The sequence below is a fragment of the Pongo abelii genome, chromosome 9 (assembly GCF_028885655.2).
Source record: "Pongo abelii isolate AG06213 chromosome 9, NHGRI_mPonAbe1-v2.0_pri, whole genome shotgun sequence".
NCBI classification, from domain to species: Eukaryota; Metazoa; Chordata; class Mammalia; order Primates; family Hominidae; genus Pongo; species Pongo abelii.
The window spans coordinates 28,510,209-28,582,297 of NC_071994.2; the positions used below are offsets into that span (position 1 = coordinate 28,510,209).

A 72,089-nucleotide genomic window follows, 5' to 3' on the forward strand; every position below is an offset into this window, starting at 1 on the left:
ACTCAGTAGCCCAGGCTAAAAAACACTTCGTCTCAACCTGACTGTCAATAATCATACAACAGTAGAAAGGGATGGAGTGAGTGAAGTGGAGTCTATTTTTTTTAAAGCTTTAGAATTAGAAATGGCGTTTATCACTTAATCTCATATGGCCAAAAGCAACCTAACCCCCAAAGACTTTGAATTCATTATATGATTGGAATGTGAAGAGCCAGATATATTTGGTAAGCAGCTCCAGTGGCAATCACAATGGCAATACTCTTCCTATGTATAAAGAATAGCAAAGGAAAGAGTCACATATTTAGATCTACATGCTTTAGATCTTTACATTAAAATAATCAGAAATTTATTTAGGGATATAAATTATCCCAGCACCTGATGATCTATTGGTGAAAAAATAAATAAATGTCTTTAGATGTTATTCCTTTTTGACATAATATTGATACAGGAGGGGGCAGGGAAGTTCTGGGTAGAGGAGAGTGGGGTCCCTGGCCAGGGCTCCAACCTCAGGCCCTGTGCCCATGGACCTAAGTGAGAACAAGCACTCCTGTTTTCATGCCCGAATGTTGCATTTTCCCAGACATCTCTGGCCCACCACGCCCTCCACCTTGTGCCCATATAAACCCCAGACCTTAGCAGACACACACACAAGCAGCTGAACATCGAGACCAGCAGACCAACAGACCAGCACAGCTGAACATCAAGACCAGCAGACCAACAGACCAGCAATGGTGGAAAAAAGCGGCAGAGAAAGAGAGAAGAGGAGGGGCATTGGGACACTGAGGGGAGTTCAGCCCGGGGCAGTTGGAGAAAAGTCCGGCTGCTGGGAGACCCAACTCCAGGGGGAGACGATCTTATCCCCCCATCACTCCTTCCAACTCCCCATCCACCTTGCTGACAGCCATCTCCACCACTCAATACAAATTTGCACTCATCCTTTAAGCCAGTGTGTGATCTGATTCTTTCAGGATACTGGGCAAAAGCTCGGGATACAGAAGGCTGTCATACTGACCCTCTGCCCTTGAGATAAGGCAGAGGGTCCATTGAGCTGATTAACACACAAGCCATCTGCAGATGGCATATCTGAAAGAGCTTTGTAACACGTACCCACTCGTGCTTCAGGAGTCGCAGACACACAGCCCTAGATGCTGCCATGAGGCTGGAGCCCAAAAGCGCTCGTGCAGGCCCGGCCTCTGCATCTGCCCATCTGTATGCTCCCCATAAGGGTTTGAGCTAAACGGTGACCAAGCAAGCAAGCCACACCTCTGTCGCATGCCCTGGGTTGGGAATCAGGGAACTCTCCTGTTTCGCTATCAAATAATTATCAATGATAAGTTTATTGTAAGTTAAATGTATTGCATATGTATGGATTATTTTAAGGTGAAAACATAGTAAAAGAAGTAAAAAAAAAAAAATGAATGGATTATAGAGTCCCCAAAATCTATGTTCAAATCCCAAGTTACCTGTTAACCACACTGGGCCAAGATTTAATTCCTCTACGCCTGTTTATCCACCAGTAATACATACCATGATTTTGGGTATCTCTTACAATTATGTGAGATAATGTATATAATGCACCAAGTACATTGGCAAGTTCATAGTAAGGACTCAAGAAATAGTGTATTACTCTGAACCCCCATCTTTCTTCCATGCCTCATGACCCTAATAAATTTTATATCCATAAATGAAAATGTAATTTTCATGTCAGAATTAAGAGAAATATAATACTTAGCTACAGATTTCAAAAAGAAAGAGAAAATAAATGATATCACAAGCAAAGTCAATTACCTTGGCAAGAAAAGGTCAGACTACCCAGCAATAAACATCCCTGCCAGTTGAAGATCTTTCTTCACCTTTTTAATTACATCAGTTTATTTGCAGACATAAAGAATCAAAAAGAAAATGCAGGTCGATGTGTGTGAGAGCGAAAGATAAGATCAAATGATAGTTCTGTGGGAGCCATTTTGACGTCCTGGGTCTTGTTAAAGCGGCAGGGCATCTGAAAAGTTTTAATTCTGTTATGCCACAAGGCATTGAGCAGCATATTTAGTGGAAATGAAAGAGGACACCTATTGCTCCTCGAGTGCTTTCTCCTAAAACAGGCAAGGACACAGAATTCAGAGAAGCTTTTTTTCTTTTTTTCCCCCACCCAATGAAAATTGCACTCTTTTACCTTTGCCTTTGTTTGTGACAAGGCCATTTTCTCATTACCTCAAGAATAATTTCAAAAAAAAATTTATAAAACCCAGCAGAAACTTTAAAAACTAAAAGCGCTGAACTTGAATTTTACATACTTTCTCTTTGACCCCACATTTATGAGGAATATGTTCCTTACAAATACAACACGTTTACAATTACTTCTGAAAATTATTTTTAAAAAACAAGCTTATGCATACTTTTAAGGACAAAACAGCATAAGAGTTTCATCTAAACACTGAATCAGTAAAAATGTCAAAACAAAACAAAAATAATTATTTGTCTGGGTGTGGTGGCTCACGCCTATAATCCCAGCACTTTGAGAGGCCATGGTGGGTGGATCACCTGAGGTCAGGAGTTTGAGACCAGCCTGACCAATATGGTGAAATCCCATCTCTACTAAAAATACAAAAATTAGACGGGTGTGGTGGCGTGCACCTGTAGTCCCAGCTACTCGGGAAGCTGAGACAGGAGAATTGCTTGAACCCCAGAGGCAGAGGCTTCAGTGAGCTGAGATCACACCGTTGCACTCCAGTCTGGGCAACAGAGCGAGAGTCAGTCTCAAATAATAATAATAAGAATAATAATAATTTTTATAACCTATAACACAGAGCAGATATTCCCAAGTTATTAAATGGCAGATAGTGATAGTTAATAATTAGTCAAGGTAATTTGACTGCTTTAGGTTTCTGCTTTTGGTGTCATCAATAATGTTCACTAATTTTTGGTTTTTCTTAATATATAGATGGCTCATTTATTAAATTTCATATAGCATAGGACTTAAAAGACAATCAGTGTAATAGGTTGCATGAATAAATTCATGTTCTGTACCTCCACCTGCTGGGATTGAGGGCCAGAATAAATACAAAGATAGCCAATCAAGGAATTTCAGAGTATATATATACATACATATATATATATATATATCTCCATGTAGAAAGACTTCCTTATTTAAGAGTTGAAGTAATAAAAGAGGGAAAGTAAACTGCAATTCTAGACATAATGCAAAAAAAAAAACAGTGTTGTGAGGTTAAGCGGGGAAAATTATGTGGCAAGACAGCAAAGATAAGTGAAAGTGCTGCTCAGTGTAAAAAAAAAAGTCCTAAGCAGCTATCTAAAGGGTGTTTGGTGAATTTTGAAATAGAAGAATGATGTTCAAAAAAATAATACACAATTTAACTGTTACCATTTTGTGCAATAGAGTCTCCATATTCAAAAAGATTTGTGTCACAATTTTGTGAAAACACTGATAACCTGGACTGTATTTCAGAGGACAATAACCAGGATGAAGTGATTTGGCACAATTGTACATTATATGTGGAAAAGCTAATGAAATTTACACTAAGGAAGTATATTTTTTCTAAAAAAAAAAGATTCTTGCATTCAAAAAGTGTTAGGGCTGCCATTTTGAATAGGAACTATGTTTTCTGTGTAACATCTTACTACTAAAAATAGTAGAAATTGTAAAAAGTAAGTCTTGTCAAAAATATAAGAGAAATAAATGTCTTAAATGAAGCATTAGCTAATCACTATTGAGAATTTGCATTGTTTCCGGCACCATTGTATAAGCTTCCAATATATTTATGCATTTAAATGACACATCAGCTTTGTGATTTAGAAACTATTATTTATGCCATGACACATGTGACAAAACTGAAATTAAACAGAAGTATTTTCTTTTAAAAGACAGAAACTTGTTTTATATCACAATATACATTAGAGCCAGAATTTGAACTAAAGCCATCTGGTCAAAGAGCTGGTGATCTTAACTACTTCCTCATTATAAAACTTGATGTAAGGTGGTTGACCGTTTAAGCCCCTTAATGATTACAGAATTGAATCCAGTGAGTGAAGTGCCATATTCAAGGCATACAGATTGGAAAAAGACAGCAACAAGAACTCCAGAGTCTTGACTCTTAGAACAACAGTTTGTTTTTCTCCTGTCATTAGTATGACTCATATTATTGGCCTTCCATTGCTTTCCTCAAATTATCTACATGGCAGTGTTTAAAATATTAAGGTTCCCATGATTATTGAAGAGCAAATGGGTGCTTAGGAAGAAACCCAAGGGACTGTTCAGTGACATCGTTCATTATAAGACTGAGAAATCAGAAGAAGCTCAGCAAAATACAGTCGTATTACTGACTCTTTGAGCTAATAATTGCTAGACTGTGAGAGTCTTTAGAATGGAGGAAAAAAACTGCAGTTTTTTTATGATTCTGATATTTTAAATGGTATTCAAGGCAAGACTATACCTTGACAGTGAAATCAAAGAAGAGAAGGCAAGAAATGAGTATCTAAGGCAAAAGAGAGCATAAGAATCGTAAGGTTAAATTGCAGGCTAAAAAATACAGAACATCTAGATTTCACCTCCTTCAGTTCTTACCCAGGAAACTTCTTCTTCCTCACTTCCTTTATTCACTTCCTTCCTTCCTTCGACAAATACTTGATAAATACAGAGGTAAATGTGCAGAGACTAAATGACTTATTTACCTTACTGTAGAGTGGTTGTGGAAAAAGACAAAATGCAAATTAGTAATACAAGCATGTATGTTATGTACAAAGTGTTTCCCTTTCTGCATGTTGAAACTGATAGTACATAACATGATGATTTCAACAAACACGTTAGAGCATCAGATTGTGAGTACCGACACAGCCCCTGCTCAGGTTTTAATAAAGTATTCCTTTTCATTCATAACGACCCACAAAAACGAATTTCTGAATTTTGTGACTTGTAATTGTCTGACTGCCAAATCCTTAAGAAAGGCATTTGATTTTTTAACAGTAATGATAAACTTGTACCATAACACTATACCTTCTTAGTACAAACTTCCCTCTTCTCAACTTGTCAACATAAAGGTCTCTATGTGTTGGACTAAAACTGTTCAATGTCAGCTTGATATTTATATTATATATCTAGAAATTAATATTTATCCTGAATAATGGTACCATCAAAGATAACTGTTAACCATACTTTTTGGTGATATATGATACATGAATATTCCACTTATATAGTGGTAAAACATAAGAGAACTTGATTCACATGGAATTCAGCTAGAAATTGAAAGAGAGCATTAGAATTTTATAAATAAATTCCTGATTCTATTTTGCAATTTGGCCGACATGATTTTCTGCAATAAGTAAAGATTATCTAGGGAGTAGGAAGAACATGCAAATAGCATTTATAGTTTCCAATGGATTATGGGTTTCAAAGAGGCCTGTTAGATGACAACACAGCACCAAGTCAAAATGTATTGTGTGGGAAAGGAGTTTACAAAACTAGGAAACTGAGTTTTAGAAGACAGGAGACATTATCATAACACAGTTACAGGCATAGAAATATTAAGATGAAGTTACTAGGCTAAGATATAAATCAAACATGTATTGTAATATATGACCATATATATTACATAAATTTAGGGCAGAAGGAGAGTTAATCTGATGCTGAATTTCTGAATAGTTAAAAAGAGCTTCTAACATGCTTTCTTTTTAAGGCCAGAAATGGCCCTAGAGATTAATGTCTACTGATATCTGCAATAGTGGGTGGTGTGGAAGTTATGTCTTATTTATCTGTGTATCTAAGAAGCCAGAAAAGAACTTAATGCATAGTAAATGCTCAATATGAATACTAAGCAAACTTTGATAAATATAATAATCAGCTTTATTTAATTCTGAGGACTCTGAGCCTTCAGAAAATCTAAATGAATAAAACAATAAGTCCAAGGTACATCTCTGAATAGTAATTACTACAATAATATTATGAAACAAAATAAAACACATCAGTCAGAAATAAAAGGAGAGAAATCTTGCATATGGCACAATCAAGTTAAAAAGATGACGATAACTAAATTACTGAATAATGTGCTAGGCACATTATATAAATTATACCATTTAATCAAACAAAAATTAAAAGTTTTATTAGAAAGCAGGTAATATTTGTATTTGCATGTTAGAAAATTGAGGTTTTGAGATTAGGTTACAGGGTCATGGTCACAAAGCTAGAAAGTTGTTGACTCAGAGATTTAATTCAGATCTGTCTCATTCCATAACAGGTCAGAGTTTAGTAATCTGGAAAAGGAGATCTGCAGTTTCAATCAAAGTTGGGGAGTGCCATTTGGCATATGTGAACTATGTAACTCACTAGGAAACTGCGTCTCCTGCTGCTAAATGCTAGTTGTGTTTAATATACGAATTCTGTATTATCGAAGTGCTTTGTTCCAGAAGGAGTCAGCTTCTCATTAGCAACCTAGGCAGCAAGCTGAATGTATTATAACTCAAAACCAAAATAGAATCTTACTTTCACATAGGTAAACTTTCATTTGAGCTATGCAGGAGAATAGTAGAAGGTCTGAATTACATATGGCTGAGGGTATCAATAAGATAAAGACTGATCAAACACAGAATTAAAATAAAATTTGTTAAATTACTATTTCTGAGGCCCTCATGCATAAATAGAAATAAAGTGTAGAAATATATAAAATGTAACAATTTTAGAAAAATATATTCCCTTCTCTGGTATATATTTATACACACACATGTAAATATATACACATGTATACATATGTATTTTATATATATGATATATTTTGTGAGGTGGGGTCTTGCTATGTTGCCCAGGAGACTGGAGTGAAGTGGCTGTTCACAGGCACAATCATCGTGGACTGCAGCCTTGAACTTTTGGTGTCAAGCAATCCACCTACCTCAGCCTCCTAAGCAGCTGGGACTACAGGTGAATGCCATTGGATGTGGCTCTCATCTTCAGTTTATGATGGGATGGGGGCTGGAGTAGGTGAGCTAATGGTATGGGATTGGTAATATTTTAATAATGAGAGGCACAACAATAATAATGTAATAATGTGAAGGAAGCTGTTGTATGCAGACTTCCAGGATGGCTGCCAAAGATATTTTCCATTTGGTATTAATGCCCTTATAGAATCTGTTCATTTGAGTGTGGTCTGTGCATAGTGACTTGATGCTACCAATAAAAGACAACAATAGTGCTGAGATTTAATTTGTATGACTAAATTACAAAAGACTGCAACTTCTTTCTGAATGGCACATTCTCTCTTTATTGCCATTTTTGCTGCATGCTTTGATAAAGCAAGCTACCAAAAGAGAATTCCACACGTCAAAAAACTAGGAGTGATTTCCAGCCAAAACCCATCAAGAACTTAGGCCCTTTGTCCAACAGCCCTTTAGGAATTCAATTCTGTCAATTAAGTTTGGAACTCTATGTTTCTACAGCTGAGCCTTCAGCTGGGACTGTAAACCCTGAGCTGACACATTGATTCATTACAGACTTCTGAAAGAATATGAATCAGAGAATCCAAATAAGCCATGCCCAGGTTCCTAACTCATACAAACATGGAGATAATAAATTAGTGTTGTGTTAAGCCACTGAATTTGGGGTAATTTGTTATGCAGCAATAGATAACGAATACAGAAGAATTGGCTGATGACCCATTGTATTTTTTGCATTGATTTTGTATCCCTTCCAATCTCAGCCATCCCCACAACCTGATGTGGACACAATAGCTGTTGTAAACCACTGTCAACTGGTTTTACATGCATCTTAGAAACATAATATTTCTTTTTGTTCATTTCCATTTTGCAGTCTAACTTGGAGAAAGCCCAGAGAAACTTTGCAAAGGAGGCAGATTGAAAACTCAAATAAAATGTGAAAGCATGAATTCAAAGAAAGAATATCCAGTGTTATGGCCTGTAGTGGTAGAAACACTAACCCCAGTACTTGGAGTTTTTTCAAATATAATTTTATCATAAATTATAACTAGAGTTTATTATAAAATAAAATTTTGAGTCAAATTACATTACTAATTTTGGAACACATTCTTTTTGTAGAGTTAATTGAAAAATTACTTTTAAACAATAGACAATTATGTTAAATCTTATTGTGTTAGTGCATAATTGAGGAAGTGCATGACAAAAGACATTTGCTTTGTCATAGAAAAATTGAGGTAAGTTAAATATTTGATTATATGAATATTTTTTCTCTCTTTTGCACTAGATTGGTTTTTTATTTTAAAAACTTATTATAGAAAACTATATAAACAGTCAATGAGATTTTATATTTTATGGGATTATCTAATCCAATTTCTCATCCCCAACACTATTTCTTTGCCATTTCCCTTACCAATCTAACTTGCCACAATAGGCATTTTAACAAAAGCTTCAATAGATTGTTTGTTTCACTTTGGAATTCCACATAGCCTTAAATATCTTAATTTTTATTGTGACTACTTAACATTAATGTATTTTTATGCAGATTCTCCACATTAACCCTCTCAGCAACCGTCTAAAGTAAGCATCATCATTCATATCCATTTATGTGTAAATTTGGCATATATAAGAATATAGAGGGTAGATAACTTTCCAAGGCTAAATAGCCAAGGCTAAATTCTTACACAGACAATCTGGTCTCATAGCCCACACATCTCAGCTTCAAGTCATACTCTATAGTATTTACACATTGAACACTGATTTTTTTTTAATATTTGTATTGTGAATTCTCCCTCTCTGCCTTCCTCTGTTGTCTATAAACTTTGTAAACAAGTCATATTTTACCTCCTTTCCCTGATTATTTCACATTCTATGTTAAGGCCAGTAATGAACAAATGTGACTTTACAAAGGGTTCTACCTTCTGCACAATTTATGCTATTTATTTTGAATTATATCATTAATTGGAATTTTAAAATATTTTAACTACGAACAGATCCTAGGCTGTGTTAATGTGGACAATATCGGTTTGGTGTTTTCCCCAAACTGGCAAAGACTATTAGAAGTTACAGACTCTGTCATCCCCTTTTTATGTATTTGTGTCTCACCTCCATTCCAAAGTTAAAGTTAAGTAATCTTTTGTTAGTATTCTTTCCTTTCAAGTATTTGAGCTGGAAGTACCAGAGTGTAAAGTCTATTTGGGAGGACTGTCCAGGTTTAAAGTGGATTTGGCCTGGTGTTCCTGTTGGCTAATGCAATGGTACTGGGCAGCAGGAAGACTAAGAACATAAAGCCAGACAGCTTGGCTTGAATCACAGCATGTCTTATGCTAGCTAGACCAACTTGGGCAAGCTACGTAACCTTTCTGTGCTGTATTTACATTTATAAAGTGAAGATAATGGTCTCTGCTTCACAGTTTTATTATGAGGATTGAATAGGGACTAATAGCAAGTGTTACATAAGTGTTTGCAAAATGAAAATATAAAAATGTACACAATGAAAAAGTAGAGGATAACAAAGAGAAATGGCATGAAATCGAATATGCAGTAATGAAAGATAGGTAAGTATACATAGATTCCAATGCTTTGGCTCCTGAAACCAGATGTAGTTCCTGAGAAATGTCCTTTGTACCTTTAAAATAAATTATCCTTTTTTATTTAAAATATTATAAATGAACTTGTGTTTCTTAAAACTAAATAAGACTTACTTGACTAGAAAACTAATATAGAGAGGATTAAAACTGGTTACATAGATAAAATGCTTAGCACAATATATAGCATATAGAAAATGTTCAATATATCGTAGCTAAAATTGTTCCTCTAACTCCATCTTTATTTAGTTTTTCTAATATTTAGCTATAATTTTGTCATTTTTATATTCAGATATATCAATGGTCCAATATTGCCTAGTGAAAACCACTTAGTCTTATTTAAACTTTAAATATCCATGTTCCTATCACTAATCTATCTAAATAAATTTAGATATTTTATTTCCTTAAAAAGACTCAGTCATGATGCACCCATCCTGATCTGTCAAACATTCTGTTTCTTTGCCTACTCTTAATTTTTCTGGCTTCTGAATAAGAAACATATTTTCTGCCTAATCAAACCCATACCCTAGGTTGTTATTTTCTTATCGTAAGACCTCAAAAAAAAAAGATCTATCTCTGTATCATACAATCAAAAGGTTTTACAAAGAGCCAATCATTTATTTGAACAGTTGCTCCTGGAATCTTCTTAGATGGTGTTGACTTCTTTTCTTGTGTCTTCCTATCATGGGTGTTAGGTTATCAGAAGGTTTTAGAACCCTTATGTATAGTAAACTCTAGTTCTCTCTCGTGACTATACTCCTGGGCATAATAAAGTTGGTATTCTGAGTGCTTGTAATCAAGATGTTGGCTCCTGAGGGCATTTCGAATTCTTGAGCAGCTGCTTTATTTAACTGTTCACAGAATTTCATGCTAGCAGTAACACTTTTACCCATTTATAAACAAGATATTTTGTATTGAAATAACTATTGCATTTGATCCAGTTACTTTTTTATTTATCTTATATAGTGATTTACTATTTGAAAAGATTTAATTTTTATCAAAGATATTTATGGAAATGTATTGATAGGTAATATTGCACTTGTCAAAACTAAAAAAAAAATTGAATAAAAATGGCTTTTTGGGAAAAAAGAAGCTACGCAAGGTGCATTTCCCATTTTTATTTCATTTCTTAATGAAAACAACAATCCTAAGGGTTGGTGAAATAATTCTGCTTCTTAGCTATGCTTCACTTTATTTTTCTGTGACAAATACAATATTCTCAGAAGCTGAAAATATTTTCAAATCATGTAAATCTAGTGAAAATATATAAAATACAGGTGCTAAGGATCGTAAAGCCCTAACTGAGTAATTCAACAAACACTGTTCAAATGAGAACAACTTTTCAAAGCATTTGGTCAGAATGGTCTAAAATTGGGATGACAAATCCATTCAGAAATAGCTCTTTCCTTCGGATGTAGCTCCCTTCACATCTATACAATTTCTGGTTCATCCAGTAAATGTCAATGCAAATATAAAGGACAACTATTCTTACCGATTTAACAAAATTTTGCCATTGCAAAGGAGTAATGTTGACATTTATCATTCAACAATAACATCCTTAAGAAACTAAACCACTGTAGATGTTTTTAGACCATTGACTAAGTTGCCTTTATCCTTCTTATAATTTCCATATCATTATGCACACCATCAAATCCCAAATATGCAGTATAGAATTATTTTTGGAAACTTTATTTAGGGTCCTATTAAGCTATCATCATATTTTCAAATATACATTCCATATTAGCTATTAGATACCAGAATATATCAATCAAAATGATCAGAAATATTGATAAGTAGTTAAGTGTGCTGGCCTAGAAAGAGCATGACTTTGTGGGGATACAGACCTGGTTTCTAATTTCAGCTCTGGCTTCTACTACCTGGGAAAGTTACATCATGTCTCTAAGTATTGACTGAGTATACGTAACTTGAGCTAATTATTTATTTGTATTGTTATTACCTCCCAGGTAATGACATGAAATGAAATAAATGAAATGAAAATAAATGAAATGAAAGTAAAATGTCCTCCCAGGCAAATAGAACCAACCATGCTTTTTTACAGGACCATCATGAAAACTAAGTTAATTAATATAAAGTTTTCTGTGTGGTTCTTGGAACAAAGTAACTGTTGAATAAATTTTAGCTTTTATTTCTTTTTATCTACCCAGGTATAGCTTACACCTTTTGAAATTTTTCCCCTTTAAAATTAACGTCAGTACTTATTTTATTGTTATGAAAAATATCATTTTGCAAATCTGAAACATAATATAAATTTCCAAAGAGGAAGTTCACTGCTGGGAGTCTTGGATTGCTTAGCCCATCTATTTTTACCATCCTCTTGTAGTTTGTCGGTAAACAATCTGAAACTCATAGTGAAATGTTCACAAGGTAATTAATGTGAGCAGTTTTCTAAGACAGATACATACCACCCCCACCACCACCAACCATTTTTTTGAAATTCCGCAATATGAATCCTACTCTAGAGTGTAGAGGGTATTTGCTGCAGAAATGACATTTGGCAACATCCCATTTGCCTGATGTATATTGAGAAAGCAAAAAGTAGACAGTTCTGCTCCCTTTATATATATCTAGTGCAACTTTTTCAGACATGTGAAAGATTAAGTACTAGAACTGAATTGAAATTTTCAAGACTGGGAATAATAACAAACTTGTATGATAAAAAGAAGAGTGTCATGTGTTTTTCAGTTTTTGCAATGCTACCAGTATTGTATCTATTAATACATTGTTCCCTTTTCATATACCTATTTTTCTACTTTTCCCATGCAAGTTGTCTGTATGCACTTACTTTGAAATATACTTGCATACAATTTCAAAGAATATGATTGAGATAACATAGTATTTTTTGGATAAAATAAATTCAAATAGTTGACAAGCCAGTGCTAAGTTTTATTTTTAATCTACATTTCAGTAGGTGATTTTTCCAACTGGATACATTACTTTTAGATATGATAGAAAATCTTTATCAACTATATTGTATATCTTCTGAATGGTTCCATATTCTGAAAAAATATTTAAGTGGGAAGATATTTATGTTACTTAAATCTATAATTCCTCAAAATCCTTTTTAAATAGAATTTGGTGAGCTGGTGGCTAATGAAGCAGTGTGGTATAGGTGGATGTATTTGGCTCTTCAATGTTCTATATTTCATTTAATCAACTGTATCTTCTTCCCTAAGGGCAAAAAAATTCCCTGTTTAAAGAAAGGCAATTTTGGGGAAGGTAGAAATGAAATCGGAAAATACAAATTATATCTTTGGTTTTGAAGGAACTTGAATTCAAATTTTAACATCACAAATGCTAATGTGTATCACCTGGAACCAATTGCTTATTCTCCCTGACCTTTAGTTTTATTAACTGTACAGAAAGGCAGTGGTATGGGGGGCTAATTATCTTCACATTGGAAGGCCATAGTAGAATTCAGTGACATTAGTTACACAGTCCCTTGCATAGTCCCCTGTTTTTTTAAAAAAAAGTCCCATAAATGCTAATACCTCACCCATTTTCTGGATGATTTTATGCTAACAGAATAGAAAGCGTGTTTTTAATGTATTGCTTTGTAATGCAAAACAAAACAAAGCAACAAGAATAAGAACAATATACTCCCTTTCAAACATAAAAATTTAAACTAGTACAGAGCAAAAACCTTGCATTAAAAAAGAGATTATGTAAAATTTGTCAGTACTCCCAACTACCCCTTCATAACCTTTAAAAATTTCAATAAGATTAATCTTTTAAGAAATAAAATCCAAAATAATATGACCACCTTTCTTGCAAACTCTTGGATTTAATTAACCAGTGAAATGAATTTTCAGCCAACCTATTTAATGACTATATCCCAAAGCATTGCCAAAACACAGTGCGCACAATATAATCCTCCCATAGTAACATCTTGCTTCAGATAACATTTTTTTTCAGCTCCGTAAGGAATATTCATGAAAGATTTTCTCCGAATTATATTTATTTGTACTGAAGCATGTCAGTATTAAAATGATTGTGCCATTGGTTAAGTTTATGAATAGTACCATTGCATATTTACGCCCTCTGGAATAGGAGGTAAACCTGAAATCAATACACAGGTATTAAAAATTCCTGTACACACAGATACACAAGAATTCATCTTACATGTGGGAACTGCATATTTCAGCCTTACTACCTTTGAGTTTAGAAAGGGTGGAAATAAATGCTGTCAGTATTAATGCTGGGAATTTCAGTTCTGGCAATTAAACTCAACATTTTGTTTTCATGGAGTGTCCTAAAAACAGCTTGTACTTTTTTAGCTGATATAGCATCAATTACTGATTGTTTTAATTCTGCCATCAAAGAAATCCACCAACATTCTCCTGTATACTTATTTATATTATCACTTTGGAATTCATATATTCCCAGAGGTATAATAATTGAATTTAGAGGGCTAGGAAAGAACGTAAAATGCCATCTGAGTGTAGGGTTTGAGTAGAAAATATCTACATGTTATTACATCTTATCTTTTGAAGAACCCTTGTATTAGCTAGATATCATCATTCATCACTCTATATATAGATAAAAGAAAACAGATTCAGAGGAATTAAGTAAATGATTCAAGGTCATATACATAGTAAGAAGTAGAGACTTGATTAAAATGTGCATTTTTCAAGTGACTTCATATCACTTGTTATGTGATATCACTTTATATCACGTAAGGCTTTACCTGGCCTTGATCTTAAGAAGAAGAGAAATAGGTAGAAGACATGCTACATACAAAGAAAATAAGAAAGTAAATTAATACTGTTCTATCTGGCTTTTTACTACTGATTAATTTGTTGCAATTATTCCTTGAATAAGCTGACTAGGGATGTGTAACCTAGCTAACAGATTGAAACATGCCAAAGATTGGCTGTGGCCTGTTGTAGACAGGAAATAAGAGGTAGTGAAGAGAGCCAGGATATTGAGTTAAACAAACATGAACTCATGCCACTAATGCATTATGTGTCCTTGGGCAAGTGAGTTAATTTCATTCTGTTTTTCTTTTCTAATATTTAAAATGGAAGGACAACGTCAATAAGAATTATTGATACGTGTCTCCTGGGGAGTTTGAGAAGAGACATTTACTATACCTTACACAATTCATGGCACAGTGTAGTTGTTTAAATTATAATATTTCTTTTATTCATTCTTAATATTTTGTCAAGTTTTTCCTTTCTTTTGGATTCTAGGAATGTGATTTTCTTGGCAGGCGAAACAACAAATTACACCTTCATATGACTAATATGCTTATGTGTCATCCAAACACTTTTTCACTTCCAATGGCAATGCTAATTAGAAGGGCATGATTAGCAAAATACTAGCCATTTGGAATAATATACCCATGTATTATAGAAACACTTTTTGTTTCCAAGTGTTTGATATGTATGTTTAATGTATAAAAAGGTAAGAAATATATAAGTATATGTGTATATATATGCGTGTGTGTGTGTGTGTGTGTGTATATATAATTTTAACAGCTAAATTTTGCAAGGGAGAAAAATGTCACTAGAACTAAATGCCTTACAGGTGTTGCACTCTCATTCTCTGAAAAAGATATGGACAAAAGAAGAAACAAAGTAAAAAAAAAAAAAGAAGAAGAAGAGATAATAGATTAGCATAAGTGGCTAGAATTTCCAAAATTCTACTGGTAAAATAAAAAGTACATTTATATAGTTAAACTAAAAATACAGTATACATATTTCAAATGAAGTATAGATATAACATTTTATATTCTTGTTGGTGTTATTCAAGAACAATTGTTGAAAATGTTTAGTTGGAAATTGAGGATTGAATAAATTCACATGTATGGAGACAAATCATTGGAAGTGGACAGAGTAAAGAAAAGAAGGAGATCAGCAAAGTTGAATAGACTAGGTGGGCAAAGACTCACTGAGATCTGTGTGAGAATGTCCTTTCGAAACTCTGATCTTCTTCTTAAGACTTCTACCAGCAGATCTCCTAATGCATTTTATTAATAATTTTGAATATTAACCTTAGGGCTAGTTAGATATTAAACAAATAGGGAAGTTCTGTATCAAAAAACTACAAAAATAAAAAAATTGTATAACGTTAAAAGGATTTCTTTATAGCATAATTACTAAGGGCCTTAACTGTACTATTATCTGTTATTAAATCCAAAATAGATATATGGTATACGGGTTTCTTAGTTTATTCAGAACAAAATTCCTTCGCTACAGTGTTCCTTATGAAGGAAACATAAAAGAATACATGGTGGAACATGTGTATTACACCTTTTATTTACACACATTATGTGTAATCATTATATGCTGGATCCTGTGGTTCTCAATCAAGAGATGTTCTGGCTTATGTTCCCACACATACTTAGGGGCATCTGGAAATGTGAGTGGGAATTTTGTGGTTGGCACAAGGACTTCTGGAGGGTGGTGGGCAAGGATATATATAGTGTTCCAAGACACAGATGCTAAATGTTTTCCAGTTCCACACATTAAAGAACTACTGCCTTTCCTCCCCATGCCAGTAGTGATCTTATTTAAAAATAGCTAAACACATTTTGGGGTACTTTTTTAAGGAAAGTTCCACTCAAAACACACTGATAGTTGTTGGATTCTGTTAGTTCTTTTCCATGCCTGTTAAGCAATGATTATTTATATCACATGAACAAATATATATATTTGGTGCTGAGTGGTAAGAAAAAAACTACAAAAAGCAGAAAAGAATATTCAGTATACATCAATTGGAGGGCATCACAGAAGCAATTGCTTTCTTAAAATCTCTGCCTGATAATTTAATTTACTTTCCTGAATTTATCACTGAATCCTTAGGACTTATAAAACAAAGTACAAATTCCTTAAACTGATATTCAAGGTTTTCCTAATCTGCACTTGAATATTTACTGTCTATTAACATCCTCCCAGCATTTTCTTATCAATCCATTCATCACTTCTTCTACATTTCTTTTATTTCCTTGCCTCTGCATTTACCCACAGTGTACATTCTGCCTGGAATTCCCTTTCCCAGTCCACTCTTTATATGTTCAGATCCAAACTATTTTATTCTAGGCTCTGCTAAAAATGCCAAGACCTTTAGGAATACTTCCCTCAATTCCATTTCCTGAAAACAGAATATAATCTCTTGCTGGTTGAAACTCATTACTGTTTTCTGTGATTTCTCATGATATTTGGTATTCTAGATATTGCATTATATTTATTTTTGTATGTATCTTAATTCTGTCTCTAAATTATAAACACTTAAAGAATTGATTTATAGCTTACCAATCTTTGCAACTTCACAGCTCCTTAGAACCTCCACCCACATAGTTGTTACTCAATGAATAATTGCTAAGCTCATTACTAGTCCTTCAAAGGGAGTCCTAGGGACTGGAGGTAAGTGAAATGATTGGCAGATAACGAAAGGGGTTAATACTGGATAGTCACCACACTTCTAAGCATAATTATTACTTTTTCAATGACTTCTGGGTTCACTTGAGTTGACTTTACTAGTACTCCTGTTATCAATCCCAAGATGACCCAATTATTATGATAGGACATACTAACTTGCCTAGGACTGACAAATATTTTTTGAAGTTAGCTTGTAAGTTTTCTCTAAAGTAGATTTGAAAGTTATTCATATTCTGTAATGACCTTTCCATTTCTGATTCCTGACCTTGTGTCATACTCAAACAACAGTCAAAACTGAATGAATCTAATAAATAGTTCCCTAAAAATTTTCCCTTTTTTCCATGATTAAACAATTAGTTGTTACTATTATTTCCTTTCTTCATAATTGTTAGATTTTTCATGGTTCTTCCTTTAGCAATTCTCCTCCAACTAGAAAATGTCAGAAGTATCATTTTTACTTCTCCAAATAAATGAACAGTCCTGTCATAACTTTGCTTATACAGATCTACTTTTCAAATATTTCAATAATATACCCTGCTCCTATAAGCAAGTATATCCATTATTTTGAACTTCAGGTTCTTAACCAGATGAGATATTGAGTAATCCAGACTATACCTAGATTCTGAAAGCAAGTGGTCAGAAGTCAATAAATTGAGAGATTGTCTGAGTCACAAAGTATGCCAGAATAAATATGTTCTAGTAAACCTCTGAAGTCACAATGGAAATTGACATCAAGCATTTTTTTAACATTCAATATATTTCTCTTTTCTGCCATTCATCTTATTTTTCAGGTATACTTGTCATGTTCCTGTTTAACTGGAAATATGGCTGGCATACACTCCTTTTAATAACTGTTAGTTCTGCATGGCTGAACCTAAATATCAAACATGATTGGAAAGAGATAAGGTGATGATATTGGAAAAACCTATCTAAAAGGTATGAGTCATGTTTCCAAAATAAGGCAGCAAATTCACTCTTCCTGTTAGTTTATTATTTCATCCAGTAGAATACGTACCTTTTGTTTGTTAATTGCAAGTCTTGATGCCCTGCAAGGACCTCTTTGCAATTTGTAGGTAATGCCAAAAAAAAAACCCAAAAACAATTCCTACACTTAGCATCCAGTATAGTTTATTGCTGTCTGCATTCTGACATTTAACAATGATCTCACTCTCACCAGCAAAAGGTAATTGAAGTAAAATACATAATAAACCCAATCAAGGTGTTATTTTTCTCCTTTAATGCAGTTCCTTTAAGTACTTGTCTCTCTGGTATTTTAATTTCTTGCAGGAAAAGAATTATTTTATGATACAAATTAACCCTTATAAATAAGCTGATTTCTATTTGCCTTTCTATAATTCACGATATATTAATATTCATTTTTTGTCATTATTAACAAAAAATTTGAAACATATCTAGTGGGTTAAACAGTGCTCCCTAAAACATATGTCCAAGTCCTCATTTACGGTAGCTGTGAATGTGATCTTATTTGGAAATACGGTCTTTGCATGTGTAATTAAGCTAAAGAATTTGAGATGAAATCATCTTGGATTTAGAGTAGGCCCTAAATTCAATGACCAGTGGCCTTATATGAGTAAAAAGCCAGAGATTTGAGACACAGAGAAACAGCAGGACGAACATTGAAGACAGAGGCCAAGAATGAAGTTATGCGGCTACAAGCTAAGGAAGACCATGAAATGCCAAGAGCCCCAGATGCCAAGAGAGCGGCATGGAATAGATTTTCCCTCAGAGCCTTCTGAAGGAACCAATTCTCATCTTGGTTTTGGATTTTTGGACTCCTGAACTATGAAAGAATAAATTTCTATTGTTTTAAGCTGCTCAGTTTGTGACATAAATGTAATGAAATTTGTTATTTTATCTAGAACATAAAATTATTTCTTCTTCTTTCTTCTTCTTCCTCCTCCTTCTTCTTGTCCTTCTTCTTCCTCTTCTTCTTCCTCTTCTTCTTCTTTTTCTTCTTCTTCTTCTTCTTCTTCTTCTTCTTCTTCTTCTTCTTCTTCTTATTATTATTATTATTATTATTATTTTGAGATGGAGTCTCACTCTTGTCGCCAGGCTGGAGTGCAGTGGTGTGACCTTGGCTCACTACAACCTCTGCCTCCCAGGTTCAAGTGATTCTCCTGCTTCAGCTTCCCAAGTAGCTGGGACTACAGGTGGCATGTGCCACCACACCCAGCTAATTTTTGTATTTTTAGTAAAGATGAGGTTTCACCATGTTGGCCAGGATGGTCTCGATCTCTTGACTTTGTGATTTGCCTGTCTCGGCCTCCCAAGGTGCTGAGATGACAGGCGTGAGCCACCGTGCCTGGACTTCTTCCTATTATTAAAAACATATTCTCAGAACTTTTCAATGTCTCATTGAAACTCAATGCATAATATGCACATGAAATTTATTTTTCTTTCTTTTAAACTCTTCTTAATTTGAGAACAATAATTACCAAGTCAATCACTTATCACAAAGTAAGGCTTCAGTTGAAGTCTTTTCCTATAGTAAGACAATTATGCAGATAAAGATGTTTCTTAGAGCCACTTTTCTTGCATCTGATTTTGATTATGCTTGAGAGATGATATAATTATAAAGATTAATTAGTAGTCAGCAGAATAAAGTCATATTTCCTCACATTAGCAATATGTCAGTACTAAAATGCTGATGCTTTCAGAGAAACATGATAAAAAATGTTCAGTGATTGTTAGGTCAGGCAACTCAATGAAACTGTATTTTTGTGTGCATGCTGATTTGCAAAAATACAACAGAGATAGTCAGATGAAGGGAATGAAGATTCATTAAGTTTGTAAAAACTCTTTAATTGCTAATTAGATGGGAGCATATCACATTCAAATCGGAAACATTTATCTCTTTTTCTCCTTACCAATTAATAAGAGAGAGAAGATATTTAAAGAAACAAATAATGTTTAGGAGGTCTCTTTTGGGCAGGCCTGGGCATCACGTATTTCTTTCCATAAAAGTAATTTAACAACATCAGCAGTAACAATATCAATATCAATATCAATAGATAGTATGTTTACCCCTGAAAGGCATTAATTCATCTGTCTTGCCAGCACTAATGAAGGATATGTACTTTCTATGTAGTCCAACACTGCATGTTGACCTGTGCTTTTCCTCTTTGCTTCCTCCTAAGCTGAGATTCTTGACAGCATGGACTGTGAGCACTGTGCTGAGTCACATCGGAACCTGACACAAAAAGAGTAAATCAGTCATACTCACCTTCTATTTATGTAATATTTTCCATTTACATTTATATTTTGTAAAAATACTGCATTTAACTATTAATTATATTGAGTACGATTTTATTTTGTTGGTGTTTCCTTACTACTATGTTCTAGAAGAGGACTTACCTGCCTCTTCTTGATCCTGGTTCGTGTGATTCTCGTTTATGTGGCCCAGTGCCTGGCACAAGGTCCCCCACATAATTGGTGCTTAAGGAAACAGCTTATGATTCAACAAGTTCTTTATAAGAATTGTGATGCAGCTCTTTCAAACAGAACTTAAAATGCCCAATGAGGACTTAAAACAATCCTATGAAATAGAAACTGGGAGTTGTTAGCAAATGAGAACAGGCTCAGCAAGTTAAAGCAAATTACCTCTCGGGCTAACATACAGTCAGATGCCCTATATGCTATTTATTTTCAAACTTATCATGTTAAAAACAAAATGCTTCCTGAAGCAGGTATTGATTTTTTGCGTTTATTATTTGTTAGAATACAATATATTTAACACTTCCTTTGAGTAGCTAATAACAGCAATATTAGAGCATTGTATAGTCTAAAGGCTAAATTTGGATAAATTTCAGTGTAAATATTATAAAATAACCATGAGTGGCAAGATATAAAAAATCTTGAATTTCTTTATTTAATTTTATTTTTAAATCAAAATTCAATAACATTTGAAATGCTGTATGCCAGTCTGGCATCCCCTATTATTTGCTATATACATTTTGTTCATATGAAAACTTGTTGACTACGCCAATCAGTAAATTTGCTTTAAATTGAATCAGAGGTTCTTAATCAATGGGAGTCCAAAATTATGTTTGGCCTAGAGAAAAGGTGGGCACTGTATAAGACAGTAGAGTATCATATGCCTATTGAAAAATTAGCCTGTCCAACAGACTAATTGTAAATATCCAACACTTACTCATTCTAATCTAACTTAGCTATGGTAAATTTCTTAAAAGTTTTCTCTGTCCATGCAATGAAAAAAAGCAAACTTACTGGAAAAGTATGATTTGAGATTTGCATTTCTATGGTGCGCTACAGATGGCACATTACATTAAAATATATATTGAATACTAAAAATGGTAAATCCCACGTCAGCTACTGCTGATGTCTTTCAGACCATCATACCTAACGTCTTTTCTCCAAATTCAGTTCTCAGTTCTAGGCTCTTTATTGGCCTCATATAGGTCAGAAAAACTAAAGATGGAAAAAATGAAATCATATAATCTGTAAGTACTTGATATTAATGAATTTACTCAGTCAAAAATTTTAGGAAAACTCTCTTTGCTAGTATAGACCTCCCCAAAATGGATATAACATAGTTATAAGCAAACTTTCTGAAAATAAAGTGGGGAAGAGAGGGAAAGGGAGAGTGATTATAGTATTATATAAAAAGTAACAATCAGTTTTTTTTTCTTGAATAGAGGAGTATCTTCTAAATGATTCTTGCCTTAGAATCTCATCTCTTAATCTCAGAAGTCGAGTTTGTTATACAAATTTTCAATCAGAGAGAAACCCAAACTCAAATTAAAAATTCTAAGCAATGGCTGCAAGTGATTTTCCAAAATGCATATGGAGAAGGGTTCGCTTTTCTTGAATAAGTTCTGCATGAATCTGTCCAGGTAACAAAAGAGATAAAGATAGCTATAAATACAATAATATAAATGTAGTTGTCCTTTAAACCCTGAACTTTGTTCAGCTCTAAGAGACTGAGGACTTTTTATAATTTTCATGCTGATTCTGGGTCTAGAAAGTGCAGACCAAACTAGGCTGTGAATTAATACACTAGGAAGCAGAACAGTACTCCTCGGATAAAAGAATGGGGTCCAGACACAAAGAAGTGAATTTTACCTGAGGGCTTTACTGATGGACTAATGAGCAGGGATTGTAACTTAAGAAACCTGTTACAGATATTGACCATTTTGCTTTTATATTGCTGCATTATAAGCCATATCAAAATGTAGACACCTAAAACAGCTATCTGATTATCTCTTATTTTTCTATGAAATGATTGGGCTCAGTTTTTTTCTCTCCACGTGATATTTGCTGGGCCATTGTTGAATGGCCGTAAATGTCAGGCTATTGGGCCAATCTAAAATTGGCCTGGAATGTCCAACTTGGCTCACTCACATGGTTGGCATTCGATGCTGGCACTTGGCAGGGAGATCATATGGGTTTGACAGAGGCAAGTTAGTTCTCCATGTGGTCTCCCCATGTGGCTTGGGCTTCTCATATTATGACTACTCATTAAAGAACAGAAAGTGGATGCTGTCAGTTATCTTAAAGCCTGGGGTTCTAGAATGTCACTTTTGCCTCATCTTATTGGTTACAACCGAGGACAGCCCACGATCAAGGGGAGGGTAGATATGTTCTACCTCTTGACATGTAGTACGAACATAAAGGTATGAGAAAAATTTTTAGACACTGTCATTGGAAACCAGCTACCACATTACTTTATATATGCCTATCTTTAGGTTAACAGTTTAATAATCTGGATGTAATCCATTGCATACCATAGATGCATATTTTTTTACTTGTCAAATTATTTTTGTTTTCATTAGAAAATCCAAAATTAAAATAATTCCATTGATTTTAAAGATAGATACATATTTCATATAAAGTCAGTTAACAAATCTGGTATGTTATAATGGACAAACCAAGTACCTATACAATGATATGGCATGTACTGTTCACAGCAGTGTTTAAATCCAGTCTTTTTTCATGAGATTGGGGGTTATGGGCTTGAGGTTATGCAAAACATCAAAGTGGAGGTAGCTTCATTCTGGGCAATAATTGTTAAGTAAATTAATTTTTTGAACCTGACTTTTTTCATTTATTAAATGTAGATTATAATATTCTAGTGGACATTTCTTATCTACTAATATACCAGCTATTTTATAATTCTCCTCAACTAATAGTACCTGAATTTTGTTTAGGTAACAACCCATTCTTCAAACCGCCTACTCTAAGCCCTTATTGACTTAACCAATTATCATATTCCATTCTTTTGGGTAAAATGATGGTGTTAGGGTTGGGACCCCATCAAACCAATTCAAATAGAATAAATGTAAAAACAATTGGAATGTTGGAAAAAATTTCTTTCTCCGTATACAAACAAAGAAGTATGTAGCACTAGGAGTTGTTATCAAAGTTATTGAGTAGAGAACTGTTTTATCATGAGATTTAGAGAAGAAAGATGAATTTACTGCTTCAAACTGCAGCTACATTTTCTTCTCAGAGGTCTCCACTGAGAGCTAATAGTGAACCTTTTTGCTCTAAATCTCTTTATGTTAGAATTTTTGATCATAGCAAAATTAAGATACTTAAAATATGTATACATCACAGAATTGTTTTTAAAATTGAATTGGATAATTATTATAAAACATCCTGTACCATATGTGGCATATAAACAATTTTTTAAAATTTTATTCATTATTTGAAGTATGGCAATATTCCTAGACCATCAAATAATTTTATTTTTTTCTTAAGAAACAGATTTTAAATATTTTTTGTTTAGTTATAGAACAAAAAAAATCATAGAACCTTGAGTCTATTTGATTTTAATTTCAATACATAAGGTAGAGTTGCTTGCAATTACAAGCTTACCTAACAGAGAAATATGGTGTAAATGAAAAACACAACAAAAATGTAATTATGGAAGCTGGTTGATTTTTTTTTCCTTGAAAGAAGTTTATGTTGGATAAGAAAGAGCTGATTTCTATTATTTGTTATGATTACAGTATTCTATTTATATTCTCAGCACTGAATTAATTTCTTTTTTAATGCTAACCTTGCTGAGGATCCTTTTAAAATAGTTTAATGAGTTGAGTACATAAATCATCTCAGTGAACACAAACACTTGTATGTAAAAACTCTGGAGGGAGCTTTCTAAAGATTTTAGAGTAGAAAATGAGTCACTTGAAGGCTTTGTGCCCCCTCTTTTCACTTACCAAAATGAAAATAAATAACAATTGTTATTTTTCATAGACTTAGCAATGGTAAAATCTTTAATAAAAAATTGTTCAAAAGAAAACATACAGCATTGCATATAGAGAGCTTTACAATACATTGCATACAAAGTACAGGCTTAGTATTTGTTCTCAGGTTTGTGAATTTTGAGCTGGAATGAATATTGCATTATAATGGAGACCATATGCATATAGGCGAATGTCCACAGTAAAAAGGAGAGTTTTTGAAGGCTATACAATAATAAATATAGATTAAAATTAGAGAATTAACAGCTAAATAATAAAACTAGAATAGAGAATACTTCATTTATATCTTCTATTAGCTGGAAATATTTATATGTATACAAGCAAACTCTAATTTAAAAATAAATGAAGTGCTATAATTCTGTAATTTGCCATAATTAAATACTTAAAATTATTAGATGTTCTCACACATATATAACATCAGGTTTACAATTCAGGTAGCGATAATTTGTCAATCTATGGAGAGTCATTGAGTTTTGAGTAAACATTGCTTAATTTTCTGGTTTGTAAAACTTCATTTTCATATATTAAATTTTCTTAGAGTAGATCTCATCAATATTCTCACTCAGCAGAAGCATCCCAAACCTTTACCTACATAGAGATGCCAAACGTTGTTTTCTAAATAAGATTCATTGGAAGGAACCTAAAGACTCATCTATGATGGAGTTGAGAATATATTAGGAATAAATTAAAAATATAATGGAATACTGGAATAATTTTCCGGTTCTTTAAAACCATCCTACATAGACATAGCCTCGCATGTCCATCTCATAGTTTGTTGAGAAACCGAGGAAAGCATATGTCTATAATTTGCTTTATTCTCGCCATTTATAATAGGGATATAAGCTTTAGAAAACAAAGATTCCATCAATACAGAAGGAAGTCAGAGACTAATACTATGTAGTAAAATAGAAATTAAACCAAAACCCATGATTCTGATATAAGATCTATAACAATAATTTGTTTTTTGTGGAATTTAATTTCTATATGTCTTAGTGTTTTAATTTTGTGAAAAAAAAAGTAACAATAACTTTTAAGCCCTCAAGGGATGAAACTGTTTAGCTGAAGGACATAGTGAACCTTTAAGTCTTAGGTGAACTACCCAACAGAATATCTCCTTAGGAATAAATCAGAAAGTGGCATATTAAAAAGCTACTTGCAAGTTCTGTCTGTATATCTTAACTCCCCAGAAGAATGCGTTGCTCTTACTCTATAATACATTCTTTTTCCTTAAGAATTGACATTATTAGGAAAATAGGGAGGTGGAGCAATATGGCCAATTAGAAACCTCCACCAATAGTTCTCCTGCAGGAATACCAAATTGAAAAACCATTTATACAAAAAACACCTTCATAAGAACAAAAAATCAGGTGAACAATCATAGTACCTGGTTTTAACTTCATATTACTGAAAGAGGCACCAAGAGGGTAGGAAAGACCATCTTTAATGTCAACACCACCCCTCCCCAATCCCCTGGCAGTGGCACCATGAGGCAGAGAGAGAATCTGTGCACTTGGTGGAAGGAGAACAAAGCAAATGTGGTGCTTTGCATTGGAACTCAGTGCTGCTATATCAATGTGGAAAGGAACACCAGGCAGAACTCCGTTGACATCCACAGAGGGAGCATTTAGACCAGCCCTAGCCAGAAGGGATTTGTCGACCCCAGGAATTGGAACTTGAGGTCTGGCAAGCCTCGCTACTGTGGGCTAAACAACTCTGTGATCTAAAATAAGCTTCAAAGGCAATCTAGGTCACAAGGACTGCACTTCCTGGGAAAGCCATGATGCTTGGAGCCAGTGGACTTGGGGGACAAGCAACCTAGTGAGACACCAGCTAGGGTCTCCAAGTGAGTATTTGTGCCACCCCTTCCCCAGTGCCAGGCAGCACAGCTCACAGCTCTGGGAGAGACACTTTCCGTCTGTTTAAGGAGAGGAGAAGGGGGAGTAAGAAAGACTCTGTCTTACAACATGGATACCAGCTCAGCCACAATAGGACTGGGCATGAAACAAAGTTGCAAGGCCCACACTCCCGGCTGTAGCTCCTGGATGATATTTCTAGACACACCCTGGGCTAGAGAAAACCTACTCTCTGAAAGGAAGAATAAGGCAGGATTAATCACCTGCTGACTAGAGAGCCCTTGGGCTCTGAATAATCAGTAGCAATACCCAGGCAGTACTTCCTGTGGGTTTTAGGTGACACTCTGAGACATGCTGGCTCCAGATGTGATCTAGCACATTCCTAGCTGTGGTGACTATGGGGAGAGACTCCTGCTTGAGAAAAGGAGAGAGAAGAATAAAGAGGACTTTGCCATGAAGCTTAGGTACCAGCTTGGCCACAGTGGGGTAGAGCACTAAGCAGGTTCTTGGGGTCCCCAGTTGCAGGCCTTGGCTCTTGGAAGGCATTTCTGAACCTGCCCTGGGCTAGTGTGAGGCCCACTGCCCTGAAGGGAGGGGTCCTAGGCATGGCAGCACTTACCACAAGCTTAAAAAAGAATAGTTGGGCTTTGAGTGAGCATCAGCAGTTGCTGGTCAATACTGGCCATAGGCCTGGGCCTGTGGTGGCCGTCAAGAAAGACTCCTTTGCTTGTGGAAAAGGGAGGAAAGAGTGGAAAGGATGTTGTCTTGTGGCTTGGGTGCCAGCTCAGCTGCAGAAGAATAGAGTATCAGGGGGATTCTTAACATTTCTCATTGCAGACTTTGCCTTCCTGACAGCATCTCTAGACATGCCTGGGTTCAGACAAACTCACTATCCTGAAGGGAAAGACACAAGACTGTCTGGCTTTGTCCCCTGCTGATTGTAGAGTCCTAGGTCCTTGAGTGAACATAGATGGTAGCCAGGCAGTGGTTACAGCAGGCCTTGGGTAAAACCCAGTACCATGCTGGCTTCAGGTCTGATTCAGCACAGTCCCAGTGGTAGTGGCCACAAGGGTATTTGTGTCAACCCTCCCCCAGCTCCAGGCAGCTTAGAACAGAGAGAGATACTTCATTTGTTTGGGAAAAAGTATTGGAAGGAAGGGGCCGGGTGCAGTGGCTCACATCTGTAATCCCAGCACTTTGGGAGGCTGAGGTGGGTGGATGACGAGGTCAGGAGATCGAGACCATCCTGGCTAACACGGTGAAACCCTGTCTGTACTAAAAATGCAAAAAATTAGCTGGGTGTGGTGGTGGGCGCCTGTAGTCCCAGCTACTAGGGAGGCTGAGGCAGGAGAATGGTGAGAACTCGGGAGGCGGAGCTTGCAGTGAGCCGAGATTGTGCCACTGCACTCCAGCCCGGGTGACAGAGTGAGACTCCGTCTCAAAAAAAAAAAAAAAAAAAAAAAAAAGGAAGGGAAAAGTAGTCTCTGCCTGGTAATCTAGAGAATTCCTCCACATCTTATCCAAGACCACTAAGACGACCTCTACAAGTCTGTAAAGCCACAGATTACTGAAGTTGGGGTGCCTCCTAATGCAGGTACAACTACAGCAATGAAAGATGTAGATTACAAAACCAAAGTTCTTTAGAATACTCAGAAAGCCTTCCCAAGAAGAATCAGCACAAACAAACTCAAACTGTGAAGAAAAAAATACCTCATACCTCAGTGCCCAATAAACATCCACAGCCATCAAAACCATTTAGGAAACATGACCTCATCATGAACTAAATAAGGCATAGAACAGAGATACGTGCACTTCCAGACAGAGAATTCAAAATAGCTGTGTTGAGGAAGCTCAGTGAAATTAAAGATAACACAGAAAATGAATTCAGAATTCTATTGAATAAATTTAACAAAGAAATTGAAATAAATGAAAAGAACTAAGCAGAAACTCTGGAGTTGAAAAATGCATTTCACATACCAAAGGATGCATCGGAGTCTCTTACCAGTAGAATTGATCAAGCAAAAGAAAGTATTAGTGAGCTTAAAGACAGGCTCTTTGAAAATACACAGTCAGAGGACATTTTAAAAAAGAATAAAAATGAATGAAGCATGCCTACAATAACTAGAAAACAGCCTGGAAGGGGAAATTCTAAGAGTTATTGGCCTTAGAGAGGAGATAGAGAGAGAAAGATTGAGGTAGAAAGTTTTTTCAGAGGTATAATAACAGAAAACTTCCCAAACATAAAGATATCAATACTCAAGTATTAATAAAAGAAGGTTACAGAATACCAAGCAGATTTAACTCAAGCAAGTCTACCTCAAGACATTTAATAATCAAACTCCTAAAGTCAAGGATGAAGAAATGATTCCAAAAGTAGCATGAAAAAAAGAAACAAATAACATGTAATGGAGCTCCAACAGATCTGGCAGTGGACTTCTCAATGGAAACATTACATGTCAAGAGGAAGTGGTATATTCAAAGTGCTAAAATAAAGCAAACAAACTTTTCTTCTAGAACAGTATGCCTAGTAAAAATATCCTTTAAATATGGAGAAATAAAGATTCTTTCAGACAAACAGAAGCTGAGGGATTTTATCAACACTAGACTTGTCTTACAAGAGATGCTAAAAGGAGTTCTTCGATCTGAAAGAAAAGGATGTTAATGAGCAACAAAATATTTGGAGGTGCAAAACTCATGCAATAATAGTAAGTACACAGAAGAACATAAAATATTATAATATTGTAATTATATTTGTACAATTGGTTTGTAAATTATTCATATCTTGAGAAGAGGAAAAGATAAATTGATCAAAATAATAATTTCAGCAACTTTTCAATATATAGACAGTACAATAAGATATAAATAGAAACAACAAAAAGTTAAAAAGCAGGAGGACAAAGTTCAAATGTAGAGATTGTACTCTTTATTTTTACTTATTTGTTAGTTTGTTAGTTTATGCAACCAGTTTAAGTTGTCATCAGTTGAAAATAATTGGTTATAAAATATTATTTGCATGCTACTTGGTAACCTCAAGTCATAAAACATGTATCAAATACACAAAAAATAAAAAGCAAGAAATTAAAACATGCCACCAGATAAAGTTCTCTTAATTAAAAGGAAGTCATAAAGGAAGGAAAGGAGGAAGAGAAGACGAAAACAGTTGGAAAACAGACAGCAAAATGATAGCAGTAAGTCCATACTTATCAATAATAACCCTGAATGTAAATGGACTGCACTCTCCTATCAAAAGAGATGGAGTGGCTGAATGGGTAAAAAGAAAAAAAATAAGATCTAAAAATCTGATAACCATAAGAAACACACTTCACCTATAAAGACACAAAAATACACAAAATATAGGGATGGAAAAAAGACATTGTATGCAAATGGAAGTCAAAAAAGAGGAAGAGTAGCTATACTTATATCAGACAAAATATATTTTAAGACAAAAATCATAAAAAGAGACAAAGAAGGTTATTATATAATGATAAAGTTGTTAATTCAGCAAGTAGTTATAATAATAGTAAACATTTATGCACTCAGCACTGGAGCAACCAAATATATAAAGCAAATATTATTAGTGCGAAAGAGAGAGATAGAATCCAATACAATAATAGCTGGAGAATTTAACACTTCACTTTCATCATTGGACAGATTATCCAGACAGGAAAAGAACAAAGAAACATCAGACTTTATCTGCACTACAGACCAAATGAACATAATACATATTCACAGACCATTTCACCCATCAGCTGTGGAATAAAAATTATTTTCCTCAGCACATAAATTATTCTCAAGGTTAGACCATATGTTAGGCCACAAATCAGTTCAAAAAACTGAAATTATATCAAGTATCTTCTCTAAACATTGTGGATTAAAACTAGAAACCAATAACAAGATGGATTTTGGCAACTATCCAAGCACATGAAAATTAAACAATATGCTCCTGAATGACCAGTGGGTCGACAAAGAAATTAAGAAGGAAATTAAAAATTTCTTGAAACAAGTAAAAATGGTAACAAACTTATCAAACTTATGAGATGTATTAAAAGAAGTACTAAGAGAAGATTTATAGCTATAAGTTCCTATATTTAAAAAGTAGAAAAACTTCAACTAAACAATATAATGATACATCTTAACTAGAAAAGCAAAAGCAAACAAAACCTCAAACTAGTAGAATAAAAGAATAATAAAGATCAGAGCAGAAATAAATAAAATTGAAACAAAAAAATAGAAAAGATAAGTGAAACCAAAAGTAGATTTTGAAAAGACAAACAAAATTGATGAACCTTACTTAAACTAAGTAAGAAAAAAGAAGACCCAAATAAATAAATTCAGAAATGAAAAAGAAGACATTGCAACCAATACCACAGAAATCCAAAGGATCACTAGACTACTATGAGCATCTACATGCCAATAAATTGGAAAACTTAGAATAAATGGATAAATTCCTTGACAAATATGACCTACCAAGATTGAATCATGAAGAAATTCAAAACCTAAGCAGACCAATTACAAGTAATGAGATTGAAGCCAATAATAAAAAGTCTTATAGCAAAGCCAAGCCTGGGACTTGATGTCTTCACCAGTGAATTTTTCCAAACATTTAAAGAAGAATGAATACCAATTCTACTCAAACTGTTTCAAAAAACAGAGATGGAGAGAATACTTCCAAATTTATTGTAAGAGGCCAGTATCACATGGATGCTAAAACTAGACAGGAAAGGAAAGGAGAGGAGAGGAGAGGAGAGGAGAGGGGAGGGGAGTGAAGGGGAGGGGAGGGAAGGAGAGGGGAGGGGAGGGGAGGGGGAAGAAGAAAGGAAAGAAGGAAGGAAGGAAGAAAAGAAGGAAGGAAGGAAAGAAGGAAAGAAAGAAAGAAAGAAGAAAGAAAGAAGAAAGAAAGAAGAAGAAAGAAAGAGAAAGAAAGAGAAAGAAAGAAAGGAACTGCAGGCAAATATCCATGATAAACATTGATGCAACAATCCTCTACTAAATACTAGCAAACCAAATCAATAACACCTTAAAAAGATCATCTGTTGTGATGAAGTTGGATTTACTCTAGGGATGCAAAGATGGTTCAACATATGCAAATCAATCAATATAATATATCATATCAACAGAATGAAGGAAAAAAACATTTAAATTGATGCTCAAAATGCATTTGATGAAATCCAACATCCTTTCATGATAAATGTCCTGATAAATGAAATTCATGATAACTAAATGAAAGTAAACAATCAACAAAGTAAAGAGAAAACACACAGAATGGGAGAAAATATGTGCAAACTATTCATCTGACAAGGGACTAATAACCAGAAAAAACTGGATACAGAAGGAACATACCTTAACATAATAAAAGTTATATATGACAGACTCACAGCTAGTATACTGCATGGGGAACAATTGAAAACCTTTTCTCTAATATCTGTAAGATGACAAGGATGCTCACTTTCGCCACTGTTATTCAACATAGTACTGAAAGTCCTGGCTACAACAATCAGACGAAAGAAATAAAGGGCATTCAAATTGGAATGGAAGAAGTCAAATTATTCTTGTTTATAGGCGATATGATCTTCTATTCTGAAAATCTTGAAGACCCCACCAAAAAACCTATTAGAACTGATAAATAAACAGAGTAAAGTTGCAGGATACAAAAAACAACATACAAAAATCAGTAGCGTTTCTATATAACGACAGTGAACAATCCGAAAAAGAAATCAAGAAAGGAATCCCATTATAATACTACAAATAAATTAAATTCAAAGGAATAAGCTTCACCAATGAAATAAAATATCTCTACAATGAAAACTATTTTAAAAATAATGAAAGAAATTGAAGTGGTAACAAAAACCTGGAAGGATATTCCATATTCATCAATTAGAAGAATCAATATTATTAAAATGTTCTTACTACCTAAAGCAATCTAGAGATTCAATGCAATATCTATCAAAATACCAATGACCGTCTTCACAGAAGTAGAAAAAACAATCCTAAAATTTATATGGAACCACAGAAAAACAGAATAGCCAAAGTTATCCTAGCAAAAATAATAAACTGGAGGAATTATATTATCTGACTTTAAATTATATTACAAAGCTTTAGTAACCAAAATAACATGGTCCTGGCATAAAAACAGATGCATAGACCAAGGGAACAGAATAGAGAATCCAGAAACAAATCCATACATCTACAGTGACCTAATTTTCAACAAAGGTGCCAAGAACATACATTGGGAAAAGGACAGTCTCTTCAATAAATGATGCTGGCAACACTGGATATCCACATGCAGAAGAATAAACCTAGACCCATATGTCTCACAGTTAAAAAAATCAAATCAAAATGGATTAAAGGCTTAAATCTAATACCTGTAAATGTGAAAGTAGTAAAAGGAAACATTGGGTAAAATTTTCCAGGACATTGGACTGGGAAAAATTCCCTGAGTAATACTCCACCAGCACGGGCAATCAAAGCACAAATAAACAAATAGGTTCACAACAAGTTAAAAAGCTTCCGTACAGGAAAGTAAACAATAAACAAAGTAAAGAGAAGACAAACAGAATGGGAGAAAATATGTGCAAACTATTCATCTGACAAGGGATTAATAACCAGAATATATAAGGAGCCCAAACAACTCAGGAAATAAATCTAATAATTTGATTTAGTAATGGGCAAATGATCTGAACAGACATTTCTAAAAGGAGCCATACAAATGGCAAACAGGTATGTGATCAGGTGCTTAACATTACTGATCATCAGAGAAATGCAAACCAAAACCGCAGTGAGATAGCATCCCACCCCAGTTAAAATGGCTTTTATACAAAAGACAGACAATAACAAATGCTGGTGAGGATGTGGAGAAAAGACAACGTTGGTACACTGTTGGTGGGAATGTAAATTAGCACAACCATTATAGAAAACAGTTGGGAGTTTCCTCAAGAAAACAAAGAATGGAACCAACATAAGATCCAGCAATCCAACTACTAGGTATATACCCAAAAGAAAGCAAATCAGTACATTGAAAAGATATCCTTACTCCCATGTTTATTGCAGTGCTATTCACAACAGTCAAAATTTGGAACCAGCCTAATTGTCTATCAACAGATGAATGGATAAAGAAAATGTGGTACATATACACAACGGAGCAGTATTCAGCTATAAAGAATGAGACCCCTCATTTGCAACAACAGGGATGGAATGGGAAGTCATTATGTTAAGCAATATAAGCCAGGCAAAGGAAGATGGCTGATTTTGGAAGCTAAAATTAAAATAATCGAACTCATAGAGATAGAGAGTAGAATAATGGTTACCACAGGCTGGGAAGGGTGGTTGCAGGGAGAGATGGGATAGTTATTGGGTACAAAAATAGTTAAATAGAATAAATAAGATCTAGTATTTGACTATAACAGGGTGACTACAGTCAAAAATAATTTATTCTATATTTAGAAATAACAAAAAGTATATAATTTGATTTTTTATAACACAAAGAAAGGATAGATGCTTGAGGTGATGAATATCCCATTTACCCTGATGTGATTATTACACAGTTTGCCTGTGTCAAAATATCTCATGTACCCCATAAATATATACACCTACTATGTACTCACCGAGTTAAAAATTAATTATAAAAAAAATTGACCCAGACTTTTGGCTTCTTTTCGATCTATAATAGCACAGTTGATTCCTGAGCTGTGATAACTTTCCACTGACCATACTACTGCAATGATGTTATTCTGGGCCAAACTTCGGAATCAATTCGTGTCTGCTGCCTGATTCAATTATTTATCATGCACCCAGGTCAGTCCATAAATGTGATCTTTGGATGTCTATGAACATAAATATTTTGTTATAACTATCATCGTTTAAATTTGATGGTTAGCAAGAAGAAAGAGTATTTGGGAAGTTTGTTGAGGTTTTGAGAGATAGTTTTCACTGTACCCATACATTTGACTTTTAATTTCTCACTCATATAAACATCTGGAAATTGCTATTTTTGCATAAATTACTTTGTATACAAGAACCCAGCATGTTACAATTTGCACCTTTATTACTCTGGAGGTTTGAAATGGGTTTTATTACTCATGCCCTTGGTTCTATTAAGGAGGCTCACCTTTGGAGGGATGAAGGAGGACAATTGTATTAATAAAGCATTGTTTTTCAGCCGGGCGCGGTGGCTCACGCCTGTAATCCCAGCACTTTGGAAGGCCGAGGCGGGCGTATCACGAGGTCAGGAGATCGAGACCATCCTGGCTAACACGATGAAACCCCGTCTCTACTAAAAATACAAAAAATTAGCCGGGCGAGGTGGCTGGCGCCTGTAGTCCCAGCTGCAGGAGGCTTAGGCAGGAGCATGGTGTGAACCCGGGAGGCGGAGCTTGCAGTGAGCTGAGATGGCGCCACTGCACTCCAGCCTGGGCAACAGCGAGACTCCGTCTCAAAAAAAAAAAATAGTTTTTCATGTTCAAATAAAGCGGAAGTTATAGAAAACATTATCATATAAAAATATTTGTTTTTAGAAAATCATAAGTAGCAATGAACTATATCATATTATAAACATTAAAATAGCCAAATCATATTTAAGTTTTCTTAACACAATGGAAACTGTCTAAACAAGTCATCTAGTCTTTACCCATTATAACCTTAGATTAAAAAAATTAGATTGACTTTGAAACAATCCCAAGATAGGTGGAATAATTAACAAAGCTGTAATCATTGTTATAAACCTCCTGAGAAGTCACTCTAATAAAACTGGCATATTAAAATCTCCAAAATAATCAGGTGCAACTAAACATGATTAATGATGAACCAACTAAATTCACATGCAAAACATATTAAGCACTTGTGGACTCTGACTTGTATCAAACTTCCTCTTTAATCTGATTCTTTGATAAGAGCAAATATACTAGCAGTTTTACTTTGCTCACATATTTTAATCCCATGCTATTTTTATTGCAGTGGATTTTTACTTGCTAAAGTAGAAAGAAGATCCCTACATTTAATGAGAAAATATACAGAAGGTAATTTCTACAAAATGTTAAATGTTTTTATTCAATGCTCTATCCTGATTTTTAAAAAAAGTCCTGGCTCATGCCTGTAATCCCAACACTTTGGGAGGCCGAGGCTGGTGGATCACAAAGTCAGGAGTTCGAGACCAGCCTGGCCAACATAGTGAAACCCATCTCTACTAAAAATACAAAAAATTAGCCAGGCATGCTGGCGGGCACCTGTAATCCTAGCTACTCGAGAGGCTGAGGCAGGAAAATCACTTGAAACTGGGAGGCAGAGGTTGCAGTGAGCCGAGATCACACCACTGCACTCCAGCCCTGGCAACAGTGTGAGACTTTTTCACCAATGTAAAGAAACTATTTTTGACACCAGCGATGTTTCCTTTGAGGAAGTTCCTGCTTTTACAATAACAATAACTAGGACCATAATAATGAATAGACAGACTGGACATTATTTATTTGGTCCGGGAAAACACTGCTTAACATAACTCCTCTGTATATGCCTGAAATGTAACCATGAACCATACAGTTGCTTTTTACATCAAGGATCAAATTCTTGAAATTTTTTCCTTATGCTCTTTTTCACTAGACCCTTTCCATTGTCTTTCCTTTGGCTGTTCTTACTTTTCTTAGCCTCAATAGTTACCTTCCATTTAGCCTACCACCACAAGGGAAAAAAGAAAAAAAAACCTGACTAATATTTTCTAAACCTCACTTTAAACCTTTGTTTCTAGATGTGGATCTCTCTTTCGGGCAGATGAAAGTATATTGAGTTTACACATGGTGACTGCACAGATTTGTTTTTAATTACGAAAGAACATGGCTACTGCCTTTGAATTCTTAACATTCAACGTGGTCAGCAGGACTAAACTTGGCACTTTGAGGGCAACCCAAGTAATAGCAGCAACAGCAACAACAGACCTTAATCAAGCAATTAATATGTGCCATGTCTCTTGCTAGACATTTTAACAAGAGTTATTTTACCTATGTCACACACTTGTAATTAACTGCATAGTAAATAAGGCTTTTAGGGCACAGGTCACATGTCTGACTCACAGCTGCGATGTGGTGGATCCAAATCTTTCTGAGGCCAAATACTGCCCAGCTTGAATGAACGCTATGCTCCATGCTTGAAACAACTGCTCCAGCCCTCAGAAAAGAGTCTCCCATTCAACTGAAGTCTGCATATCAGATTCCCGTGGGATAATTCGTAAAGGCTCCTTGAAGTTAATTCTGGGTATATCCTGAAATAGAGGGTCTCCTCTGTTTTTTCTTCTTTTTTTCCACAAGCGAGGAGGCACTAGTGCCTACTTATCTGAATAATGGGATTTCTCTTTGATGCAATTGCAGTTTTTACTAGGCCTTTCAATAAATATGTTGAATATTTTTCGCTGTTGTACATGTCTGTGTGCTGCAGTGCCCTTTCTACTTTCATATCAGCTTATTTCCTTTTAGCTTTTGCTACATTTATCAAATATCACAGCTGATGTTGAGGAAGATGATGATGATGATGTGTAGGTTTCTGTATTATTTTAATTAAAACCAATCTTTTATTAAACAGCAGATAGACTTAAGAAAATTAAATTAATCTATCTATGAGAATCTGAACTACAAAATTACAGTTGCCAAAGAGTTAAAACATCCATAATATAGAGATGTGCTGAGGACATCCTTGGTGAGTGGAAGTCCATGTTGTTGAGCCCATGTGTAACCTCCATCCCTGCCACTGTGGCCACTTTGTTCATGGGCCCATTGGGCGATGACAGGGGTGGATGGAAAAAGAGGCTGAGTGGTGTCCACAGAACAGGTCATCCTATCCACTTGATTATTAAAATCCTCCTCTGCTGAGGTCACCTATTGGTAAGCACTCACGTAGGATACAAATATCTTCACAGTTTTAGACCACTCAGAGAGGTCCATCCACATAACTCATCCCCAAATGTATTTGTCACCAATTTTCCAATCATGCTTCTTCCAAGTTCCTGGCCATCCAGCCAAACCATTGGCTACAGCCCACGAATCAGTATATAATCACACATCTGGCCATTTCTCCTTCCATGCAAAGTGCACAACCAGGTGCACTGCTCGAAGTTCTGCCCAATGGGAAGACTTCCCTTAACCACTGTCCTTCAAGGATGTCCTAGGAAGGGGCTGTGGTGCTGCATCTGTCCACTTTGGGGTACTGCCTGCCTATCACGCAGAACCATCTGTGAACCAGGCCCTTGTCTTCTTTTTCTCTCTCAATTGATCATAGGAACCTCCCCATGAGGCCATTGGTGCAGGCTGGGAAAGAAGGCAGAATGGCAGGAGTGGAGACCATGGGCCTTTGAGTTACTTCCTCATGTACCATCGGTGCAGGCTGGGGGAGAGAAGCAGGGTGGCAGCCGAGAGACCATAGGTATTTTAGCCACTTCCTTATGTAACTTACTTGTGCTTTCAGGACCTGCTCGAGCCTGATCACATATATACCACTTCCATTTGATGATGGAATGCTGCTGGGCATGCCCAACTTTATGGCTAGATGGGTCAGAAAGCACCCAGTTCATGATAGGCAGTTCAGGTCACATGGTGACTTGATGACCCATGGTCAAATGTTCAGTTTCCACCAAAGCCCAGTAACAGGCCAAGAAATGTCTCTCAAAAGGAGAGTAGTTGTCTGCAGAAGATGGCAGGGCCTTGCTTCATAATCCTAGAGGACTCCACTGAGATTCACGTATCAGGACCTGCCAAAGGCTTCAAACAGCATCTGTATCTGTCACTGATACATACCTCCAGCACCATTGGATCTGCTGGGTCTTATGGCCCAAGTGTCAGAAAAACTTGCACAGCAGCCTGGGCCTGTTACAGAGCCTTCTCCTGTTCTGGACCCCTCTCAAAACTGGCAGCCTTTTGGTTCACTTGATAAATAGGCCGGAGTAACACACCCAAATGAGGAATGTGTTGCCTCCAAAACCCAAATAGGCCCACTAGACGTTGTACCTCTTTCTTGGTTGTCGGAAGGGCCAAATGCAGCAACTTATCCTTCACCTTAGAAGGAATATCTCGACAGGCCCCACACTACTGGACCCCTAGAAATTTTACTGAGATAGAGGGTTCCTGAATTTTAGTCAGATTTAGTTCCCATCCTCTGTCATGCAAATATCTCACCATTAAGCCCAGTTTGTTTTCTGCTTCTTCCTCACTGAATCTAATCAGCATTATGCCATCGATGTAATGGACCAGTGTGATGTCTTGTGGAAGCAAAAAGCAATCAAGTATCTCGGAATGAGATTATGACACAAAGCTGGAGAGTTGATATATCCCTGAGGTAGGACAGTAAAGGTATATTGCTGGCCTTGTCAGATGAAGGCAAATTGTTTCTGGTGGGCTTTATGGACAAGAATGGAGAAAAAGGCATTTCCCAGTCAATGGCTTCATACCAGTTACCAGGAGATGTGTTAATTTGCTCAAGCAATGAAACTACATCTGGTACAGCAGCTGCAATTGGAATCACCACTTGGTTAAGCTTACAATAATCCACTATCGTTCTCTGATCCATCTGTCTTCTGCACAGGCCAGATAGGAGAGTTGAATGGAGATGTGGTGGGAATCACCACCTCTGTATCTTTCAAGTTCTGAATGGTGAAAGTAATCTCCACAATCTATCCAGGGATGGGATATTATTATTGATTTACTATTTTTCTAGGTAGAATCAGCTCTCATGACTTCCATTTGGCCTTTCCAACAATAATAGCCTTCACCTTGCTAGTCAGGGAGACAATGTGGGGGTTCTGCCAGCTGCTAATTAGGTATGTGCCAATTATGCATTCTGGCACTGGGGAAATGACCACAGGGAGTGTCTAGGGAACCACTGGACCCACTGTAAATTGAACCTGAGCTAAAACTCCATTAATTACCTGACCTCCATAAGTTCCTACTTTAACTGGAGGACCACAATGACATTTTGAGTCCCCTGGAATCAACAGCTCAGAGCCAGTGTCTAGTAGTCCCTGAAATCTCTGATCATTTCCCTTTTCCCAGTGCACAGTTACCCTGTTAAAAGGCCAGAGGTCTCCCTGGAGAAGGTTGGGAGAACGATTAACAACATAAATTATCGATAGCGTAGTGGGGTCCTTCCTCAAGGGGACTTGGCCTTCCCTGCATTAAAGGGGCTCTGGGTGCGTAAACTGGCTCAAGTCTGGAAATTGATTGAGGGCCATAATTCTCTCTTTTAATAATTCAAATTAGTCTTTTGTCTAGTCGACCTGGAAGTTTTCTGCTCATGTAAATTAAGTAGAAATGTAGTAGGCTTTGTATCAATTTCACTTCTAGGAAGACTGTGATTAATCAGCCAATGCCAAAGCTCTAGAAGAGTCAGACTATTCTGATTGTGGCTTTGGCTCTGCTATTCATTACAGTAGCAACACTAACTTTGCCTTTGATGATTGAGTGCCACTACTTTGCCCCTGCCACCTTGTGATCCAATTATTCCCCAATTATTCCCATTGAATTTAAATTTTGTAGTTGAGTGACTGAGGTTCCCACTATTAGATCTGACATACAGAGAAAAGCAATTACAGGGCTCTTCAAAGATGCAGGTGCTGCCCTCACAAATCTATTTCACAAGGCAAGGGACTCTACCAGCTGGGATGAGTAGGTCTAAAGTGACTAATCCACTCCACTATCCCAATATCCCTAAGCCTTTGGATCCCTTCCTTTACATTAAACCAAGAGAGATCAGCCGTTTCCAGCTTGCTCACAGTGGGCCATCTTTTAATCCATATTTCAGCTAACCAAACCAATAAACTATTAGAACCTTTTTAAATTCTCCAAGCTGCAACATTAAAAGCAGAGTCCCTATTTAGTGGGCCCAAATAAATAAATTCAGCCTGATCCAAGTCTATGTTCCTTCCACCATTATCCCGTACTCTTAATATCCATTCTCATGCCTGCTCTCCAGATTTCTGTTAATGTAAATTAGAGAACTCAAACAGTTCTTTTTGAGTGTAGCACACCTCCTCATGGGTCACACTCTCAATCTCACCTCTAGGGGTCCACCAGGACTTTAGTCTAGATATAGGTCTAGAAGCAAACAGAGGTGTTCGGGGTGGCTCCTGAGGAGAATCAACATTATTTTGCCTGGCAACTGCCTCAGGGGAGGCCATTACTGTTGCCTCAGGCAGTGCGGGGTTTATCTCCTCAGACAAAGGTAGAAAAGCTGATGGCAGCCTGGGTTGGGGAGGGGATGTTGCCACTACTGGAGATAGGGAGGCTGTTTCTTCTGGCAAAAAAGGTTCATCAGAGTTTACAAGCTCAGTGTCCCCAGCTTCATCAGAATACTCCCCACATGTCCCCATTCCAAGTTGCAGGATCCCATTCTTTTCCAATCAATGCCCTCACTTTAACAGTAGGCACCTAGTGAAGCTGTGCATGCATCTTTCATTGCAGATCAGCCACTCACACGATAAGAGCTTGTGTCTGGTTTTCTACAATTTCAGCTCTTCAGCTCTTTCTCTACAGGAAATAAGACTCTCACTCAGGGCAATCAGCATATTTGAGGCTCAGTATCTGCTTCTGAAGGCAGGAGTTAGAATCCGTGAGTTCATCATTTTCTTTTGTCACTTTGTCCAATGAACTTAGGAGCAACCAACAATCTTCATTATGTTCCTTGGTTCTCCACATACAGTCAAAGGTATTATGTATGGAGTCACTAAATTTCTTGCCTCTCATGAGCGGTGAATCATGAATGTCAAATGCATTTATTTTGCATAACTCTCTACACAGGTCACACCAAGGGCTATCAGTGTTCTCCATACTATTAGAAGTAGAGTCCTTAGCATTTTTGGGTCTAATCATATTAAGCAGCCAACTCCAGAAACCCCCAAAACAAAAAAAGAACTCCATCCTTAATATTCCATTCCTCTAGAACCACTCCGGGTACCAAAATTTGTATTAGAATTCTGTAGAGGAATAGAACTAACAGGATATATATATATGTAATATATATATGTAACAGGGTATATATATTCATATTTATTATTTAAGTGACTTTAATAACATATATATATATAAATAAATAAAGGAAAGTTTACTAAGTAGTATTAACTCACACTATTACGAGGTCCCACAACAGTCCATCTGCAAGCTGAGGAGCAAGGAAACCAGTCTGAGTTCCAAAGCTGAGGAACTTGGAGTCCGATATTTGAGGGCAGGAAGCATCCAGCACGGGAGAAAGATGTAGGCTGGGAGGGTAAGCCAGTCTAGCCTTTTCACATTTTCCTGCCTGCTTTATACTCTGGCCACACTGGCAGCTGATTAGATGGTGCCCACCCAGATTAAGGGTGGGTCTTCCCTTCCCAGTCCACTGACTCAAATGTTAATCTCCTTTGGCAGCACCCTCACAGACACACCCAAGATCAATACTTTGCATCCTTCAATCCAATCCAGTTAACACTCAGTAGTAAACATCACAAAAGCTAAATCTAGAGCTTCTTTCTTTAACACAATCTATTTCTGTACTCTTTGCATGAGACTAAAGTTTAAAAATTGAGAAGTTTGGATCACATGTCTCATTTCCAGGTAACATTTATATTCTTTTTTCTTAGTATAAAACAAAAATGTTGGGTTTAGTAATTATAACTCTGGTAACTTACAGATGACTACAAACAGCATCAAAAAGTGAGTTTTATGTCCTCTCCCCTTAAGTCTGGATTGGCCTCTGACTGCTTTGACAAACACAGTGTGGAAGAAATGATGCCATACAAATTTTGGGCTTAGAATTCAAAGGGACCTGTAGTCTCTTCCTTGGTCTAAGTGGAGCCCTGAGCTAAAATATAAGTTTGACTACCTTGCTGGAGATTTCATGGAAAAGCACTAAGATTACATGGAAAGGATAAAGGGTCAACCCAGCCCTGCCTGCTAGCTCTCTCCTCCAAGATGCCACACATTTGTGTAAAGTCATCTTGGATATTCCAGACCAGAAAAATTATTAGCTGAACTTCTCCAAATCACCCCAGTTAATCCCAGGTAAGCAATTGAATTGCCCAAGCAAGCACAACTTGAATTCTTCACCCACTTAATTGGGAGATAAAATAAACATGTTATTTATGTCACCAAATTTTGAATGAGTGTATTATGCAGCATTCATATCTGGAACAATAGATATTAAAGCTTCTTTTAAGCAAAGAGGAAGATGACCATGTCTGTGATATTATTTTAGAATTTAGGGAAAAAACCATGCTTTATCACCCTACCACAAAACTGTAATGAAAACAAAATAATTACCTCTTTATCAGTTTAATCCAAATAGAAGCTTCTTTAACTCTGAAGTAAAAGGAATGATGTTTGTCACATAAAAGGATAATTGCCAAGTATTACAATTAGCACATGCAAAAACTTAAAACTATCTCAATATATTATTGGTTTGAAAATAGTAAAAGTTTAGGAAAATTTATAATAGTATATTATATAGACTTCATAATAATGATATCCAAATGTATGCCCAATATAAGAAATTGTTTTAACAAATATTTATTGACTTCTATTAGATAAAAAGCTATATGTCTGACCTTCCACTACATGACAAGCACTGGAACTCATATCTTACTGAATATAATGAATATAACTAAATATACAGGTAGCTAGATGCTTCATATCTGTCCAGAACATTAACAGCCCCAAATATGTATCACTGTATTTAAGTGACTTTAGTAAGATAATTTAAAACGAACACATCTGTACATATTTAGAAAGCTGTATAACAGAAAAGAGTGCATTAAAGAGTAAAATTGTACATAATGATTCTATTTTAATCATAATAAATTGTAGTGGAATTACTCAGGTTATCACAAGGGCAGAAAATGGCTTGGAAAGCAGTGGTTAAAAAAAGGACATTACTCATATTTTTATGATTTTTTTCTTAGACCTACTCCAGATATGCAGGAAAGCATTTTAATCTACAGTTAAAATACCCTCATCAGCTTGGGAAAGGTGGTGTGCTTGAAAAAGATGTGAAAATTTAATTTAATGGAGTACCCTAAGATAGTATCTCAGTGCGACTATCTACATTCACAATATTAATGTTCATATCTTATTTGAAAGAACACTATTAGTATAACCAGGTCACTCATGCAAATAAGGAGACTCCCATCTTATAATAACAACTTCCCACCACCACCACAATTTGATCAGGCTCAGTGACCTAAAGGTGATAAATGCCTAAGCCAACAAACCAAACAGCAGATACATAAATCAGCTGCCAATAACAGTCTTTCAAGCCATCCAACCCTCTGGGATTGATGTGTTTAATTAAGAAAAATACATCGTGTGGTGCTGAATCACTAATGATGTTGTAAAGCAAATAGTATTTAAATGATTTACCTTGCAATATCTGTGTACTAATTATATTATCAATACTGTATGAACAGGTGATATAAAGAAAATAGAAATAAGATTTATCATGTTGTGAGTTTTAAAATCATGAACAATCAGCTACTTCTCTGAATCAAAACACAAAAATGACAATCATCATGAAGCATAAAAATTGCATTTGTTGAAGGTACAGTTGCGGGTTGGGTTACGCTTTTATTTTCCAATGAGCCTCCAAGGTCCTAACTTTTGATGATCGTAGTAAATATATTCTATTCTCTTGAAGAATACACTGTGATAATATTAGGATAATGAGTTCCACCTGCCAAACACATACACAAACAGAATAGAATAGGTAAAGGTAAAAGGACATAGAATAAAATAAAAATCATAAACAATAAGATGTCTGCTGGTTCTTGTGCCTTAACTGGTTGGAGGTTCAGGGAAGATTTGAGGCAATAAATTAATGTCTTACAGGAATCCTTTTCTATGTTTTCCTCTGATCCTTACATTAGGACTACAAGTCCATATGATGACACATCCTATATTGAGTACACTTAGTAATTGAGACTAGAATCAACTACTATATTTGAGTCACTATGCAGCCTTGACTTTCTTATCACTGCCTTAGTCTCCTTATCTGGGCCCCAGGATCCTTATCCAAAAGGGAGTGGAATAATAGCATCTACCTCACATAATTATAAAAATTTAGTGAGTAACAAATACAAAGTTCTCAATGTCTGACATAATGTAAGTTCCATAGAGGAATAAAATATGATTCTCAATTGTTATCATGATCCTGACAATGACTAATGACTTGGGACTTCACATCTTCCTAAAATACCTTCTAGCAGATAAGACTGCAGTTTTCTTCTCATAAATGGCAGAAACTTAACTTTAAATTTAAATTAACATTAAATTGTAAAATGTACTCTTTATTGTGCTGAACAATTCTTTTTAACGATCCCTAACTAACTACTATAAGTATAAACATTGGAATCACTGACTATGATGAAAAAATGTATCACAGCCCATTCCTAGAGTTGTAAGTGGGGTCAATCCTAACTGAACCAAAACATGTTCACATCGAATTTCAAAAAATTTTTTTTTTTTTTTTTTTTTTTTTTGAGACCGACTCTCTCTCTGTGCCCAGGCTGGAGTGCAGTGGCGCGATCTGGGCTCACTGGAAGCTCCGCCTCCCGGGTTCACGCCATTCTCCTGCCTCAGCCTCCCGAGTCGCTGGGACTACAGGCACCCGCCACCACACCCGGCTAATTTTTTGTATTTTTAGTGGAGACGGAGTTTCACCATGTTAGCCAGGATGGTCTCGATTTCCTGACCTCATGATACACCAGCCTCCGCCTCCCAAAGTGTTGAGATTATAGGTGTGAGCCACCGCGCCCGGCCTCAAATATGTTTATGTATGCATTAGTACACTCCAATATTTGAATCAGTACCTGAGGGTTTACTATATATACAATACATGTGTGGTGTGCCGAATGTAGTGTTATGTTCCACTAGATAGTCTAACATTTATTAACCTATTAGATAAATATAGATAAATATGTGTGTGTAAGTGTGTGTTTGTATATACATACTCACAGCCAAAATGTGTGTATGTGGGAAGAGAAGGCAATTTTTTTAATTTGAAGTTTTTATATAGTAGGGAAAATTGAAACAACAGGATTTCAGTAGGTAAGAAATGGGATAATTTAAATTAAAAAATATTAAGCAGCATGGAACTTTGCAGTTTGGTGCAATAAACTGACAAAAAAGTTTATATGAGAATAGTGAGAACATAAACAAAACTACAATTTGTAATATGTTTTAAAAGTAGTAGATAATGAAATTGAAGGAAAGATGGGAGTCACAGTTAAGAGAAGAAAATTGGACTTGATTCCAAGAGGGGAGCCAAATAAATCCTTGAGTCCTCTACTGATATGATGTAATCAGAATTTTATAAGGATTGGTCTGGCTTAAATGGACAGAGACTGCAGAAGGTAAAGGAATTGGTTGCCAGATGGTTATAGTAATTATAACCATCTGATAGAGCAGTGGACTGAGGTAGTGCAGTGGTACAAGCAGAAACAATCAAGGACAGGCTTTCATGGGAAACTGAATTTAGAAGATGGAAGAAAAATATATAGACAATTATTTTTCTGAGATTTTTAGTTTAGTATGTAAAAATTTATGGTAGTACTAATATAGAAGGGGCAGGGAGAAAAAAGCTAATATTATAGAGTGAATGCCAATTTTAATTGCTGAACTTGTGATTCTTGAAAGAAGAAGTTTAAAATGGAGAAATTTCAGCAAAAGCTGAGATTTATGTATATAGGAGATTATGTATATAGGAGTGAGGCCCATGTGAGGGGTCAAACCTAGAGCATCTCAATGAAATCCCCTGTATTTCATATATTTCAATGCCAAACCTGAAAATTACACTAGACTTCTGAATTTCAAATCAAGGAATGCTCATTTAAAATATCTCCTTTAGTTAGGTCTCCTTTTATCAATTCTGCCACTTTCATTAATTCTACCAATTCTGCTGAAAAGAATAAAAATGCATTTTCACAGAGTGATTCCAATGATTGGAATTCAACTTATTATTTATGTATAATTGTGTTGCCTTTATTTATGATTAAATTTGTTGTTTTGTACAAATCAATGGTACCTAACAATTTAAGCTATCTAAAATCTCTGTTTTGTAAATTGTCTTTAATTATTAAGGAAATAAAGCTTGTAGTCTAATTTGTGAATCAGGAAGTTTGCTTTGACTAAAATAAAAGAAGAATGAAGTTATAATCAATTTAATGTCTTCTGCTATCAGTAAAAAGCAAGAGACACATCTTACCTTATAAGCTAAATGTAAAACAGACGTTGTTCAGTGAGTTTGACTCTGGACCATTTTAATTTTTTACTTTTAAGACAACATTTAAAGATGCCAGATTGTTCTAATCACAAGTGTCAACCATTCATTAGCTTAATGGAAAAAGGTAACAGATTATGTATATAATAGTCACCCTGGGAGAAGATATACATTTACAGCCCATAACTCTTATGTAGATAGATTGTAGACATAATAATCTTCCACAGGAGAGAGAGAGGTAAACAATTACTCTAATGGAAAGCAACAAAATGTGATGAACATTAAATGCTACCCAAAGACAGATATTTGTGGTGAGAATGACATAGAGGACAGCTATATAACTTGGCCTTATATTTTGGACAGCATAGGTAAAGAAAACAGATGTGGTGAGATGCCTCAGTTGAAGAACTGTTGTAGATTTGCTTTTTATTTTTGAAGGAATCCAAAATATATTTTTCCTGGGATGGTATTTTCCTGGCATGGTAAATTGAGTTCCTAAAGTGGATTCCAAAAAATAACTCAATTCTTTGTGAATATGGTGAGCTATAACTCCCATGATTGTATTAGTTTTTATGTCGCAGTTGATGTTAAGATAGAGAGATTATCTTCCTGCTTTTGTATGTAATTGCATGAGCCCTTAAAAGCAGAGAACTTTCTTTATCTGATGGCAGAAGTCAGAGAGATTTAAGGCATGAGAAGGACTAGATGTACAGCTGATGAACTGATGATTCAATGGGCCACGTGAAAAGAAATTAGGTGGCTTTAGGAACTGAGAAGGATCACTGGCTAAAAGCCAGCAAGCAAGGAGAACCTCAGCCATACCCTGCAACGAACTAAATTATGCCAATAATGGAATGAACTTGAACAATTCTCCAGTGAGAATCCACGTGACAAATAATTTGAGTTTGAACTTGTAAGACCCTGAACATAGAACTTAGGCAAGCCCACCTCTAGACTTTAGACTTACAGAACTCTGACTTTGAAAAAATAACGTTAGAGAAAAAATTATTGGTTTTATTAAAGCTCAAAAATCAAACATTTGCCATGTGTTAAATGCCTACATTATGGACTTTTAAATATCATTTTAAATATAAAATATGAATAGCCATGAATAAAGAAAATGAAGACGTGCCATGATTCAAAGTTAATTTAAAAGAGAGATGCTTAGGAAGAGTGCAATAATATAGCCAAAATGCCACAATGGCATTTTTGGTCAACGACAGGCCACAATGATGGTTGTTCCATAAAATTATAATGGAGCTAAAAGATTCCTATCACCTAGTGACATTGTAGCTGTTGTGAGGTTGCGGCACAATGCGTTACTCACTTTTTTCTAATGTAAATATTAGAAATTGTATGTGTCTAATGTAAACATTAGAATTGTATGTGTCTAGCACATACAATTATGTGCAGCATATAATACTTGATAATTACAATAAACGACTATGTTACTGGTTTAGGTATTTACTATGCTCTACCTTTTATCAGTATTTTAGTGTGTACCCCTTCTACTTATAAACAAAAGAACGTTAAGTGTAAAACAACCTTAGGCAGGACTTTCAGCACGTAGTGCAGAAGAAGGCATTGTTGTCATAGATGACAGCTCCATGTGGATTTTTGTCCCTGAAGACTTTCCAGTGAAGCAAAATGTGGAGGTGGAAGACAGTGATTTGAGTGATCCTGACCCTGTATTTGTGTCTTCGTTCTTAAAAAAATATTTAAAAAGATACGTATGTATACATATATATAAATTTTAAATAGGAAAATGCTTATAGAATAAGGACATAAATAAAATATTTTGTACAGCTGTACAATGTGTTTGTGTTTTGAGCTCTTATTACCAAAGAGTAAATAAGTTAAATGAATCAAGTTTATAAAGTTAGACATTTACAGTAAGCTAAGGTTAATACTTAAGGTTAATACTAAGGTTATTGAAAAAGAAACATATTTTTTATACATTTACTGTACAGTAGTGAACAGTAATGTCCTAGATCTTCACGTTCACCCAACACTCACTCACTGACTCACCCAGAGCAGCTAGCAGTTCTGCAGGCTCCATTCGTGGGGTCTATATGGTATAGCTTTTTAAAAAAAATCTTTTATATTGTATTTTTACTGTACCTTTTCTACATTTAGATATGTTTAGATACACAAATACTTACCTTTATAATTGCCAACAGTTTGCAGGACAGTAACGTACTGTATAGGTTTACAGCATAGGAGCAACTGGCTGTACCACGTAGCCTAGGTGTGTAGTGGGCTGTACCATCGAGGTTCGTGTAAGTACACTCTGTAATGTTTGCACTAAGACAAAATCACCTTATGGTACGTTTTTTAGACTGTATCCTTGGCATTAAGTAACACATGACTACACATATATCTTTATTTTGCATATTAAGTATTAAACTGAGAGACAGAGTATTTCAAAAAATATATTTGACTTATGTAGTCAGGCTTATCAATATATGATGAAATGCAACATGTGGCTAAATATAAATTCTGAGTTTATATTTTCTTTAAATTACCATTATATTATTAATTAAGTATTTAATTTATTTGCACTTAGATATGAGAAAAAGAATGGTACTTTTGATCTACGGTTGCCTCATGCTAAGATTTCTCTTAATAAGTACTTAAGTATTTAAGAAATTTCCTCTTTATAAGGAAATAAATAAAAATAAAGATCATTTTATTGCAAAAGTGATTAAAAGAAATAAAAAATATTCATCTCTATTTTTAAGGGAGGCTGATCCCAGGTGCACTGTGGCAGGTGGCAGTATAGATTTTTATGAAGCAGCAGTGTGCTGTGATAAGAGTAGCAGATGAAGAAGGAAGGAAATGAAGTCACTCAATTCTTATATGGCATTATTACTCTTATATTTGGAATCAACATGTGGAATTTCTAGGTGTGAGTAACTCATTGTGCGGTGCCCTCCTGCTCCTTTCTTTTCTACAGCTACAATGTCATTAGGTGATAGGAATCTTTTAGCTCCATTATAATTTTATGGAACCACCATCATTGTGGCCTGTCATTGACCAAAAATGCCATTGTGGCATTTTGGCTATATTATTGTACTCTTCCTAAGCATCTATCTTTTAAATTAACTTTGAATCATGGCACATCTTCATTTTGCTTATTCATGGCTATTCATGAATATTCACATTGCATTTCCGTGTATTTTTGTCTCTCTCTTGTGATTATTCTGCCACTCATTTCAGTCAAATGTGTCTGTCTCCCAAATTTGTGGAAAATAATAATTCCTTGATTTTCCTATCTCATTCTTTTACTGTTTTTTTTTACATTTTTTTCTCCCAGTATTATGAGGCTTTTTGGATCTGTTGGGCATATATTTTTTTCTATACGATCACACTGAAGAATACAAAATATCAACTCTGCCTATTTATGTTAGGGTTACTTATTTTGATGGCTTTAATATTAAGTCATCATCATTTTAAATCATGATTCAAGAGTAATAAATGTGACTTGATCTCTACTTGATTCTACAAATGAACCATGAAAATGATGCAGCATGATTTGCAGATGGCCAGATTAGAAAACATTTTGAATCATTAGAGTTGAAGCTTCTGAATAAAACAGGTAAGTTGTTTTTCACTCACTCTCTCCACTATCTTCATTTTTCTGTGTCTTCCTTCCATGATATTACAGTTAAGCAATTTTCAGTAAGATCACAAATCTGTTTCTAAATGCAAAATACTTTTTAAATTCCTTATCACATAATCTATCAACATCTGATAATATTGGCCTTTCCCTCCTTAAATCACCCTTACCTCTGAATATCTTAGCTTGTGTTCTTCCTACTCTCTCCATCATTTCTTGCCTATATTCCTATTTGTTCCCATCCTCTTCTTCCCAGTCATGAAATGTTGGCATCCTCAAAGTTCTCTCATAGGTGTAATTTCTTATTCTGTATTTTCCCTGTAGACGATCTCAACTACCAATTATAAGCAGATGACTACTCCTTATTTTGCATAACAAATATAGACTTCTCTCAATTTATCCAACTACCAATTTACAATTTCCTCTTAGATGCCTGACAGCAGCTGAAACTTAATATGCCAGAAGCCAAGGTTTAAGACTTTATTCATGTGTTAGTTATCTATCGCTATGCAGCAAATTACCACCAAACTGGGTGGATTAGTAAAAATCTTTATGTATTTATTTTCTCTCACAGTTTCTCTAGTTAAGAAATTTGAAAATGGCCTGACTAGATTATTTTGGCTTGAGGACTCTCAGGAGATTCACTCAGATTTTGTTCATTACTGCAACCATTTGAAGGCTTTACTGCAGACAGAGAATACTCTTCCAAAGTGCCTTAATTACATGACGGACTAATCGGTGCTGGCAGTTATCGGAAGTCCTCAGATACTCTTCACAAGTACGTTTCTTGAGGGTTAAGTATCCTCATAACAACGAATGACTTCTTCCAGAGTGAGAAATCCAAGAGACAAAGCTGGATGCTGCAAAATTATCTACACAGAATTCTATTGGTTACCCAGGTCAGTCATGATTCAGAAGGAGAAGGCAGGTCTCAAGAATGTGAGGATAATTGGCAGGGCACAAGAAGTCACGGCACAAAAGTAGTGAAGATTATTGGAGCCATCTTGAAACCTCACTTCCATACTGCATATGCTTATATTTTTCTATACTTTTTGTGAAAATAGTTTGGCAAGCTAATAATCTAAGAGTCATTCTTGAAAGCTCCCTCCCCTTTACTATTTCATATTCACTTTATTGCTTATCCCTGTATTTTTTGCCTCTTCAATTATGTTTACTTTTACTTTATTTCTCTTTTTATTTTTCTAGAGACAGGGTCTCATTCTGATGCTCAGACTGGAGTGCAGTTGTGCGATCATCATTCACTGCAGCTTCAAAATCCTGGGCGCAAACTATCCTCCCACTTCAGCCTCCAGAGTAGTTAGGACTGCAGGCACATGCTAACATCCTGGCTAATTTTTTTTTTTTTTTTTTTTTTTAAGAGATGGAGTCTTAATATGTTTCCCAGGCTGGTCTGGAACTCCTGACTTCAAACAATCTTCCTGCCTCAACCTCCTAAAATGCTGGAATAACAGGAGTTGAGCCATCATTCCCAGACTCAGATGTTTCAAATCTACTAATTTATGGATGTTACTGATACCACCTTAGCCCAAATATTTCCAATTGCAGGTGTCTTTATTTGCCTGAAGTCATTTACTTGCACTGCAGTTAAAGTAAACTTTTTAAAACACAAAATACATTGTGCCATATGCCAACTGAAAATATACACGCATACCTCAATTTTGGGGCCTCACTTTATTGGACTTTACAGATGTATATTTTTTTTTTGCAAATTGAAAGTTTTTGGAAATCCTGCATTGAATAAATCTATCAGTGCCATTTTTCCAAAAACATATGCTCACTTCATGTCTTTGTGTCACATTTTGGTAATTCTTACAATATTTTAAACTTTATCATTATTATTAAATTTATTATGGTTATCTGTGATCAGTGATCTTTGATGTTAACACTGTAATTGTTTGGGGGCACCGGGAACTGTGTGTATATATAATGACAAACTTAATCGACACATGTTGTGTATGTTCTGACTGTTCCACCAACCAGACTCTGTCCTGTCTCTCCCTATCCTAAGGCTTCCTTATTCCCTGAGACAAAAAAGTATTGAAATTAGGCCAATTAAAAACTCTAGAATGTCCTCTATGTGTTCAAGTAAAAAGGAAGAGTCACAATTCTCTTACTTTAAATCAACAGCTAGAAATGATTAAACTTAGTGAGATGGCATGTCAAAAGCAAAGACAAGCAGAAAGCTAGGCCTCTGTGCCAAACAGTTACTTACCCAAGTTGTGAGTGCAAAGGAAAAGTTATTGAAGGAAATTAAAAGTGCCACTTCAGTGAACACACAGATGGTAAGAAAGTGAAACAGCTGACCGGGTGCGGTGCCTCATGCTTGTAATCCCAGGGCTTTGAGAGGCCAATGCGGGCAGATCACGAGGTCAGGAGTTCAAGACTAGCCTGGCCAACATGGTGAAACCCTGTCTCTACTAAAAATACAAAAAAAAAAAAAAATTAGCTGGGCATGGTGGCAGGCACCTGTAATCCCAGCTACTTGGGAGGCTGAGGCAGGAGAATCACTTGAACCTGAGAGGCAGAGGTTGCAGTGATCCAATATTGCACCACTGCATTCCAGCCCAGGTGACAAAGCAAGACTCCTTCCCCTCCCCCACTCCCCCACCCCTCCAAAAAAAAAGAAAAATGAAAGTGAAACAGCCCTCTTGCTGATATGGAGAAAGTCCTGAAGATCTGGATAGAAGATCAAACCAGCCACAGTATTATTTTAAGCTAAAGCCTAACCCAGAGCAAGGCCCTAACTCCATTCAATTGTGTGATGGCTGAGAAAGACAAAGAAGCTGCAGAAGAAAAGTCTGAAGCTAGCAGTTTTGTTCATGAGGTTTAAGGAAAGAAGCCATCTCCATGACATAAAAATACAAGGTGAAGCAGAAAGTGCTGATGAAGAAGCTGCAGCAAGTTATCCAGAAGACCTAGCTAAGATCATTGAGGGAGGTGGCTACATTAAACAAAAGATTTTCAATGTAGATGAAATAGCCTTTTATTGGAAGAAGATCCCATATAGGACTTTTATAGCTAGGGAAGAGAAGTCAAGCCTAGCTTCAAAGGACAGGCTGACTGTCTTGTCAGGGACTAATGCAGCTGGTGACTTTCAGTTGAAGCCAATGCTTATTTGCCATTCTGAAAATCCTATAGTCCTAAGAAATTATGCGAAATTTATTCTGCCTGTGCTCTATAAGAGGAACAATAAAGGCTGAATGATAGGATATCTCTTTACAGTGGAGTTTACTGAATATTTTAAGCTCATTATTGAGACCTACTGTTCAGAAAAAAATGATTTGTTTCAAAATGTTACCTCTCATTGACAATGCTCCTAGTCACCCAAGAGTCCTGGTAAAGATGTACAAGGAGATTAATGTTGGTTTCATGCCTGCTAATACAATATTCAAACTGCAGCCCTTGGATTAAGAAGTAGTTTCAAATGTTAAGTCTTATTATTTAAGAAATGCATTCCATAAGGCTATAGATGCCATAGATGGGGATTCTGCTTATGGATCTGAGCAAAGGAAATTGAAAACTTTCTGGAAATAATTCCCTTTTCTAGATGTCATTAAAAACATTTGTAGTTCATGAGAAGAAGTCAAAATAACATGAAGAGGAGTTTTGAAGAAGTCCATTTCTACCCTCATGAATGACTTTGAGGGGTTTTCCATGATGGTGGAGAAAATATCTGTAGATGTGGTGGAAATAGCAAGGAAATTAGAATTAGAAGTGGATTCTGAAGATGTGACTGAATTGCTGCAATCCTATGATCAAACTTAAACAGAGGAGAAATTGCTTCTCATGGATGAGGAAAGGAAGTGGTTTTTTGAGATGGAATCTACTCCTGGTGAGGATGCTGTGAACACTGTTGAAATAACAACAAAGAATTTAGAGTATTACCTAAACTTAGTTGATAAAGCAGAGGCAAGGTTAGAGAGGATTTATTCCAATTTTGAAAGAAGTTCTACTGTGGATAAAAAACTATCAAATATCACTGCATGCTACAGAGAAACCTTCCTTGAAAGTAAGTCAATTGATGTGATAAACTTTATCATTGTTTTATTTTAAGGAATTGCTACAGCCACTTTAACCTTCAACAATCATCACCCTGATCAGTCACTGGACATCAACAACAAGTCAAGACCTTTCTCCAGCAAAAAGATTGTAACTTGCTGAAGGCTGAGATAATCATTCACAATTTTTAGTAATAAAGTATTTTTAATAAAAGTGCATACTTTTTTTTAGATATAATGATATTGCACACACTAAACTACAGTATAGTGTGACCATAACTTTTATATACACTGGGGAACCCACAGATTTATGTTACTCACTTTGCTGGGGAACCCCAAATTTTTTTTTACTCACTTTACTGCAATGTTTGCTTTATCATAGGTTTGGCATTTTCCTACTTCACCAGCTACAACTCATGTGATATTCCCCTGTCTCTATGTTTTCAGACATACACAGAACCATTTAGGTTTTTTGGTTTGCCATTTTCTTGTGCACATGGAAATTTAGCTATCTTTCTAACCATATTACTCATTTATTTCATGTTTTCTCAGTTAATTAACATCATATCACTTTTTTATATCTTACTTCCTCAAGAAAAATTCACCTTTCCTCAGACTAGGAGAAATTTTGTATAATACATTACCAATGCAAGATTCTTGAACTCCTATTTCTTACAGGGTTATAATTTTACTTTTGGGGGGCTTCCCCTTTGTGTATCCTGTTTAGCACATTAGTGTTCACCACATTTTATGCATCTTTGCCTTTGTGATCTTCCATTAAACCAAAAACCAAGAATAGGGAGGTAGGAATATTGTAAGATTTTTGCTTATTTGTTTTGCTTTTGTTCATCACCATAAAGCTGACTATCAATGTACTATTAAATACTTACTGAAGAGAAGTCCCTAACTGCTGCTGTGGTGTATACAAAAAAAAAATGAGTTATGGTATCCAATGGGGTTTGAAAAAGTCAACATAATCATGGTAACATCATGTTTAGGTAAAGGATTCAGTCACATGTGCTAAGGTTAAAGAAAATTGTGTTTTGAGAGAGAGGAACTAGTTCATCTCCATTGTGTTGTATTCCTAACATTTGCAAACTCATGGTACTTAATTCAACTTTCTTTATCCTTTGGCCACATTTGTACAATACTATGCCCATACTCAGCCTATTTGATAACAACCATTGAAAAAACAAAGTACATGGCCTACAAACCCACAGCCAAAATAAATCCCATAAGTATACGAATATTTGATCTGGTGAGCTAATTAATCAATTCATGGCTACACAATAATCCTAGGAAGACATGCAACTCAAACACTTAAGCACCTGGCATATGTAAAATATTATATCATGTGTTTATCTACATAAAAGACCATATGATATGTTCATTTAAGTTGCTTAATGTTTATTCAGTAAGATAACTTTGACATAGCTATTTATAATTTAAGTTAAATGGTAAAAAAGTGTTCTAATATGGTATAAACTGTCTTCCTTATGCTCTAGAACAGTTTTTCTTGAGGGTTGGGAATTTTCAGGCTTCTCATTGCCATTTCAGCAATCCACCAATACTACTATTGCCATTGTACAAAAGTAAAAGAAAATACATGTCTCAGTGAATCAAATGTTGACTTTTATTAAAACACCAGAGAAACTATTCTGATAAGAAAGTCACTGAGTAATATCTGATCCTGTGCATTTCAGCCCCAAATTTTTAGAAACAAGTTAAATACTTTTCTTGGAGCCTACTATTGTGTAAATTTTCACAGGCAACCTCTTAACCAATAGCTCCAGGTCAAAAACCATCTCCAGCCTGGTAGCATATCTTCATGCACTCAATAATTATCATGAAACTTACATTTTAGCTATTTTGTTTTCTATCCCAGTTAGAGAAAATTGCTAGAATTTTAGAAAAATAAAGTTTATTCACTAGTTTTAAACAATGAGAGCTTTTGTGTGGGTGTTTGTGTGTGTGAGCTTTTAGCAAAAAGAAAAGATGCTAGCTGCCTTGTTCAAACATTTAAGAGAGCTTCTTGACAAACATAGGTTTTATCACAGATGCTGACAAAGCACAGCAGAGAAAGAAAGTGGCAAATCAGAAGCTTAGTTGAGGTACAAAATGAAGTGACTGATAGTGTGATTTCAAGTGGATTTGGAAAGGCTGCCTGGAAGAAATGGTATTGAAGTATTAAAAATAGGTTGTTCTGTGGAACACAGCATATACAAAAGAAAGAGCTCCAGGCAAGAAAAAACATGATGAACAAAGCATTGCGTTTGAAAACTGCCAACTACATTTGGTAAATAATGAGTCTCGAATGGTGACTTATTATTCAACGTATGGCAGCATGGAGTAAGTACTGTGAATGTAAGTTATTTGCAGGTCATACTATGAGAGAAGAGTTGGATTATATTCTGCAGACAACATATTTACAGCTTTTCATTAGGAACACATAGCCTTAGAATTTATATATTTGTGAATCTAAATGCCTAACGTGCATAAATTTGGTAGTTGACATTAATTTCCAAGAAATTTAAAAATGTATAATTAGGTCTTTTCATTATTGTTTTTAAAATTTAACTTAAGTTAATCTTCATAAGAAATCAATTTATATTTATACTAAATATACACTGTTACTCTCTTTGTTCTTATGGTAGGGGAAGAAACAGGGTGAGGAATAATGAAAACATAACAAAACCTCTTCTTCAGTTCATGAATCCCTCTTCAGCATATAATAATATACCTGTTTTTCCACATCTCAGAACTTTTCAGAAGTGTGTAATCATGTGATATCAAACTCTAGAAGGTTTATAAGATTTCATTCTAATATTAATCTTTTTTTTGCTATCCTAAACATTATTTCTCTAAGCAAAAGGGATTTTTTTTATCTTGATTGAAACAGGTTTAAGTCAAATGCAGAATGCTAAGAAAAGGTTTGCATGGCTTTGCTGACATCTCACGAAGTCTACAAGAGCCACTCTGAACACTCAATAACATCAAATGTTAGCCATTATATTTTGGTTCATCTTTAGATATTTTTCTATGTTTTTTTTTTTTTTTGCCTTTGTGAGACGCTGTATGAGTGTCAGGTAATTAGAAGCTGATTAATCAAATTTGTAGCACCTCATTTGGTTGCTTATTTTTTTTCACTGCTGCTATGAATTTTGCCTTTAGCTAATGGATGATGGTGCTGATAACAGAAGACATTTTAATCATGGTGCACTGATGATAGATGGTCATTCTAGTTAACCAAATGTTGTTTGACAGAGTATTGTGTTTGGAGTTTGCACAGGTAGTGATTCAAAGGTGGGAGGCATGTGGTGGAGTAGAAGAAACATTGTAAGACTGCTTTAAATAATGTTGTTTGACCATGACATGAAAAATGAGAGACTGAATCCTGCAAGAATTTTTAAACCAACATTTACAATAGTTACTAAAATAAACTATGATAAAAAACTTATAAGAAAAATTATATTTAGTTAAACATTACGTAGTGAACTGTTTTGCAAATCAACTATATTTTTACATTTTACTTGATTTAACTACAAACATATGCTAAGAGAATGGCCAATATACTATGAATTTATCTATTGTCATCGAAATTATTTTTGGAAGGATAGATGCCTGGCATATGAACCTTTGTCTTAAAAACTACAGATTTAAAAAATGCACAAAATATACAATTTGTTGAATAGATTTTGCTTAAAATCTGAGAAAGCTTCATAATATTTTTATGATTTTTTACATGTATGAAGAGACAGATACTATCACTATAAACATAATTATGGGACTTCTTGTTTAGCATGGTAGAGGGTAGGGTAAAACCACAGTTCAAAATTTTCAAAAAATAAAAATAGAAAAGTAGCAACAATATTAAGCCTATAGCTAATGGAAGAGTGATGTCATACAAAAAAATAATCTTTAGGGGTTTGGCTTGATGCAGCCAAGTAAAATATGTAGGAGCAATGCCTAAGCTAATATTCTCTTATAGAAAAGAAATCCCCAGGAACTCATGTGAAACCAGAAGGGCAAAATCTATGGCCATAAAGGAAGAGGATTTGTCTTTATACAAATTATCCCTTGTGACAATAATGTTGTATAAATATGCATCTCAAAACTCAGACATAAAGGAACTAATTATTTATTTTGCTAATGATTCTGCAGTTCAAAGACTTAAAATAAAAAAGGGATAATAGTACTTTTTATGTGGAGAACCCTTCTGTGGCTTTAACCCATAATAAACTTTAACATTACCAGTTATAAATCATGTTGATATGTACCCTTCCAACATGATGCTGTGAAAGCTACTCTTTGTCTCTGTGCTATTCTTCTTACCTTTAGTTGAATCATGGAAACACATCTGATATATCCAAAAAACGGACATTCTTTAAAATAACTGACCAGTAGTCTTTGAGATTCTCAAGTTTATTAAAAACAAGAAAAGATTGAGAAACAGTTACAGATTAGAGGGAACAAAGGAGACATGGGGACAAAATGCAATCTGATATTGTGAATTATATCATGGAACAGAAAAAATAGACATTTGTGTAAAACCAGTAGAAATCTGATTAAAGTCTACAGTTTAGTTAATGTTACAAATGTTAATTTCTTAGTTGTGATAAGTGTCCCATGATTATGGAAGATAGGAGAAGCTGGGTGTAGCTCTAGCAATATATAGGGTTAACAGATTTAACATATCAAAGAGAATTAGTGAAGGAAGGTTACAAACTGAAATTCAAAAATAAAACATAAAAAGTATTTTTAAAGAGTGTTTAAGAGATATGTGGGATGAAATAAAACCTTCTAAAATAACTGAAGTTTGAATTTCAGAAATAACGTAGAGAGAGAATGGGGATGATATAATATTTAAAGTTATATTTTTAAGAGTTTCCAAAAACTGATGAAAAACATTACTCTGTAGAGCCAAATACCTTGTGGATTCTAAGCAGAATAAATATAATGGAAGCCATTCATAGGCACCCCAGAGACAATCTGCTTAAAGCTAAAGTGAAAAGAAAATATTCAAAACAGTGTGGGGCAGGGTAGAGCATCATAACAACATAAAAAACACAGCAAAAGACTCAACAGAAGTGACAGAAGTCAAGGAAAGGGAAGGATACCTTTAAACTTTAGAGGAGAAAAGAAAAGACGGAAAAAAAAAAGCTGTCAACCTAAAATTCTATACGCAGTGAAAACATTCTTCAGAACTAAAGGCAAATTTTAGTTGTCCTGTGAGTGCAGCAAGAAAAAAAACATCAGAGAGGATAACTGTATGAGTACAGAAAGCAATGTTAACTATATCTCATGATGTTAAAAATTATGTAAAATTAAAATGCATGATAACAGTAATGTAAAATGCCACAAGGATGTAAATGGAGGAAAAGTATATACATATATATATATGCACCAATAAAAAGGGGCCAAATGGTGGAAAAAAGAATGTATAGAAATTTGGTCAAATAAAAAAATAGAGAGATGTTGACATAAGCACAACTATATTGTTAGTTATGATAAATATATATGAACTATGTACTATACATGAAAGAATAAAAGTATAAAAAACTTGTAAAACCAAACTACATATGCCATTTATAAGAGGCACATTAAGTATAAGGAAACATTAGTTGAAAGTAAAAGAAGGAAAATGATATGCCTTACCACAGCACTCCTAGAAGTGTTGGCCTTTCTATACCAATATCATCCAAAGAGGAGTTTAAGGCAAGATGCAGTATTAATGTCAAAGTTGAAAGTTTGAAATAACAAAGGAGTCAATTCACTCTATATAACACTTTTAAATACACACGCATCCCAAAATATATATTTGAAATGTAAAGATAAAATTTGAAATAACTGAAAGGAAAAATTAATATTCTGTTGTATTGACACAATTTAAGGCATATCTGTTATTGTTAACAATATAACAACATAATAATAATATTAACAATATGATGTTTGATATGGTTTGGATGTTTATCTCTTCCAAATCTCATGTTGAAATGTGATCCTCAGTGATGGAGGTGGGGCCTAGTGGGGGGTGTTTTGGTCATGGGGCTGGATCCTTCATAAATGGCTTGGTGCCCTCCCCACTGCAATGAGTGAGTTCTTACTCATGTAGTTCACAAAAAAGCTGGTTGCTCAAAAGAGCCTGATGTCTCTCCTGTTCTCTCTCTTGCTATGTGACATGCCTGTTCCCCCTCCACCTTCTGCCATGAATAAAAACTTCCTAAGGCCTCACCAGAATCGAAGCAGAATCCAGTATAGTCTGCAGAACCATGAGCCAAATAATCCTCTTTTCTTTATAAATTATCCAGTCTCAGGTATTCCTTTATAGTAACACACAATGGACTAATACCAGGGTTCATAAAGCACCTTTCAAGAGGTTTTAAAACACCGAAATCATTCAGAGAATCTTCACTGATGACAGTGAAATGAAGCTAACAATAAACTCAGGAAAGATAAACAGAAAACTTCCCTCCCACTTTAAAATTAAGCAACATACTTCTAAATAAGCCACAGGAAAAAGGAAACCCCATGGAAAACACAGAATTTATTTAACTGAATAATGGAGATATGATATATGAAAATTTGGTGGATAAATATACAGCAAATATTGGATGGAAATTTGTAGCCTTCAGTTGATATGTCAGAAATGAAAAAACTCTAAAAACAATCTATCTATCACAGGAAGTTCCAAAAAGAAGAGCAAAAGAAACCCTCAACAAAATTAATGAGAAATAATTAAATAATAATAAATAAATGATTGAAATGGAATATGGATCATAAGGAAAATAAATAATGCCAATATTTGATTCTGAGTAATGTTAAATTTACATGAGCTAGATTTAGTCATTTCAAAATGCACATACACTTCAAAAGATTATGTTGTATACAATAAATACATAAAATAATATGTATTAATTTTAAATAATAATACTAATATAAGATAAAGAAAAACATTTAGAAAACATAAATTATCCAGAGAAAAAATAAAAAAAAACAACAGATTAAGTCATGCAGATATTTAAAAATAAGGAAAGAATATTAAGAACAAGTATTCGGCAAACTGGGCAACTTTCTAAAAAACAGGACATGAAAACTACCCCATAAAAAATAGAAAATCTGGGCATTACTAAATTTAGCTTAAACAATTCAATTCATTAGCTAAAACAGGAGTCCCCAACTCCCCTGGGCTGCAGACAGGTACTTGTTTGTGGCCTATTAAGAACTGGATCACACATCAGGAGATGAGCAACTAGCAAAGGAGCATTAGCACCTGAGCTCCACCTCCTGTCAGATTGGTGGCAGTGGCATTAGATTCTCATAGGAGTGCAAACTCTATTATAAACTGTGCATGTGAGGAATCCAGGTTGCACACTCCTTATGAGAATCTATCTAATGCCTGATAATTGGAGGGAGAATAGTTTCATCATGAAACCACCCACCAATCCTGTCCATGGAAAATATTTTGTCTTTCACAAAACAGGTCCTTGGTGCCAGAAAGGTTGGGGACCACTTGAGTTAAAATATTTACATACAAGAAATTACAGAATTCATTCTTTGACAGTAAATTCTACCAAGTATTTATGAAAGTGACAGCATAAATCTTACAAAAACAAGTTCTGCCAGGAGGCCAAGGTAGGGTTACTGGCAGGTCTTTGTTCTTAGAGCTCACATAGAGCTCCCAAGATGGTGGTGGCGGCTCCCAAGATGGCAGCAAGCCTTTTGTTCTCTGACCTGAGGCACTTGGCCTCACAGATTCCAAGGAATGGAACCTTGGGCCATGCTGTGAGTGTTATAGCTCTATTAGAAGGCGTGAGTCATGGAAAAGAACCATGGAACCCAGTGACTAGTGTTCAGCTCGATTAGGATGAACCCGGGTACTTAGCCACACAGGAACAATGGCGAGCCTCTAGCCCAAACGGGAGCAGCAATGGGCACCTCCCTGGATCAGAAATGCAGTGGACACCCTGCTGGATCCAAAGGGGTGGAAGTCAATGGCGGGTCTGCAATGGCAGCAAACAGCAGTGGTGGAAGGTGAGCGAAAGCTCAGCTCGAGCCGGAACAAACATGGACCAGAAGAGTGTTCAGCTGCAAGATTTAATAAAGTGAAAACAGAGCTCCCTTACAATGGGAGGGGACCCAAAGGGGATTGCCCACTTCCAGCTCGAATGCCTGAGGTATATGTCCCAATTATTGTCCCTCCCCCTGTGCTCTCAGGTGATATATGATTTGACTATTTCTTTATCTTCTGCTTTTAGCCTAATTTGTATTTTAGTGAGCCCTCTTTACTACCTGATTGGTCGGGTGTGAGCTGAGTTACAAGCCCCATGTTTAAAGGTGGGTGAGGTCACCTTCCCCAGCTAGACTTAGGAATTCTTAGTCGGCCTAGGAAATCCAGCTAGTCCTGTCTCTTAGCCCCCCTCTCAACAGGAAAACCCAAGTGCTATTGAGGAGGTTGGCCGACGACAGTTCTTAACTGCTTCCTGCTGAATTGGGGCGTAGTAGGGGTCATGCAGTTGAAATTTCCTCAGGAAGGGTGCCTTTGATGTCATTAACATCAGAGCATGGGCTAGCAGGCCGGTCCAGGGGTCGGCAGGAGATCTTGGTCATGGACTGCATCTGGGGCTCCATTTGAAGAATGACTTGGAGTTTTACAGCTTCGATTCTGGAAGAGACAAACTTAACAAGGAGGTTAAAGGTACAGGGATTGATATGTATGGCCTGAAGTGAAGGTGAATATTTCTTTGGCACATTTCACTGGCCCTGACTATCTACTTGATAGTTTTGAAAAGGCCTGGTCCAGTAAATAATGATTTGGCCATCTGATGGGTGCTATCAAATGCCTAAGTGAAAGGTGTGGTGAAGGATTTTAAGTAATTTCCATTGGTTAGCTGCAGGCAAAACTATTTTTCCTTCTTTGGTGGCTAGCCATCCTGAGGGGAGGAAACTATGTCCTCGTGAGGTTCCCCATTCTATTTCTTCTGCTGAGTACTGGGGATTGGTTTCCCGGAGGGGATTACCCCATACTAGGGGTCCTTCTATAAGTATTTCTAATGGAGGGTCCCACCTTGCGGCTCTTTTGGCTTCAATATCCGCTTGGAGGTTCCCTTCTATTTACCTTTCTTTTCCTTTCTGATGACCCCGGAAGTGTAAGACTGCCACCCCTTTAGTTTCTGTACAGCCAATAATAATCTCCTAATGGCTTCCTGATGTTTGATAGGTGTTTCCTCAGCAGTTAGGAATTCTTTTTCTCTCCATATTGCTGCGTAGGCATGGAGGACTAAGTAAGCATACTTAGAGTCTGTATATGTACTTACCCTTTTTTCCTTCTCCTAATTCTAGTGTATAATGGCCCCTGCTTTTGCTAGGATATTTCTTCCTAACAAAGGAGTGGGGCTTTCAGGCATACTTAGAAAGTCATGTGAAAGGAGTAAAGTTCCCCAGTCACAATTTAGTAGCTGGGAGAAGTATCTAGTGACTGCCTGTCCTAGGACCCCTCGGATAGTGACAGATCTAGAGGACAGTTGTCCAGGATAGGAGAGTAAGACTGAGAAGACCGTGCCAGTGTCCAGGAGACAGTTAACCCCCTAGCCCTCAATGGTCAAGCATACCTCTGTGAGGGTGATGGCATGGGCTGGCACTTGCCCCAGGCACCCTCAGTCCTGCTGCTGGATTATTTGGTTAGTGGCTTCTGACTCAGAAGTCCTTCATCTCCTGGGGCAGTGGGCCTTCCATGATTCCCTTGACATAAGGGGCACGGACAAGTTGACAATCTTTTTTAAAGTGTCCTTGTAGACCACAGTGGAAGCAAGCCCTATTAGGCACTTGATTTGCCTAGCCTTTCCCTGTTCCAGAGCCTCAAAAGTCCTCTTGCCTGAGGGTCATGACTAAAGTGGTGGTGCCCCCCTTTTTTTTATCCCGTTTGTCTTGTTCCGCCTGCTCCTCCTGATCTCTATTATAAAAAACCGGGATTGCCAAGTTCCATAGGGTTTCTAAGTTTTACTCTGGGCCTAAGGCAAACTTTTGAAGTTTTTTATAATGTCTGCAACTGACTGAGTGATAAACTTATCCTTTAAGATGGTTGGCCTTTGATAGAGTCAGGTGACAGAGAGGTATTCTTCCTCAATGCCTCCCTTAGTCTCTCCAGAGAGGCAGTAGGATTTTCTTCCTTTCCCTGTGTTATAGTGGACATCATTGAATAATTTATAGGCTTCTTCCTAGTTTTCCTTAGTCCTTTTAGCATGCAAGTTAGCAAATGTCTGCGGCACCAATCTCCATGTTCTGATTCTGCATCCCAATGAGGGTCTACACTGGGAACTGCCTGCTGGCCTGTGGGAATTGTTCTCTTTCCTCTGTTGTCATCCTATCACTGACCTGACTGAGATACCAGAGACTGCCAAACTCTCAGGCTGCAGTTATGGCAGCACTTCTCTCATTTGGGGTTAGTGTCTGATCTAGCAGTAACATTATATCTCTCCATGTTAGATCAAAGGATTGTCCTAATCCTTGTAAAAACATCAAAATAGCCATCAGGGTTATCTGAGAATTTACCTAGGTCTATTTTAATTTGCTTCAAGTCTAACAGGGAAAAAGGTACCTATACTCTGACTGGGCCGAATTCTCCAGAATATATCTTAGGGGCATTTTTGCCTTGGGGGGAATGTTTCCCATCTGAAAAAAGAACATAGGGATGCCAGCATCTCTAGTCATTTTCCAATGAGCATTAATCCTAGAGAGTCCTCTATTGTCCTAATGCTTATTCCTTTCCAGGGTGCATAACCACCCATGGACCTCTGCTTATCAGATTAATTATGCTCACTGATGTAGCAGTCCTGCACCCATTTTCCTGCCTTTCTTGACCACAAAGAAAGGGGTCCCAGCTGCTGGATTCTAGTGGTCCTTTACCAGCATGCCCAACATTGCCTTTGTGCTCAGGGGTAAGTCCTAGAGCTGGGCTGGGTTCCCGAGTATTTCATAACAACCCAGATACCCCATCAAGATGCATTCCCATAAACATCAGTTCTTATGCAAATTCATTTCAGAGAGGCTATAGGTAACATTTTGAGTCAGGATTGACATAGAGTTTTTTTGATTCTGTAAGTGCTGTAAGGCTTGGCTGAGTGCAAACAGCTCACATGTTTGAGCAGACCAATTATTAGGCAATTCTCCTAACTCTGCTTCCACAAGAGTCTCCGTATCAATTACTGAATACCCATTGTGGTTTATTTCCCTCAATCACCTGGGAGAAACCATCTATCTCCTGTCCTGAAGGGAGTTCCTCCTAGGTCTGGTCAGAACTTTGTATGGTATTTAAGATCTAAATCCCTTGTTAGGAAACCTGCTGGGTTAAGGGAATTTTCGGTGGTTAATGTTAAATCACATTTTTCTAATAGAATAGCCCCATACTTCAAGATTTTTGAGTTAGTAAGCTACTTTTTTTTTTTTTTTTTTTGACTTAGGATTGTTCTGAACTGGTGAGGTATGCTCACAATGAGGTTTCCTCTAAACGTTATTGTTCTACTTTCTTCTGTTAGCAAAGCAGTTGCTGCTACAGATTGAATGCTTTTGGGCCATCCTTTAATTTGCTCAATTCACTTTCATCCTGATTTATTGTTTTGTCACAGACCCAGTTCCAGTTGTTAAAGTACTGAGTCATCATTTCTAAGGTGCTGGCCAAGGAGCCAAGGCTTGGAGATTATATTGCAGAGGGGTAAGCTGGATAGAAATTGGGGGAGGAGAGCATCTTACACAATGGGGGAGCAGTCCTCCTAGCCATTTACAAACTTGGGGCCATGGCTCATAATAGAACTTGGGCCCTGGCAAGGGTGGTGGGGAACGGGTCCCACATAACTGCTCATGTTGAGAGCTGTATACCTAAATTTGGAGGGACACCAGGACAAGACTACTTGGGTTCATAGCCTAGGTGCCCAAGGACACAGCGTAGAGCTTACTTAGATCCCTTTGGAGATAAAACCTGATCTAATACTTGGGAGAGGAAGCAAAAGTCTGAAGCATTAGTATCTAGGAGGCAGGGATCGGAGGAAGTAGATTCAGTGGTAAGGATAATTTTTGGGCTACACTTCCAAGAAAGTCATGGTCGGAACCCAGGAGGTATGGATCAGAAGGAGAGGTGGGGCACACACATGGGCGACTGTTGAGTAGAGACTTCTGGCTGTGCCATGATCTTGACCAGCCAATGCTGGGAGTTTGGGATGACAGCTTTCTGCCTCCAGTTGACCCTCGGCTTCCCCAGGAAAATTGTGAAAGCAGACGCTGGTTCCAGGCAGACCAATTCTCCCAACCCAGAAGAGTTGGATATTGTTAGAAAGCCTTTTCCCAGGATGCCTCATACCTGAGTCTTTAGTACAGCAGCCATGCTGACAAAGCCACAGGTCTTTGTTCTTAGAGCTCCCAAGATGGTGGTTGCCACTCTCAAGATGGCAGCAAGCCTTTTGTTCTCTGACCTGAGGTTCTTGGCCTCACAGATTCCAAGGAGTGAAACCTTGGGCCATGTGGTGAGTGTTATAGCTCTATTAGAAGCTGTGGGTCATGGAAGAGAACCATGGAGCCCAGCGACTAGTGTTCAGCATGGTTAGGACAAACCCAGGCACTTAGCCACATAGTAACAATGGCCTCTAGTCCAAACAGGAGCAGCAATGGGTGCCTTCCCGGATCAGAAATGAAGCGGACACCCTGCTGGATCCAAAGGGGTAGAAGTCAATGGCCGGTCTGTGATGGCAGTGAACAGCAGTAGTGGACAGTGAGTGAAAGCTCAGCTTGAGCCAGAACAAACATGGACCAGAAGAGTGTTCAGTTGCAAGATTTAATAGAGTGAAAACAGAGCTCCCATACAATGGGAGGGGACCCAAAGGGGGTTGCCCACTTCTGGCTCGAATGCCTGGGGTATATGTCCCAATCATTGTCCCTCCCCCTGTGCTCTCAGGTGATATGTGATTTGACTACTTTTTTTACCTCCTGCTGTTAGCCTAATCTGTATTTTAGTGAGCCCTCTTTACTACCTGATTGGTTGGGTGTGAGCTGAGTTATAAGCCCCATGTTTAAAGGTGGGTGAGGTCACCTTCCCCAGCTAGACTTAGGAATTCTTAGTTGGCCTAGGAAATCCAGCTAGTCCTGTCTCTCAGTAGGAGGATTGTTTGAAGCCAGGAGTCTGAGACAAGCCTGGGCAACACATTGAGATGCAATCTCTACAAAAAATTAAAAATTAGCCAGGTGTGGAGGTGTGTGCCTTTAGTTCCACTATTTGGGGGACTGAGGCTAGAGGATAGCTTGAGCCTAGGAGTTTGAGGCTGCAGTGAGCTGTGATTGTGCCACTGCACTCCAGCCAGCAGTGCAGGTGAAACGTTCCTGTCAGCCTAGGGTCCAAGTGACAGAGTGTGACCCTGTCTCTAAAGAAAAACATAAACAAAACAACCCAAAGTTCTTCTAGAGTACAGAAATAGAGTAGATTTCTATATGAAGGTAAAACAAATAAACTTTCAGAAGAAATACTAAAAGAACATCTTTATGACATTGAATAAGGTTAAACAAGTACATCACAAATAGTAGACACATAATTGGTAGGAAATCATAAAAATTAATAACATTCATTTATCTAAATGCAATTAGATTATCTAATTTTTTTTGTTGACATCAACAAAATCCTGTGAAAGAATTGAAAAGGATTGACAAATTCTACCTGAAATTATTCGTGAGAGCCAGAAATCAGAGAACAGTTTACATCTGAGTGGACCTTAAAAAATGAGCAAATATTTAGAAGTTAGGAAATAAGGCAAGGAACATTCCATGAGGATACAGACACATGAGCAAAAGCTCATGGAGTGAAACTACATTCATATTTAGAGGGCATATTTAACTAATTGATTAGAATGACTAATATGTAAAATAATTGTGTTTTTCTTCCAAAACTAGTCACAAAACTAGCTTTTTGTGAAACTCATTAAATCATATTTTTTTCTGTATTATATAGATTAAAATACATCAAAATAAATTTTAAAATATATAGGACAAACCACTGTATAAAAACCATTTTTAGATAAACAAGGAAATGTTTAATAAAGACTGAATATTAGGTGATATTAAAAAATATTGTGATGTTCAAAAGCATTATATTATCATAATGTTTTATACTTTTTTCCAAATTTTACTTTATATAATGTTTTCTAAAATACTCCCTGAACTATTTATGGGTAAAATTACATGACATCTGAGTTTTGTCTTAGAAATCTCCTGTTAAAAGAAAAGAAAGAAAGAAAGAAAGAAAGAATGAACTGACAAACAGATAAAGAGAAGAAAAGGGGTTGGTAATGATAAAAATTATGACACAGATTTGATTGATGACAATCACAGTGGCCTTTGCTATATCATCTTATTTTCTGTATATTTGGGATTTTTAATTATGACATATTAAACACAAAACCTATCCTGAAAAAAGGAATAAGGAGGAGAAACATTTAATTGTTGAAAACCTTCTGCTGTTCCATGAGTAACTGTTATTCAGAGTATTCCTAATAGTACATCTTTCAATTCTTAACCTTATTATTCCAAAAATCTACTGTGTCTCATCAAATTTATTTCTTAGAAAATAGAATGAAGGTTAGAGTCCAACTTTTTAAAGTAAACTGTGCCTACTTTCTCTGAGACAGAGCAGCAAGGCACACAATGTTTGTTGTGTGTGTGTGTTTATTGTTTGTTCTCAATAAATACTAGAGACATTCTACTATTTTGCAATTTTAATTGACAGAGTTCTACCAGTTTATTAGTATAGTTGAGTGTATGCAAATATGTATTTCTTTGCTTGAGAGAAAAATAATTCAGATATAAAATACACTATATATGAATATAAAGTTCAAATTTAGAAGTCCTGTGGTGTGTGTGTGTGGTGTGAAATTTTTCTTTGAATCCTTCAAAGATTGAATTGCCTTTCAAAACTACCTTGGGCAAAAAGTACAAATTTCAATCAGACTTGAAACATAGAGGGTGGTCTTTAGTAATTTAAAGAACTATAAGGAAAAAAAATAAAAAGGTCATAGGTGTTATTGAATATATCCTCAAAAACAAACTCATTGCTTTAAAGCAACTTTGATAAAATTTTCTTCATTGTTCTAAATATACAGTCCAGTTGTTTTCTATCAGGTTGGTACTAGCTCCCTCCAATACCACCAACTCATACGGAATATGTGAGGGTGTTTGAATTATCTCAATGATTACAGCATGCTATTGTAGTCATGCTCAGAATGCAATACTGTGGCATGTAGAAATGCTGCTGCTTTATAGAATTGGTCCAGTTTTTCTTACTGCATTTGGAACCAATACACAACACAAAATCAATTTAAAATTTCTCAATTAACTGCAGCTGGTTTTTCTGCTTTGCAATCTAACCACCAACAATAATTAATCATTTTGGAATATAAGAATGGCATGAAAGAGCTAATCTGAAACACACACAAACAAGAAAGTTTTGGAAAAAGGGAATTTCTCAGGGCAATATGCATACTTGAAAATCTTGATTACAACGTTTGCACTTAAAGCGAGCTAAACTGTAAACTTAACACAGGATTTTACCTAAGAGATGTGATTATGTTTTCCCTTGTAGAGTTGAAATCAAAGAGGAATTGAGTAAGAATATGCACAATATCCAAACTTCTTATTTAAGGTATTCAAAAGTCAAGCCAAAATGTCATGAAGCTTCTTGGTTAGTTCAGGAGTATTCAGGTCACTTCTTCATATAGTTGAAAATAAACTCTGTGTAACAGCTTCCAAAACTTCTGAAAAAATATTTGACTTAGTCTAACAATAACTTTTATCACAGTAACTAAGTGGAAGGTTCAGTTGAAAGACTATTTCTATGTATATCATAATATAGTTCCACACAATGAAATCTAAAATTCACATCACAACTGCCATTTCTTAAGCAGCCTGCATATGAACGTCTTAAAAATTGTACGGCATTCTTATATCTTAGAAAATGCATCTTAGAAAAGAACAGGAATCAAGGGTCAGTTTCTCATCTTTTTCCTGCTGAGCCCATTCAAGCACAAAGCTTCCTTTTGAAGACAGAGGAAGCTTTGTGCTTGAATTCGTTCCGCAGGGAAATAGTCAGAGAACTGAAGTCAATAGATGCAGTGTGTAGTTGTGATTGCAGGATTCTCCCCCTAACTGGTGTCACATTTGAATGAAATCTGCAAGCCCCCTTTTCTTTCAGGTGATTCTCAGAAGTGTTCTGTCCTCATTCTCTGTGGCTTCCACAACTTTTCTATACCTAGATGAAAAATCTCTAGCTCAGGGCTAAAAATCCCAAAACTAGCCCCAAGTGAATTAAAGCTCAAGTCGATAGAAAGGGATTCGTGATGCCTGTTGCAAACTTAGAATTTCTAACAGAGTATAGGCAAGTAATAATAACAATAACAATAATAATAATTATTTATTTATTTTTATGTGATTAAATGTTACTTTATACTTCAGTCAGTTAATAAACACATATTTTGCAAAGCAGCTATTCAAGTTAACATTTCACTTACAGTCTGGAGATATTTCCCTTGTCTCCAGGTTTTCAAGCTACATTTATAAGAAAAAAATGATTATACCTACTGCTATTTTTCTCTGACATTAGTAGTTAAAAAGTATATACAGTAATGCTTACTCTCCATCAAGTACATTTTTAGAACCTTAAATTCTTTATTATGAGGATATATGAGTTATCTGAGAGACAGGGATAACTAATTCACTTGCCAAAAGTCACATAATTTGTAAGCACTGGATTAAAAACCAGTCTGGCTCTAGAATTCATTCTTATACACATAACATCTTATAGCTAATACAGATAACATGTCATTTACATCCTTCTTAGATTTTGATGAATAAATTTACTAATGCAATGGAATTGTTTTATATAAGAAATGAATTCATAAGTAGAAAGTCATTCAAGATGCTTTCATTACTAACTTTCATGCATCCACTTATTATCCAAATTGATTTCAATTGTTGTCCCAACCTCAATGTAAGTCATTGAAGTTGTTGAGATAAAAGTAGAAAACGTCCCTGACTCTCAGATAGTAAAGCTGTTTACTTATTTGCCCCCAAACACTGCATAATTTTGTACCATTCACAAATCATCTGCAAGTGGCCAATTTGTATAAATAAGAACAATGGGCTGACACGAGGTGCCTACAGCAATCTATTAACTTCTTTTAGAATATTAAGAGTTTCTTAGTGTTCCCAGCGGTGTGGTGCTGCCAGAGAATTTCAAGAGTAAATACAGTGCTCAGTACAGGTATGGTGGCAGAAAGACATCAGGAGGTTCTGCCAAAGGAACAGGCAGCTCCCCATAAACAGCAGCAGAGGACAAACCTGTGATGCACTAGGTCAGTGCAATTCATAAGGTAGTAGACACCACGTCAGGGATGGAGAAAAAGCAGGTTACAAGAGAATACACCTTTTCAAAAACTTGATTCAAGAATATACTCGACCAATCATAAGGAACTTAATATTACTAAAAAAAAATTACCAAACCAAAAAACTCAAATCATCTCGTCATACTTCCCCACATTCCAAGGCAGGAAATGCCTATATATGTTAAACAATAGATTTTAGATTAGTTAGAAGTCAGAATGGATGTAGACTAAATGCCCATTGTGATACAAGCATCACCTAATAGATCACAGCTCGGCTGAGTTGGCGTGTCTGTGTTGGATCTCTGGTTCCATGACTTTTTAGCTATGGGGCAGTGACAATTTTTTTAAATGTTTCTAAAGTTTACATTAAAATAGAGAGAGTGATATAAGCTGCTGCATTTTTGGTCAGGATTAAATAAATTAATGCAAAAGTACCTAAAATAGAGCCTAGTGTTGAGTGAGATCTCAATAACACTTAATTATGTTCATCAGTGGTTTTATAAAAAGAAACAGATTACTAATCACAAAAGAAAAAACAGGGGTATGTCTGTTGGAGCTATAGGATCAGGGCAATTCAACTGAACTCTCAAACGTAGATAAAAAGGAATCAGAGACTAAATCTTTTATTGTGGATGGGTAACTTTATCTATGTGCCATAAATACTACAAATTTGCTTTTCACTTTGACATCTTTCTTTTTTGTCACACAGATATTTGCTTATGAAAATGAACTACAGTAATGGGCAATTCTTTTTCAATTTTCTTCTCCCCCCCAAAAAAGAAACCTCAACAAAGCAAAGTCCCACACCTAAAAA

The 72,089-nt window shown here is 35.9% G+C and overlaps 2 long non-coding RNA genes across 2 annotated transcripts; one reads left to right on the plus strand and one right to left on the minus strand.

The window, feature by feature from the left end:
* Positions 1-13,304: 13,304 nt before the first annotated feature.
* LOC103891823 (uncharacterized) lies at positions 13,305-20,040 on the minus strand. The gene is made up of 3 exons (XR_656060.3): positions 19,964-20,040; positions 15,430-15,568; positions 13,305-13,595 (listed from the first exon to the last, which is right to left on the minus strand). It is a non-coding gene; the product is annotated as an uncharacterized LOC103891823 (long non-coding RNA).
* Positions 20,041-22,538: 2,498 nt separating this feature from the next.
* Positions 22,539-50,611, plus strand: LOC112135409 (uncharacterized). The gene is made up of 5 exons (XR_002916692.2): positions 22,539-22,572; positions 33,685-33,809; positions 34,968-35,029; positions 48,971-49,137; positions 50,423-50,611. It is a non-coding gene; the product is annotated as an uncharacterized LOC112135409 (long non-coding RNA).
* Positions 50,612-72,089: the final 21,478 nt, after the last annotated feature.